Source organism: Cebus imitator, unplaced genomic scaffold (genome assembly GCF_001604975.1).
Source record: "Cebus imitator isolate Cc_AM_T3 unplaced genomic scaffold, Cebus_imitator-1.0 Scaffold48, whole genome shotgun sequence".
NCBI lineage: Eukaryota > Metazoa > Chordata > Mammalia > Primates > Cebidae > Cebus > Cebus imitator.
The window spans coordinates 5,829,549-5,901,637 of record NW_016107363.1 but is presented as its reverse complement, the minus strand read 5'-3'; the positions used below and the strand labels follow the sequence as shown (position 1 = coordinate 5,901,637).

Here is a 72,089-nt window from a genome sequence, read left to right as displayed (position 1 = left end):
TTATTTAAAAATATTTTATAACTCAGATCCCATGTGCAAGTGACTGATGCTGTGCTGCATTTGCTGGGGATGTGGTTGGAAATACGCAGGCACTGGTACTGTCCACCACAGCTGTCTTTGGTCTATACCTAGTCCTACTCTTTCTCTGCTGGCCTGACAATTTTAATAGTAAAGGCAGGAGACTACAGACAATCTTTCAAGTGGATAATTGTGTATAATACATTCAGCTAAATTGAAATTAGTTATAGCTACTTTTAGGAAATAAAATGGTTCTATTAAAAATAGGGCTTAGACTTGTGTAGAGCAAAAATTAATCTCTGTGTTGTATTGCTTAGGCAATCTGCCACTCTCCTGATATGGGATTAGAATTAAGTTACTTAAAACTTACTGAATTTTTTTAGCTTTTTAGTTTACCCTCCTCACTCCTCCCCCTCATTTGTTTATCTCTTTCATTGTCTTGTTTGGGCTTTTTTTAGTCCTTGTGTGTTTCAGAATATGTTCCTTCTACGTCCTTTAGGGTAAAACGTAAACACTAAACAGAAAAATGTAAATCTGCAAAAAGACTTTAGCAGCTTTGTTTTCTGTTTATTTACTTGTTTAGGAATTCATTCTTTAGTTTGCCAGAAAGCAATCCTTTTTATAAACAGGAGAACCAGTGCTAGAAATATGATTTTCTTTATAATATAATCTTAGGTAAACTTTTCAACATATAAGAACATCCAGAGAGTGTTATAAATAATGTTAATCCAATAAAATATGAAATTTTCACATACTGATTTCCATTTCAGGTTGGAATATACTGATAGATATGCCATTAGTGCTCTAACAACCACGTCCTTTTGTTGGCATATTCAACCAAAATGTAGATTGTTATGGGTAACCTGTCTCATTTTTTGCCTCAAATATTTGTATTTAGTTGCAACATGCTGTGAACAGAATGGATTTAATTTAGAAGCTTCTATGGTGTATAAAAAATATTCAATATATGATATTGAAAACCATTTGTGTAAAAGAAACTCAAAGGATGCATTTTAGCTTTTTAGTCTATAACAAATTATTTTAATTTGGGAATGCATGCAAATATGAATGTAGTATACAGGGCTTGTGTATTATAAGGTTAATTTAAACTGAGTATATTGGGAACTGCAAGTTTTCTCGCTGAATTTTGAGATAATAGCATCATTTATTCAGTGTATTGGGAACTGCAGGTTTTCTAGTTGATTTTTGAGATAAGAGTATTATTTAGTCAGATGTTATATATATTTAAAAGAAAGGATGATATTAATTTGTGTAGATTTGGGTGGGCAGATAAGTGTTGTGTCAGGTCCTGTCCTAAAAGATGACTTTTTTTTTTTTTAAACTTTTTAGTCTTTGAAATTCATTACAGAATCAAAGTATTCCTTTGTATATTATGACCTCCATAGATGTATTTAAAGAATCCAAAGGTCAGAAATTCAGTCTGGTGCTGCATAATGATATTCTGGTCAACAACTGATCATTATGACCATATATGACAGTGGTCCCATAGATTGCAATGGGACTGAAAAATTTCTACTGCAGAATCATTGTTGATTCTGACCCTATATAGGCTTAAGCTAATGTGTGCGTTTGTGTCTTAATTTTTAACAAAAAAGTTTAAAAAGTACACAAAGAAAAGTAGAAAAAAGCTTATAGCATGAGGATATAAAGAAAAATATTTTTGTACAGCTATACAACGTGTTTGTGGTTTTTTTTCTTTGTTTTTTTTAACTTAAATTTTTAAAAATTTCAATAGTTTGCAGGGTACAGGTGGGTTTTGGTTACATGAGTAAGTTTTTTAGTGGTGATTTCTGAGATTTTAGTGCACACATCATCAGAGCAGTGTATACGGTACCCAGCATGTAGTCTTTTATCTCCTACGCCTTGCTCAACCTTCCCAACAAGTCCCCAAAGCCCATTATATTGTTCTTATTCCTTTATGTCCTCATAGCTTAGCTCCTACTTATCAGAACATATGGTATTTGGTTTTTCATTGCATTTCTTCTACATGCAAAATTTACTCTTTCTCTACCTAAAGAAGACAACTCAATTGTCCCATCTAATCATAGTATCAGGCTCAAAGTTCATGATACTGTGACAGTCTCTCTATAAAGCATGGATGTGATTCTTCTGATCCAGAGACTTAAGAGCTAAAAAAGGTGAATAATCTATTTGCCGTAAGTTTAATATACAAAGGTAGAACAGGGATGGATAATTTCAACAAACTGGAATAAATTCTCCCTCCCAGGGGAAGAATGAGAGGCATAGCAGTCATTAGGCCGTATATATTCTAAAATCCTAGACTCCATAAGGGCCACTTAACCTGGGGGTGAGGAATATTTCTTTGATTAGTCACTGTTTATGCTCCCTAAGAGTTGCTTCTAAGGATATTTTTCTCCATGGCTTTTTGCTCACCTTCTTTTTCATGATCTTTCTTGGCCACATCTGAAAAGGAGACTGGAGAATATGCCTTCCTTGGGGGTTGTGTGGCTTTCTTAGACTGCCTCCTACTCATGAAAGTTGTAATGTAAGAGTTGATTTAAGTCTGAAACAGCATCTTTTTATGTAGCATATGACTCTCTTGTCAGTACAAATTTCTCATAAACAGCTTAGATTTAATATTTGATTCTTATCCATTTCATGTGCCAATAGTTATATCAAGTTTTTTTTCCTCTGTCTCTGTCTCTAGGCATGTCACTGTCTCTGTAGACATATAGCTGACACGTGGATAATTAATTGGTTTTGTGCATAATCACTTCTTTACCTCTTTCCAATGCTATCTTTTTCAACTAAAATGACTGACTGAATGTCACCTTAATTATTCAGATATTTGTTGAATGCAATGACCACATTAAGTATTGAGCTTAAAATTTCCTCAATTCTAGATTTATATTTAGAACTTAGTATTGAGATTTAAGAAATGATTTCATTTTCCAATCCTGAAACTCTCAGAAATTCTGATATTCTCTCTTTAATTTCTGCTTGCAAACTGGCCAATTCTTTTCTGAATTGTTTTGTTTGGCTTGATGAATGTAGGCAACAGCAAGAAAATGTGCCCATAACATTTGTTATTTCAACTTTTTCACCTATGGCCACATGCTTTTTGTTTCCATTTTTTAACTTTTAAATTGTGGGTATCAATTTTCCCTAAAGTTTTCCTACTGCAAAATATATCACCTTGTCTCTATCTGCTAGTAACCATTTCCTTTCTACCTGCTGCCTAACCCCAAAGCCAATGGCATGTGAAGTTCTATTCAGGCAGGACTCCACCCCACTCCTGGTACCAATTTCTATATCAGTCAACTTATACAAAGTTATATAGTGCTAACAAAATTTTCAAATTTCATAATGTCATAATTAACAAAGGTTTATTTCTTACTTTGCTTGTTTTTCAAGGGCTAGCTGTGGCTATTCCCATCACTTTCATTCCAAAACATGGATTAAAGAAACAGCTACTATTTGGGACTTTTTTTGTACTGTGGCAGAAGGAAAAGAACACAATAGAACCATTCAGTGAGTCTTATGGCTTCTGTTTTGAAGTGAAATACACACTTGGCCAAATTAAATCACATGACCAAATATGACATCAAGGATAAAGGACAGGAGAATCTGTAATCCTTCTGCAAGGAGCACTAAATATTTTAGTCAATAATACAATCTAACCCAGCCATCCTATTTTTTATGCAGAATAAAAATCAGTGAACATTTATTTATTTCTATCTTATGTTTTGTCTGCCTCTTCATCTGAATTTGTTCTAACTGGATACGCAAAGTTTTGGTATTCGGAGAGTTTATATTGGAAGTGATTCTCTGTCTTTTTTATTTTCTCTAGTTGTTGCATCTCAATGTGTTGCTAGAATCGTAAAAGAAATGTTTCTAACATTGTGATGATGAAACCAGAATTGCAGAGTGAAAAAGGAGAGGAAGAAGATAGTTGTTCCTTGAAGATAACATTAAGCCACTGAGTCAACTAACTCAGGATACTGCTCTATTACCTTTTATGTAGTTCCTCTTGTAAGAGATAATAGTTTTCATTTTAGTTTAAGCCAATGTGATTGAAATTTCTCTTACATGCCACAGAAAACGTTCTAATTTATAAAAGTTCGATATCAAATTCTTACATGGTATGAAAAGAACCTTGACAAGGAAGTTTATTCAGGATGGGCAATAACTGCATCAAACTGATGATTAAAATAGTCTAAAATGGAAACTGCTTCTGAAATTCTTTTAAAGTATTCTAAATATGAGAATATTGAAATCTTTGAATTATCAGGAATAAATGTATAGAATTACCATTATAACATTATAATGATATTTTATTAAGACACATGATATTGATTATGACGGTGCCAAGGACATCAAGAATAGTCTTTTGAAAAAATGGTGTTGGGACAACTGAATAGCCATTTGCAAAAGAATAAATTTGCACCCTACCTCACAACCATCATATGTTGAAAATATCTTAAGCCAAAAATGCATTTTTAATATACCTACTGAGCATCATAGCTATATTAGTCTGTTTTCACACTGCTGATAAAGACGTACCTGAGACTGGGAAGAAAAATAGGTTTAATTGGACTTACAGTTCCACATGACTGTGGAGGCCTCAGAATCATGGTGGGAGATGAAAGGCACTTCTTATGTGGTGGCAGCAAGATAAAATGAGGAAGAAGCAAAAGTGGAAACCTCTGATAAACCCATCAGATCTCCTGAGACTTATTCACTATCATGAAAATAGCACAGGAAATACTGAGCCCCATGATTCAATTACCCCCCACCCCAGGTCTCTCCTACAACACATGGGAATTCTGGAAGATATAATACAAGTTGAGATTTGGGTGGAGACATAGTCAAACCATATCAATAGCTTAACCTAGCCTGCCTTAAACATGTTCAGAATACTTAAAATAACCTACAGTTGGACAAAATAATCTAACACAAAGCCTATTTTATAATAAGGTGTTGAATATCTTACCTAATTTATTGAATACTCTATTGAAAGTGAAAAACAGAATGGTTGAATGGATGTACAGTTTCTACTGAAGGTTTATTGCTTCCAAATCATTGTACTGTTGAAAAATCATAAATTGAACTATCGTAAATTGGGGACTGTCTGTACAAAAATTAACTCAAAATTGATCAAAGAATTATCTGGGCATGGTGGCACACACCTGGAATTCCAGCTACTCAGGTAGCTGAGGCACAAGAATCACTTGAGCCTAGGAGGCAGAAGTGGCAGTGAGCTGAGCTCGTTCTACTGCACTCCAGCCTGGGTGATGGAGTGAGACTCTGTCTCTCAAATTAAAAAAAAAAAAGAAAAAAATTCTCACAAGAAATCATAGGCATAAACGATTATGCCTTGGATTAAACAATGGCTTTTTAGATGTGACACCAAAAACACAAACATCCAAAGAAAAAAAAGATGGCTGGGTGCCGTGGCTTATGCCTATAATCCCAGCTGAGGCAGGTGGATCACCTGTCAGGAGTTCGTGACCAGCCTGACCTGGGTGTGGTGATGCAACCCTGTAATCCCTGCTGCTTAGGAGGCTGAGGCAGGAGAATTGCTTGAACCTGGGAGGCAGAGTTGCAGTGAGCTGAGATCGTGCCATTGCACTCCAGCCTGGGCAACAAGAGTGAAACTCCATCTCAAAAAAATAATAACAATAAATTAGATCATCAAAACTAAAATTAATTAATTCATTACTTTTTAATTATACTTTTAAGTTCTGTGGTACAAATGCAGCTCATGCAGGATTGTTACGTAGGTATACATATGTCATGGTGGTTTGCTGCATCCATTCCACCATCATCTCTATTAGGTGTTTCTCCTAATGTTATCCCTCCCCAATTCCCCCACACCCTGCTATCCCTCCTCAACCCCCTGCCCCCAAACAGGCCCCAGTGTGTGAGGTTCCACTCCCTGTGTCCATGTGTTCTTGCTGTTCAACACCCACTTATGAGTGAGAACATGCAGTGTTTGGTTTTCTGTTCTAGTGTCAGTTTGCTGAGAATGATGGTTTCCAGCTTCATCCATGTCCCTGCAAAGGGAACTCATCCTTTTTTATGGCTGCGTAGCATTCCAAGGTTGTGTATGTGCCACATTTTTTTTTATCCAGTCTATCATTGATGGGTATTTGGGTTGGTTCCAGGTCTTTGTTATTGTAAACAGTGCTGCAGTGAACATACATGTACATGTGTCTTTATAATAGAACAATTTAAAATCTTTTGGGCATATACCCAGTAATGCGCTTGCTGGGTCAAATGGTAATTCTATTTCTAGATCCTTGAGGACTCATCCCACTGTCTTCCACGATGGTTGAACTAATTTACACTTCCACCAGTAATGTAAAAGCATTCCTATTTCTCCACACCCTCTGTTGTCTCCAGATTTTTTTAATGGTCACAATTCACTGTCTGGTGTGAGACAGTATCTCAGTGTGGTTTTTTTGATTTCCATTTCTCTAATGACCAGTGCTGATGAGCTCTTTTTCCTATGTTTGTTGGCTTCATAAATGTCTTCTTTTGAAAAGTGTCTGTTTATATCCTTTACCCACTTTTTGATGGGGTTATTTGTTTTTTTTTTTTTTTTGTAAATTTGTTGAAGTCCTCCATAGATTCTGGATATTAACCCTTTGTCACATGGGTAGATTGCAAAAATATTTTCCCATTCTATTGGTTGCCAGTTCACTCTATTGTTAGTTTCTTTTGCTGTGGAGAAGCTCCTAAGTTTATTTGGATCCCATTTGTCTATTTTGGCTTTTGTTGCCATTGCTTTCAGTGTTTTAGTCATGAAGTCCTTGCCTATACCTATGTTCTGAATGGTATTGCCTAGGTTTTCTTCTAGGGTTTTTTATGGTGTTAGGTCTTATGTTTAAATATTTAATCCATCTGGAGTTAATTTTTGTATAAGGTGTAAGGAAGGGGTCCATTTTCAACTTTCTGTATATGGCTAGCCAGTTTTCCCAACATCATGTATTAAATAGGGACTCCTTTCTCCATTGCTTGCTTTTTTCAGGTTTGCCAAAGATCAGATGGTTGTAGATGTGTGACGTTACTTCTGAGGACTCTGTTATGTTCCATTGGTCTACATCTCTATATTGGTACCAGTACCATGCTGTTTTGATTACTGTAGCCCTGTAGTATAGTTTGAAGTCAGGTAGCGTGATGTCTCCAGCTTTGTTCTTTTTGCTTAGAGTTGTCTTGGCTATGTGGGCTCTTTTTTGGTTACATATGAAGTTTAAGGTGTTTTTTTTCCAGTTCTGTGAAGAAGGTCTTTGGTAGCTTGATGGGAATAGCATTGAATCTATAAAGTACTTTGGGCAATATGGCCATTTTCACAATATCGATTCTTCCTAACCATGAACATGGAATGTTTTTCCATCTGTTTGTGTCCTCTCTTATTTCCTTGAGCAGTGGTTTGTAGTTCTCCTTGAAGAGGTCTTTCACATCCCTTGTTTGTTGTATTCCTAGGTATTTTATTCTCTTTGTAGCAATTGTGAATGGCAGTTCGTTCTTGATTTAGCTCTCTTTAAGTCTGTTATTGGTGTATAGGAATGCTTGTGATTTCTGCACATTGATTTTGTATCCTGAGACTTTGCTGAAGTTGCTTATCATTTTCAGGAGATTTTGGGCTGAGATGATGGGGCCTTCAAAATATACAATCATGTTATCTACAAATAGAGACAATTTGCCTTCCTCCTTTCCTAATTGAATACCCTTTATTTCTTTTTCTTGCCTGATTGCTTTGGCTAGAACTTCCAATACTAAGTTGAACAGGAGTGGTGAGAAAGGACACCCTTGTCTTGTGCCAGTTTTCAAAGGGAATGCTTCCAGTTTTTGCCCATTCATTATGATATTGGCTGTGGGTTTGCCATAAATAGCTTTTATTATTTTGAGATATGTTCCATTGATGCCTAGTTTATTGAGAGTTTTTAGTATAAAGGACGTTGAATTTTGTCAAAGGCCTTCTCTGCACCTATTGAGATAATCATGTGGTTTTTGTCTTTGGTTCTGTTTATGTGATGGATTGTGTTTATAGATTTGCATAGATTAAATCAGCCTTGCATCCCAGGGATGAAGCTGACTTGATCGTGATGGTTAATAAGCTTTTTGACGTGCTGTTGGATTTGGTTTGACAGTATTTTATTAAGGATTTTCACATCAATGTTCATCATGAATATTGGCCTGAAATTTTTTTGTTTTGTTGAGTCTCTGCCAGGTTTTGGTATCAGGATGATGTTGGTGTCGTAAAATGAGTTAGGGAGGATTCCCTCTTTTTGTATTGTTTGGAATAGTTTCAGAAGGAATAATACCCACTCCTCTTTGTACCTCTAGTAGAATTTGGCTGTGAACTGGTCTGGTCCTGGGCCTTTTCTGGTCGGTAGGCTATTAATTGCTGCCTCAACTTCAGCCCTTGTTATGGGTCTATTCAGGGATTCTACTTCCTCCTGGTTCAGTTTTGGGAGGGTTTAAGTGTCTAGGAATTTATCCATTTCTTCTAGATTTACTGGTTTATGTGCATAGAGGTGTTTGTAGTGATCTCTGATGGTAGTTTGTATTTCTGTGGAATTGGTGGTGATATCCCCTTTATCATTTTTTATTGCATCTATTTGATTCTTCTTTCTTTTCTTTTTTATTAGTCTGGCTAGCGGTCTATCTATTTTGTGATCATCACTTATCATATCCTTGAACTCCTCAGCTCAAGCATTCCTCCCACCTCAGCCTCCAGAGTAGCTAGGACTACAGGTGCATACAATTATGCTTGGCTAATTTTTTAGCGTAAAGTGTTATCTTGATTACTGAGTTATTTGACACCCCATGACAATTTGCACCCACCAAATATTTGATTTGCTTCATTGTAATCCTGATCCTGGACTCAGGGTAGAGTTTTCCCCATTTTTAAAGAGAAACTGACAATCCAGATTTTGGTGTAAAACCTCACATTTTAAATATGTTGGCTAGTTATTTTAAAAAGTTAAAAAATTCAATGTTGGCCAAAGCATTAGGAGTTCCATCATAAAGCATTCTAATATGAAAAGCCCACTGAACTGGCCATTTAATTGTAGTTTTAACCTAACCACATGGGACTTTAACTTCTCTGGGGCCTCATTTTTCACATTGTTAAAAGTAAATGTCTATGACCCCATGTAAGGCATGGTAATTACAATTTTACAGAAAACTAGAATTGATTAAATCCTGTGGATCTGAAGTATAAATACTAGATTTAACCATATTAAATTACTGATAATAAGCCTGTTTTTTACACAGGGTCTTGCTGTGTTGCCCAGGCTGGAGTTTAGTGGTACAATTATGGCTCACTGCAACCTCTGCTTCCTGGAGCCTCAAGAAATCTCACTCTCAACCTCCCAAGTAGCTGGGGACCAGAGGCACGTGCCAGCATAACTGACTAATTTTTGTACTTTTTTTTAGAGGTGTGGTTTTGCTATACTGCCCAGGCCGGTCTCAAACTCTGGGCTCAGGCAATCTGCCCTCCTAAGCCTCCCAAAGTGCTCAGCTCCCAAGAAGTACAGGCATGAGCCACGATGCCCAGCCTGATTAGCCATTTTTGATCTCCGAAAATATGAAATTCATTTGGTTCAAGTTAATAGTTTTGTTTCAGCCTATTGAGCCTAAGAGTGTGATAAAACAAGCAGTGCTCTGCTGAGCCTTGGATAAAGGAAAACTGTGTTCCCCTATGTTTTACAGCAAGGTCAGGAGATTGGCCAGAAATCTGTTGCCAGAAACCTCTAGCCACAGGACAAGAGCCAGTGATAGGAACAGGATCATGACTTGCCTTTTTATCTGCCTAGGCAGCAGCTAGTTTAATCTGAGGTCCTGTTCCCAGACGCTCTCACTTAGGTACTCCCTCTCAATATAGGCCTTCAGGTGGCCAATATCTGAGTCCATTTGGGTTTCTGACTTGGATATAAGTGATTTATATATATGAAGATCTTAAGCCTTTATTGTCTTTAAAACAACGCGTTTTTGAAATAAACAGCTGAAATAAAGTCTATCAAGGCTTTTTGATTCATTTTTATCCAGGAAAGGTAACTGAGTTTAGCATTAACCAAACATAAAATATAACTATTCACCAACTTCTTCCAATCTGAGTGCAACTGCTCATGCATACCACTTGTAGAGTTCTTAAAATGATTATCTTACTAGTTTAAGGTGGGCCTTATAGTAATACACATGGTAGTTTTTCCTACTCCCTTAGTTAATTGAAAGCTACAGCTAATGCTTGCAATTCAGATGTACATTGATTTCAGGCCATGTTACTTGTTGTCAAATTCAATTCAATTCTTTAGTTCACAAGGAACACAAACATCTTAAACTATTCATGTCAATCCAATATTTTATGCTTCAACATGTAATATAGATTAAAAAAATACATACAGCCTGGGTGCAGTGGCTCATGCCTGTAATCCGAGCACTTTGGAAGTCCAAGGTGGGTGGATCACTTGAGGCCAGGAGTTCTAGACCATCTCTACTAAAAATACATGGTGGTGCGCACCTGTAGTCCCAGCTACTAGGGAGGCTGAGACATGAAGATCAGTTGAACCTGGGAGGTGGAGGTTGCAGTGAGCCCAGATCCTGCCACTGCACTCCAGCCTGGGTGACAAAGTGAGACTCTGTCTCAAAAACACACACACACACACACACACACACACACACACACACACACCCCCATAGATCTCCTTATATAAATTAGGATACTAGAGAGTTTTTAATTCAATTCAAGAAACCTAATAGATGTTCAATACCTATATGTTGAATGAATAAGAATATTTTGGATATTTACTGGGGGCCTGATGTTGTAATAACAAAATGGAAAAAGACCTTGCTTTGCAGAGGAATGTTGGAATACTGAAGTTTGTATTCATTTCATTAAAAATAGGCTCAAGTTAAAAATGAGGGTATATAAAGCAGCCTTATTTTATACCATCTAAAGTTCAAGTTTTCTCTAGCTTATGGTCATTGTACACTCTAATTTTAAAAGTGATAGAGTGGTTTTAAGAGAGCATTTAAAAAGGATAGTATTAAGATTTTATAGTTTAGAGAATAAACTGTTTCTCAGAGTAAATAAATATTATGTAAAGCCTTAATTTGTGCTTAAAATTTTTTTCTTATATGAAGGAGTACAACAATAATATCTGGTAGAGAAAGGAGAAACAAAGCCCTTCCTCTTCCCTCTGAAGGATATTAGGTGGAAAGAAACATGGCTAGAGCTTAACAAAGAAAAAGCCTGTGTAGAACTGAGGGGATATAGTGGACAGAGTAGCTAGGCTTCAAGTTGTCTTTCAGCGGTCACCACCTCCAGTATTCATGTGCTCATGTAGTCTCTTCTCACATCAGACAAGGGACAGTCTGTGTGACCAATAGAATATGGGGGATGTAATTATATGTTACTTGTAAAATTGGTTTTAAGACTTGGCCCTCTTAGTTCGTTTTCTCTCTCTTTCTCTCTCTCTCTCTCTCTCTCTCTCTCTCTCTCTCTCTCTGTCCTTCCCTGGGATGGATTAATCTGGAAAATACCAGGTTTGTGTTATAGCGACTCTCAGGAAGCTCTATGGAGATGTCTACTTGGTGAGTAACTAAGGCTTTCAGTCAACAGCCAGCAAGGGACTGAGGACTCCAACCAATAGCCATGAACATGAGCTTGGAAGTAGTTCCTCTAGCTCTAGTCTTCCTACTCCTGGATTCCTAACCCTCCAACAATGAGATAATAAATGTTTGCTGTTTTAAGGCACAAAGTTTTCATCTAATTTGTTATGCAGTACTAGATAATTAATAGATGAGCCCTTCCTTCCCAAGGTAGACCCATAAAACTCAAATTCCAACATCCTGTGCATCTAGGACATAGGCATGCATTCTAAATTCCACCAAGTAGATTCTCCCATGCTAGATTTCAATTCAGAAATAGGCAATTTAAATACTGAGGTTCTCTATGGAATCCTTTTAGCTGATAATGTAGTGGCTAAGGATTTGGCTTTGAGGGATGCTGCTGGTTGCAATGTTCAGTTACTGGGACTGAGTGACATCAGTATTGCAGAAACAGTAATGGTAGTTTTTCATCCTGTCAGTTCTGCAGGATGGTTTTAGTCTCTTATCCTGGAATTTCAGTTTTAAATGGAGTCCTCCTAGTCCTAGTCACTACCACTCCTAGCAATTCTGCAAGCTTTCCAATATCCCTTTTATAAATTGCTGCTTCTAACTAATTGGCTACAGTCAGTTTCTGTTGCTTGCAACTAGAAGCCCTGACTGATAACAGAGGAGAACTGCCAGTGAAATGGAGTTGCCCTTTGTATAGATAGAATACAGGTACTTGTGCATGGAAGCTGAGGGGAGTATATCTAAGGAGTAAATCAGAATAAAGAGTTTTGAAATAATTGGGGCACAAAAGATTTTGCCATAGGGCTTTCTAAAAGGAAAAGAGATCACTTCTGTAGGGCACCTGATGTGGCAATAAAGTCCATCAACTCTGTTGCCTGTGGAAATATTTAGTGGATGAGAAAGCTAATTTTTATTCACTGCACTAGCATCATTACATGGAAGTATTTTATAATGATCCTGAGTCATCAGGATCTTTTAAATTATGTTCATTGATTTGCTGTGATAGTGAAGTTTTGCAATACCTTAGACAGATTTAGAGAGATTTCAGTGAGAAATGGTTTAAGATAAAAAGTCTCCATCAAGTGATTACAACAGAAAGTTATTTGTAAAACTCACTTGTATGGTATAACTCATTGCTCAACATTGCCAGATAAATCTGCTATTGCTGTAGGTGCCACATAACTGATTCATTTATTTCAGTTTAAAATTTTCAGTAGTAAATTCTTGCTAGTAGCTATATATAAACTTTCATGGATGATCAGTTTATTTAATAGAGAAGAAACTGATTCTTGACTTCATTTACTTCCTTTATATGTAAAGATAAAATCAATCAAGAAACACATTTGACAAAATGTTTGTAACAGCCACTATAATTGATTTAACTATTAGCTTCCACATTGTATTTTCCTAGTTTTTCTATAGGTATAGCTTCAAAATGTTTGTTTTGAAGCATCTACTACAAATGTTAATGTCCAAAGCAAGTCTTTAGAAATGTCAAAATTTCAGTGTCTCTTTCTTAATAAATATTCAGCATTGGCAGGATATCTAGATCTGGCTGACTGATTGTCAGGAATGTTGTACAAAAATTTAATCGTTGGTGGACTAAATAAGTGAATCTTAGGATCCCTTCCAATTTTGAAATTTTGTGACCATCTATGATGTGTACTGTTAGAGTTATCAAATTAGAACTCATGGTTTAACAAATACTTTTTATCTTGTGGTGAATTTAATTCCATCTCAAATTTTTAGAACTGGCTAAAATTTAAACACTATGCTTATTCCTTAGAGAAATTACCTTTAGTAAAAGAATAATGCTAAATGAATTGAGACTCCAGGAAAATTATTTAGTCCATTACAAATTTTTAAATGTCAAACACTGTATTTTTAAAACAAAAACAACTTTTTCAACAAATAGTTGCTTTAAATTTTTTGGCTCAATTTAAACGATTATGATACAGATGTCTGTGTGTGTATGTGTGTACACATATATGTGCACACACACACACACACACACACACACACAAAATATATAAATAAGTGTTTCATTTCCAAAACGCATCTCAAATCTATTCATTTTGCTCTATTTCTCTTGGAATATCTGCTAAATCAAATAACCTAGGCTACTGTTTTTGCCTTCTACCACTCTCCCTGCTTCCTTTTTTGCCTTCCTCCAAGCCTTCTCTACACAGCAGCCAAAATGAATATGTGTGAATCATATATGATTTTTTTTCCCTTAAAATCCTTCTGGGTCTTCTCTCTGCCCTTAGTATAAAAATCCTAGTTTCACAAATATGGCCATAAAGCCCTCTAGGTTCTCACAGGTACCTACATCTCCAACTTCATCTCTACCCATAGTCCCTTTTTCCTCTCTCTGCATTTTTGTTTGAAATAGCAATACAGACTTATTATAATGTTTTCTAGGTTTATCATCTTGTAGCATGTTTTAATACTTCATTCCTTTTTATTGCTGAATAATAGCTGATTGTGTAGATTTACTGCATTGTGTATCTTTTCCCCAGTTGATGGATATTTGAGGTTTTTTATCCCACTTTTTGGCTATTAAGAATAATGCTTCTCTAGGCATGTTTTTGTGTGAAGATATCTTTTCAGTTCTCTTGAGTGTACATCTAGGAGTAGAATTGCTAGGTCATTTGGTAACTCTACATTTAATCTTGACAGGAACTGCCAAACTATTTTCCAAAGCATCTGTACCATTTTTTATTCGCACCCAACCATTATAAAAGTTACAATTTCTCCATATCCTTGCCAGTACTTGTCACTTACCCATCTTTCTTATTATAGCCATCCTAGTGTATATAAAGCGTTCTCTCATTGTAGATTTGATTTGCATTTCTCTGGTGGCTAATGATGAATGTCTTTCCATGTGCTTATTGGTCATATATCTCCTTAGGAGAAATATTGATTCCAATCCTTTTGCAATTTTTAAAATTGGGTTATTTGTCTTTCTATTATTGAGTTTTAAGTTCTTTATGTATTCTTGGGTGGAAGCAGTAGACACTGGGGACTTTAAAGGAAGAGGAGTAGAGGGGTCAAAAGTTGGAAAAACTACATATTGGGTATTATGGTCACCATTTGGGTGATGGGTTCACTAGAAGCCCAAGCCCCAGCATTATATAATACACCCATGTAACACACCTGCATGTGTACCCCCTGAATTTATATATTTTTTAAAAAAAGCATTCTTGATGCAAGTCAAGAGTTGTTGATACAAATCCCTTGATGCAAATCCCCTATCCTTGATACAAGTCTCTATATTCTTGATAAAGTCCCTTATCAGATAAATTATTTTCAAAAATTTCCCCCATTCTGTGAATTGTCTTTTTCTTTTCTTGATAATATCTTTTGAGGAACAAAGGTTTATAACTTTGATGAAGGTAAATTTATCCATTTTTTTCTTTCTATGCTTCTGGTGTCATAGCCAAAAAAATCATGTCCTGACCCCAAATTATGAAAACTTAAACTTCTATTTTCTTCTGTGTTTTAGTTTTAGCTTTTATATTTAGGTCTTTAAGACATTTTTAATTAGTTCGTATAAATGGTATGAAGAAGAGGTAGAACCTCATTCTTTTGGATGTGGATTATCTCAGCACTATTTGTTGAAAAGACAAGTTATTCTTTCCTCATTCAGTAGTCTTGGCACCCTTGTGAAAAATCAATTGATTACCGACACATGGGTTTATTTTTGGACTCTCAAATCTATTCCAGTAACCTATAAATCCATACTTATGTCAGTCAGTACTGCACTATCTCGATTATTATGACTTTGTAGTAAGTTTTGAAATCAGGAAGTATGAGTCCTCCTACTTTGTTCTTCTTTTTCAAGATTGTTTTTTGCTATTCTGGTTTTCTTAAATTTTCTTGTGAATTGTAAGATCAGCTTCTCAATTTCTTTTTTTAAATGGCAACTGAGATTTTAATAACAACTGTATTGAATCTGGCAATCAATGTGGGGAGTATTGTCATCTTAATATTAAGTCTTCCAACATGGAATGTCTTCCATTTATTTAGACCTTCATTAATTTTAATGATGTTTTGTAGTTTTCAGTGTACCAGTTTTGCATTTCTTTGTTAAATTTACTCAATATTTTCTTTTCTTTTCTTTTTCTTTGAGACAGAGTCTTGTTCTGTCGCCCAGGCTGGAGTGTAGTGGCATGATTTCGGCTCATTGCAACCTCTGCCTCCTGAGTTCAAGCGATTTTCCTGCCTCAGCTTCTCGAGTAATTGGGATTACAGGCACAATGCCATGATGCCCAGCTATTTTTTGTATTCTTAGTAGAGCTGGAGTTTCACCATATTGGCCAGGCTGTTCTCAAACTCTGAACCTCAAGTGATCCACCCACCTTGGCCTTCCAAAGTGCTGGGGATTAGGGGCATGAGCCACTGTGCCCTGCCTAATTTTTTGATGCTATGATAAATTAATGTTTTCTTCATTTTCATATTTTTCACTGCAAGTGTATAGAATACAACTAATTTTTGTATATTGATCTTACATTTGGTAACTATCCTATACTCATTTATTACCTTGAATAGTTTTTTTGTGGTTCCTTAAGAGTATCTATGTATAAGATTATATCTTCTGCAAACAGAGATAGTTTTAAATTATCTTTTTGAATCTTGATGTCTTTTATCGTTTTCCTTGCCTACGAATGAAAGTGGTGAGAGTGGACATTCTTGTCTTGCTCCTGATCTTAGCTATGGGTTTTTACCCCTAGTTTCTTATACACAATTCACACAGTTTCCAGAACTTGTCACATTTTCTCACCTCAGGGCATTTGCAAATCAGGTTCTTCTCATATTTAATTTTTTCTCATCCTTTAAATTTCAGGAAAGTCTTTTCTGACTACCCCAACTAAAATGTATTGCCTTCTCCATTCATTATTCTCTGGAAGGGCATTCTAGATCCTTCAAATGATTTATCTCAATCTGGAATTATTTTCTGTATTTTTCTGCTTATTTTCTGTCTCTCCATGTATGTTCCATGAAGACAGGAACCATTTCCATCATGGTTGCTATTGTATCTCCAGTGCCCAGAACAATAAACACTCCATACATTCTGTTGAATGAATGAATGAATAAATAAGTACTCATCACATATCAATGTGTTTCTGAAGTCAGGTAACAGATATTTAAAAAACAAACCTACCTCAACCTACCTACCATCTCCCATTTAGAGCAACCACTTCAGAAACCATCCATTTGTTTCATTATGCTACAGTTTTCCGAAATGTCTCTAGAATTCTTCTTTTGGAATTGGCTTTACAGCCTGTGTCATTTTCTTCTTTGCATCCTATCAATTCTTAAGAAAAATACGAGTTGTGTAAAATGAAATCTGAATCTATACTATGATAAATATAAATATCTGGTATATGAACAGCAATGTATTTGTCAGTGATAATTTATATTCCCCAAGTGTACACGGCCATCATTAAAGTGTGCTTATTTAGAGAGAAATCGTCTTTCTTTCTAACTAACATGTTAGGAAAGTTCCATATATGCTTCTGGAATAAACACATTTGGGTATGTGAAAAAAAGAAAACCTGAATTTTTCCCAGCTCTAGTCTGAGATTCCTGTCAGATTGCTTTGTCAGTTAGCATGTAAATATGTAAGAAGCAATCCAAGACTGACTTTTGAAACCTCTGACCCTATCTTGGGCCCTGACAAGTTCTGGGACCCTAATAGGTCCAAGCTTTAGCTTCTCTCCTGTACAATCACCTACTTCACTGGATTTCTAAGAAACGGATAAGATAATTTCAAGTGTTCATTTAGCGCTAGGTGTGTGGCATAGTAGGCTGTCAAAAATGGTAGTTGCTGTTATTATTATAGTCACCTATTAGCCCAATCCCCACCCGTCTTACATCTAAGAAAACTGTGAGACAACTGTTAAAAAGCTGAAATTCAAAATCTCCTGGCTCATAGTTCACTTCTTTCCATTCCAATATGCAAAACAAGCCTCAGCTTGCAGAGTCTAACATCTGAGAGGGGCAAGCTCATTTCATAGCTATAAGCTAGCCAGAAAAGAATGTGGCATGTATACTTTCCTAATGAAAAGTAAACAGAAAGACCTTTTTAGTCCTTTAGCTGCAAATCAGAATCTTTTTGTGCAAATTGAATTAATTTTGTTATTGCTTCAGGATAAAATAGATTCCATTATCATTCTCCATCACTATTTCTCTATTATTTTTGCTCTCAGTGTACCCCATTTCTTAGAATTAGAATGGGGGACTTTGGATGATCACGGTAGCCATTGGGAAGTTATAGGGTAAACAAATAAAAAGAACCTTTATTGATATAAAAGAAGTAAAAAATAACCTTTGGGATACCAATAACACTTTTTTTTTTTTTCGAGTCAGAGTCTCCCCACTCTGTTGCCCAGGCTGGAGTGCAGTGGTGTGATCTTGGCTCACTGCAGCCTCCGAGGCAGGTGGATCACTTGAGGTCAGGAGTTCAAGACCAGCCTGACCATCATGGTGAAAAGGATTTCAACATGTTGTCTCTACTAAAAATACAAAAATTAGCCAGGCTTGGTGGCATGCTGTAATCCCAGCTATTCAGGAGGCTGAGGCAGGAGAATTGCTTGAACCCAATAACATTTTAATTTGAAAAATTTCTATAAGATTAGACTAGAGAGCCTTCGTGATCACATATAAATTGTATGTGTATTACCTTTTTCATAATTTGTATTTCACCTAGCATTCAGGAAAAATCAGGTTAATTTTTAAAAGTGGGTTGAAAAACAAAGGGAAACCAGAATTTTTAACATTTAAATATATTCTATTAGGTTTTTTTAAACAACTATTGACTATATCTTTTATTAATAAAATCTATCCTGAGGGAAATGACTCCACAATACAAAATAGCAAGAAATTCCTGATTTTGCTTTTTTCTTTATAATTCTTCTGTATTTTTATAGGATGACCAAAGCTGTACCACATAATGCTTTCAATACAGATGAAGTAGTGGGGGTGAAAATCAGCTGGGTCTCTCTCCATCTCCCCAAGTCTTCCAGAGAATGAACCACCTTTTATCTTTATACAAAGACGCCATATTTTCACCAAGTTACATACCCTGGGGGCTGCATCCATTCTTAAGGGACACCTTTCTAACTTGTCTAAACATTCTGTATAGGCTGGGATGGTATAGGTGTTATAGCCTGACTAAATAATAACATCATAACACAGCCTGAAATGAGCTTACAGAACAAATCTGTTTTCCAACAATGAGCAAACACTCCAACTTTTCACATAAAAGTTTGTAATAGAAAATTTATTCTGTGTGAAAACTTTCAAAGTTCCATTACTAGTTAATTCATTTCCTTTATTCATGGATGCATCTCTTCATTCAATACACATAATAAATAGTTCCACTACTGATGTAAGATACAAAGAATTTCAGAGGGAGTTCCATAAACCGTGAGGAAAAGTTAACCCATTGCTATTATATGCTACCACTGTGTGATTACATGCATATTATTGTGATTACCCGTTCATTTATAACACTGCACTTTTAGCGTGAACTGTTGAGAACTTGCTCAGTGTTTTCCGAATAGCTGCTAAGAAAAACTAGCCCTTGATAAGCACCTAGCTCCACTGTTTTCTATTTACCCTCTGAAGAAAACCTGTGCCTAATGTTTGTCTTTGCAGCAATTGCTAAACTGGAATGAGGTCCTTTTGAGTAGTTGCTCAAGCTCAATAGGTCCTTATACCCAGCTCAGGCAACAGCAGCAGGCGGATTCATTTTAATATAAATCACATTACTGAATGTCCTGTGTTGTAATATTATTCTTGAATCTTTACTTCTGTAGGGATTCTCTTTTTATTTTTCTTTATACCCACAACAAATGCATTTTAGAGCTTTTCAGTGAGCAATCAAATACCTTCCAGACCACAGTTCTGACTTCCATGGGTTCCCCTTTGGGAATCCGAGAGGTTAGTGTCTTATGTATTAATCATGTCAATTCATCTTTTGAATAACAGATTGATTAATCTCTCTGGTGAAAACATTCCAAACAAATCAAGCTTCCTTCTTTTACTTACAGATGCTTTTGGGGAGCAGTGCTAAGAAAGACTCCCTACTCTTAGTGAGAAGAGTGTAATACTGACATGGGCTTGTCATCTTGTGTGTAAGTCTTTATAAATTAACCAGGTTCACTAACTCACAGTGCCTAACAGGGTTACCAGTGGACATTGTCACAGTACCATTGAAGTAGTTTTCTTTCATTGCCTATTTTCCCTTCTCCTGATGATTATATACCCATTTCTCTTTTAGCCCATGAAGTAGTATTAGTTCAATGCTCCACTCAAGAGTTGAACATGTACTTAGGCTTGAGACAATTAGCATATCAAATTTCCTGAACAAATTACAATTGTTTGTTCAGAGAAAGCCTTGCCACCAGATTGGAGCCAATGAGACACAATGAACCTTTGGCTGGCTGGGAATGCTGGGGTAAGAGCTCCTAGTCTTTTCTACTGCATTGGAATGAGGAGGAGCCATCTTGGGAACACAGTGGGAGAGCCTGTCTGACAATGGTGTGTATGCAGAGATGGGAAGACAGAAGCTGGATTTGGATGGCTTTGTTTGAGTCCTTGGGTCCAGCTATACCTACAGTCAGATTTGCCCCCTCCCCTGGATTTTTAGCTAATAAGCAATTCTCATTTTGCTTCATCTAGTTAGGGTTGGAACAAATAACTGATACAGCATAGAGAGGGTGAAGAAGTATATGGGTAAGGGTTGAAGATACCTTTTATGAGACTGAGGCATCATTGACACAGTTTGTTCTCCTGGTTCTTCTGCAGCTCAGGATCCCAACTCTTTGAGAAGACTTTGAAAGCTTCAGAAGCTAATTTTCATTCTAGTTTAGTCCCAAGCTTGTCAACCCTGTCCCCCTTGTAGCTATAAGGAATGTTGGTATAGTTTTAGGATCAGATCACCATTTCTTCATAGTTCCTCCCTGTAAACAGAATTCAGTTTACATGGTTGGAATTATTGTTAGTGTCTGAAGTGACCTGTAGAAAGAATCTAGAATAAAGCTCTCTCAACTGGGTTGTAAATTAGCAAGTCTCAATCTGGTATTGGGTGAGGTACATAATGAACTAGGATGCGGAATATGCTCAGTGTAAAATTCATAGGTTACCAGATACTTTTATTTTCCTACAGTTGTGTCCATCTTCTCCAAATTGGTAGGTTAAAAAAAGAAATTCAGAAAAAATGAAAATGGTTACATATTTCTAAAGGATAAAAATACCAGCAAATGTTTTTGATACTATTTGGGCATGCATGTGACAGACCAAAGAGTTCCTCTTTAGCTGGATGTACACATATTATTCAAAACATGGTTATTTGGGTATATTCAATGTGTAAAAATTTGTTGCCCTTTATAATTAATATGCATGCACTTTTCAATATGTGTATTTCAATACAAAGTTTTTAAAAATCCCAGTTATTACAATGTCAAAACTGAGTAAAATTATCTGTACATATTTATTGATATAAATGAAATGATTTTAAAATGTAGATATTATGTGTCTCTTATCCCAATAAATTGTATGCCCAGTATATGTGTTAAATTTGGCTAAAATTTTAAGTTGTATGAGAATGTTGCACATATTTCATTTGGAGATAATTACTACAGAAATCTGAATGTGATAGTTATTAAAGTTCCGTTATTAGTCAGGGACCATCTAAAATAAAGCCTATAAGTCCCATCTGTTCAAATTCTTCATTTGCTTTTGTGTCTAGCTTGTAATTTTTTTGCCTCTTAAAAAATTAAAAAATATCTTTTAGGACAGTCTTAGCATGCTTGTCTACATTTTCACTGGATGTCTTCTATACTGCATACAATAATCTAATAGGTTTTGATTTGGCCCCGTCATTTTTGCTATGTACTTTTAAACAGATTAGTTCATCTATTCATGATGCTGACTCCAACTTAATTCTCTGGGAGCAGGACTGATATTACATATAAAGCACTTTACTCTGGAGTGAAGCACTGAAGAGTAGCTGTTTTTCATTGTAGCTGTTTTTCTACTGTTTAAGTATTCAAATTTGATCTTAAGGAAAGGTCTTTTCCTATAATACTAATAGGTATTATAAACTGAAATTTTACATTTGGTGCCTGCAACACATTTATTATTTTATCTGTCTATCTAATCATATCTATCTTTCATGTGTCTATCATCATTACATTCTAATTCCAGTTGCATTTGTCAGACTGATCTGTCAAGCAAGACCCTTCTGAAAAGTTGGAGTTTTTTTCTCTTTGGAACTTTGTGATGAATATTGGTGCAGAGTCGAGTTGCTCTGCTGGTTGTAGTGAGCAGTGTTTGCTCTGTGCTCCTTTGCCACGCTCCTTTGTTGCATGGCCGTCCCTTTGCAGTTATGACTCTGCTGGGGTGTGCACTGGCACTTCGCCACTATCAATAAACCATGGGTTGGATTTTTTAAGTATGTAGGCCTGGCACAGTGACCCACACCTGTCATCCCAGCACTATGGGAGGCCAAGACGGGTGGATCACTTGAGGTCAGGAATTCAAGACCAGCCTGGCCAACATGGTTAAACCACATCTCTACTAAAAATACAAAAAATTAGCTGGGCATGGTGACATGCACCTGTAATCCCAGCTACTTGGGAGGCTGAGGCAGGAGAATAGCTTGAACCCAGGAGGCTGATGTTGCAGTGAGCCAAAATCATGCCACTGCACTCCAGCCTGGGTGACAGATTAAGACTTTGTCTAAAAAAAAAAAGTGTCTAAAACTATTGTGTAAGAATCCATGTATCAGTCCCTTAAAACTTTTTTCTTTCTGTTATTTTTGACCCCTACTTTTCCCAAACCTTAAATTTAGTGTAGTGAACATTTTAAATTTTTTCGGTTAGTGCAGTGAGTAGTATTTACCAATGTCTCTAATTTTACGTGATTTCTTTTTCACACATTAAAAATTATCCTTGGCTGAGATAATTTATATATCATGATCTATTACTAGTTTGAACACTTATTAGGCACTCAATAAAGTTTAGTTTTTTATTTAAAAATTCTTTCCTTGTGAAAATTTTGGCTGTTTTGACCTAATGTTTATGATACTTTGTAGAAAAACATTCCCCTTGATAGGAGGCACTCAAAGATGAGAAAAGCTAGAAATATGAGCAGAGGACTTTACTAGGTTCTAAATATGTCAGTCATCCTTATTATGCAAAACTTAGGATTTGTGGGCTTCCTGAGATTACTTGTAAAACTTTGTCCACAGATGCTGCAAACTTTGAAGCAGGAAACAGCATAGATTTGCCACAGGTAATGGAAGGTAAGTGATTGATATTGACAGATTTCAAGGATGATGGCCCTTCCAGTCAGGACCAGTGGACCACGTAATACTTGGATCAGATAATTGCCAAATGCAGTGAACACTTATCAATTCTTATTTGATCTCCAGACACAGCAATAGCATCAAGTCAAATAAATGTTAGACTGGAAGGCTGAGTTGATAGTCTGGCCTTTTCTTCTTTCTCTGTAATGTTGTTCCAAACCATTCCTTTTTCACCTTCCTCTGAAACCTTCTACGTCATCAGTCTTCATGCCATCCAGCTTCAACATTCATTACACCCTCCATCTTTTATTAGTAATATGCTGTTTTCTTAGCAACTCATTCATATTCATTAAATCTTTACTCTTAAACTTTTTTTGGAAACAATTCATATTTATGACACAGTTGTAAAGATAGTGCATAGATTTCCACGTACCCGTCAGCCATCTTCCCCTGATGTTAACCTTTTATCTAACATGGCACATTTATCAAAACTAAGAAATCAACAATGGCACAACACTGTTAACTAAACAACAGACTTTATTTGAATTTCACTAGTTTCTTCACTACTGTTATTATTTTCCAAAATCCAATCCAGTACTACATTGCATTTAGCTGTCATCTTTCCTTAGTCTCCTCTAATCTGTCTTTCTTTGTTTCACAACCTTTCCTTGTTTCTCAGTCTTGATACTTTGGAAGATTACTAGCCAGGTGTTTTGTAGAATGTCCCTCAATTTGGGTTTTAGCTAACATTTTTTCATGATTATATTGGGGTTATAGAACACTGCCACAGAAGTGAGATGCCCTTCCCATCATACCATGTCATGGGGTATATGGTTTCCATCATCTCATAGTACTGGTGAGGTAAACTTTGACCACTTGATTAAGGTGATGTGTGCCAAGTTTTCCCACTATAAAGTTGCTACATTTCGTCTTTTAATACTTGTATGGTTAGAAGCGAATCACTAAGTGTAGCCTACGTTAAAAAGGAGGAGAATTAGAGGTAGAAATTCTACCTCTTAGAGGCAGTAATATAAAAAAACTTGGGTATATATGTTAAGACTACCACAGTAAATATATTGGGGAAAGACTGAGACTATATAAATACCCTGTTTCTCTTTGATATTTTGCTTACTACTTTTAGTATTCATCCATGAATCTTGCCAAAGCAAATATTACTGGGTAATTTTCTATTTGCCTTATTCCTCCCGCATTTATTATTTATAATTATTCTGTATGAAAGGTTTTTCACTTATTTATTTTTTTTTAGAGACAGGATCTTGCTCTGTCACCCAGGCTGGAGTGATGTGAGGCAATCATATTTCACTATAACCTCAAACTCCTGGGCTCAAGAGATCCTCCTATCTCACCCTTCCGAGTAGCTAGGACTACTGGCATGCATCACCATGCCTGGCTAAATTCTTTTTGTAGAAGAGGAGTGTCCCTATGCTGCCCAGGCTGGTCTTGAACTCCTGACATCAAGTGATCCTCCCACTTTGACCTCACAAAATGCTGGGATTACAGATATAAGACACCACACAGCCCAATTTCTTTATTTATTGAACCATTTATTTACATGTAGGTATGCATGAGCATGAAGTTATAGATATTTATTTTATTTTTTTGTGCTGTCATGCAACACTGTTGTTTCATTGCTCAAAAAGCCTTGCTCATTGGAGATATGTTAGGTTGGTTTTTTGTATTCTAAGACATCTCATTCCTTCGTCTTTTTTAAAGCACTTCCTCTTTAGTATTCATAAAAATTTATTAAATTAATTTTATTTATTAATTAAAACTATTCATTATTTTTTCCATTGTAATTTGTACCATTGTTCTGGTGTCTTCCATGCCTATGCAAACAATTCATCCAGTAGCAGTAATATCTCCATTCAGCAACCTCATCAACTCCCAGGATACGTATCTCCACTTGACTTTAGCCACCTACTGCAGTGGCCCAGAGCTGGATTTTATCATCACCTGGAATTGTACTATTTTTGTATTATCAGGTTTAAATATCCAATTCTTCCTTGTTTCTCAGTGTCTTCCCCCAACAATTATCCTTTGTCTCATAGGAGCCTTCACTCTCTTCACTTCTCTATTTTCTACCAGTCCATAAATCTCAGAGCTTAGAGCCCATGGGCCAGAACAAAGTGCTACCAGCCCAAAGCACACAGTCTTATTAGGCTCTTAGCAGCTGATGAGCTCATCTGTTCCTGCACAGAGACAATAGAAATCATCAGAAAATACACTCTCAACTTCAGCAACCAACTGATGCTCTTACCTATCCTTCTCTTGTATTTTCCTCCTTTACTCTTATACCTCCCATGAAGGATATATTTGGTCATATTCCTATGTAAGGCTAATCTTCACCTGGGTTCTGAATCTCATTCTCTGCCTCTTTTCTAACCACCCAGTCTCATGATTACCCTTCTGTCTACCATGTCTCAAATTCTTCCTTTCTCCTACTGCCTCCTTTACTTGACCATGGAAATAAAGAAAAATGAAACAGAGGCCCTCCCTGAAACCCATGTTAGCTTCTAAATATATCCATTACATTTATTTGCCACTTAACTGGCACACCTCTTGAGAACTGTCTACTCACCTGTCTTCTACTTCTTCATCCACTATGATTCAGCTTCCATCATCTTGCACTATTTCACTACATTGCTCTTACCAAAGTTGCCAGTGGCCTCCATATAACTAAATCCAGTGGGTACTTACCAGTCTTCACCTTACTTGATCATCCTTGTTGATCACCCTCCCCTTCTTGAAATCCTCATTTTATTTTGCTTCAGTGACATCTTTTATTTTTTCCTCCAATTATTATGGCTATTCCTCTTTACATATTCTTTGGGGTTCTGATCTAGTTCCCCATCTCATATCACATACATTTCTGGGGGAAATTTATCTTCAACTACTATTCATATGGCTTAAAAAATTGGGTTTCAAGCCTAGACATCTCTCATGGGCCTCAGCCACTGATATCTCTCTGTCCCCTGCATACCAACACTTGAATGTGCCTTAAGTAACCCAGATACAAAAATCCAAAACTAAACTCTGCATCTGCCTCCTCAAACAGGACCTCCTCTTTGATGCTTCTTTTGGCAAAAAGTACCATGATCTCCCTGTAGCTAAAATCAGAAACCCAGGAGTGGAGGGGAAGTCTTTCTTGACACTTTTATTTCTCAAATAAGAAGCCACATCAACAATTGCTGATTCTACTTCTTAATAGCGCTCAAGCCCTTCTATTTATGTTTATCCTCTCTGAAACCCTTTATTTCTCAGCAGGATTATGACAATAGCCTTCTAATTGTGTTCTCTGCCTCTAATCTTGTTCCCCACTAATCAGTTCTCCACATGCTGCCTGGATGACTTCCAAATGCAAATGGGAAGAAATCCCTTCCTTCAATTGCTCCAGCTGTCCTTAGTCTAAAACACAAAATTCTAATCTGGATTCACAAACCATGCCTGAGCCTGGATTATTTGTCAGGCCTCATCTGTTGTCAGCTTGTTCTTCTAAACTTATATTTTCTCTTGCTTCCAGAAATATTTTATTTTTTGCCTACAGTTCTCTTGTCTGCCCTTAACCTTCTTTCAGTTCTCTCAAGTCATTTCCCCATGTCTTCCTTGACCACTTTTCTACCCCCATCAAGATTGGTTAGATGCCCCTCCTTTGTGCTCCCATTGCACCCATATCCTGTTAAAGCACTTAGCAAACAAAATACATTGTTTACTTGACTATCTCCCCAATAAGCAGTTACTGAATACATGAATTCCTTGTTTTTTTGTTTTTTTTTAAATGAGCCTAACTACCCTCTCTGCTACGCTTCATTTTATTTTATTTTTTTTTCTAGGCAAAAAATGATTTAAAGCAGAGTTTATTTCAGAAAATCATTTCAGACACATTTCCCCATGGAAACATTATTACAAATAGTACTTATGTTCTCAGATAATTTAATATTGTTAATAACTCATATCTTAATAATTCCCCTTGGAATTTTCCTACATATTGTCATTGCTCTATAAAATCTCAATTTTCCTTTCTGCCCCTTCCCTATTTATCTCTCATTTTCTTCTTCTATAGCATCTCAGCCCCATCATAAGTTAAATAGGCTTTTGTTTGTCTGGGACCTCTTTGCACTATTGGTTATTTGGGAAATGGCGAATTGCAGTTCTTAGCAAGAAGAGAATGTGGTAGCACAGATAATGCTTATACCCTAGTTGAATCCACATCAGCTGGCCAATTGACTATTTCTTTGTTTATAGAAAACTGGAATGGCTAGAGGTTGTGATTGCTATAATGCCTATGACTCACTGACAATTACTGAAATGAGATTGCAATTTTTCCGTATATGTTTTCTCTAGACAATTGCTAAGGCACTTCATGGTCACTAAGGATAAAAGTAATAATGAACCAGGCACAGGCCAGGTCAGCCATTTATATATACAAATGTTGATTATTGAAGTTTATAAAACCCAGGGCGTACACATACACATGCACACATGCACACACACATGCACATGCCTGTTAACCTGTTATGATTGAAAGTCATCTTGCTGACATTATTTCCTGGGCTATCCATGTGAAAGAAAAATATTCTATGATGAAAAATCTCTTCTGCCTTGCGGTTGTGACTCCTTGATGAGAGTTGAAATCCCTAAAACTGAATTGGCAATTTACTAATATCTGAGCAGTTAATACTCAGATTCATGTTGATCCAGCTCAAGAGTGCATTTGGACTGCCCTCTGATTGGCAAAATTTCTAAAACTGTGGCTGTTTGCTTCACTGCCCTTCACCTATTGAGGCTGCCTGATGCTTTTGCTGAAACAAAGCGACTCTCTTGGGCTGCCAGGTACCAAGGTTATCTGTCTTCTCATGTTGATTTCTGGCAGTCAACAGGCATGCTGCTGTGTCTCTCGGTGTCCTTGTGCAGCAACAAGGGCTTGGTTGCTGCTGGTCAAACATGAAGGTTGTTTATATTAGTGCCTCAGGTACATGCAGCTACTTCGTTGCTCTGTTCACCTAGACCTAACTGGCTAAGTTTTTCAGTACACTCTTGATGTAGTTTTTCAGTCATCTTTATGTCTTACAGAGTTTGTGTGCAAAAGAAATCATTTTGCCTTCAGATTTTAGTGGTAGCAGCTTATACTAAATTACTGTAGCTTACATTTTGGAGGCATGCTCACCAAATTGTCTAAGTAATAGTTTTATACATAAGCTTAGCCTTTTGACCAGGTAGTTGGTATGCTAACAGCAATCCCTGGCCTAGTCTTTCACCTGTATGGGAGATAGTGTTTGGTTTTAGGATTATAATTTGTTAGTTGGTTATCATTTATTGAATCTCTAAAATGTTTAAATAATTGACATAGGCATTATAAGGAAGTTGAAGACTCTATCATTGTATTAGCCACTCAAAATACTTACTCATGAAATGGTCCTAAAACAATCCCATTAAGTACAAGCCTATAAGTTAAATTCTAGTAAGTGCTGAGCTTAGAGTCAAGGAATGATCAGAATGAGGAAAAGTTCCTTCATTCAACAAATTCGAAAAAATATTTTTTGAGTATCTACCTTGTGCAAAGTACTGTGCTCGGTTAGATGTTGGAGATAGCAAAATAAATCCATATGTTCACTAGCCTCAGGACCTTAAGAAGAAGACAGTGTATAAGAATGACATGAGTGGCTGCTCTATGGAGTAGCCATTCTTTTATTCCTTTACCTTTTTAATAATCTCGCTGTCACTTTGCACTACAGCCTTGCTCTGAATTCTTTCTTGTGTGAGATCCAAGAACCCTCTCTTGGGATCTGGATCAGGGCCCCTTTCCTGTGATGTATTTCTGGTGACCACAAAAGGGATAACAGTACAGATACCGTGACCCAACGGCTACCTTTGGGTAAGTGTTGGGGTCCTGTAACATATATCTGGCGAACCATTGAAGGTACAATGCTGCAGAGACCCCTGACTCAAAGGAATATTGTCTTCACACATCAGTGGGCTGACTTTGGGTAAGTGGGGTGCATATACAGTACCTGGGTAAAGAATGGGTTTAGGTTAGAGGCCCAACTTAGGGGAATGAAAGTCTCTGATAAGACAGAGTGGGTTAGAGGCCACTCTTTTTGTTTTTATTTTACTTTAAGTTCTGGGATACATGTGCAGAATGTGCCGGTTTGTTTTGTAGCTATACATGTCCCATGGTTGTTTGTTGCACCTATCAACCTCTCATCTAGGTTTTAAGCCACGCATGCATTAGGTATTTGTCCTAATGCTCTCCCTCCCCTTGTCCCTCAACAACCCGTGTGATGTTCCCCTCCCTGTGTTCATGTGCTCTCATTGTTCAGCCCCCACTTATTAGTGAGAACATGCAGTGTTTAGTTTTCTGTTCCTGTGTTAGTTTGCTGAGAATGATGGCTTTCAGCTTCATCCATGTTCCTGCAGAAGATATGAACTTATTCTTTTTTATGGCTGCATAGTATTTGGTGGTATATATGTGCCACATTTTCTTTATCAGTCTATCATTGATGGGCATTGGGTTGGTTCCAAGTCTTTGCTATTGTAAACAGTGCAGCAGTAAACATATGTGTGCATGTGTCTTTATAGTAGAATGATTTATAATTCTCTGGGTACATACCCAGTAATGAGATTGCTGGGTCAAATGATATTTCTGGTTCTAGATCCTTGAGGAATCATCATGCTGACTTCCACAATGGTTGAATTAATTTACACTTCCACCAACAGTGTCAAAGCATTCCTATTTTTCCATATCCTCTCCAGCATCTGTTATTTCCTGACCTATTAATCACCATTCTAACTGGTGTGAGATGGTATGTCATTGTGGTTTTGATTTGCATTTCTCTACTGACCAGTGATGATGAACTTTTTTTCATATGTTTGTTGGCCACATAAATGTCTTCTTTTGAGAAGTGTCTTCTTTTGATAAGTGTCTGTTCATAACCTTTGCCCACATTTTGATGTGGTTGTTTGGGTTGGTTTTTTTTTTTTTTTTTTTTTTTTTTTTTTTTTTTTTTTTTTTTTTTTTTTAATTTTGTTCAATTTCCTTGTGTATTCTGGTATTAGACCTTTGTCAGGTGGATAAATTGCAAAAATTTTATCTCATTTGGTAGGTTGTTGGTTTACTCCGATGCTAGTTTCTTTTGCTGTGCAGAAGCTCTTTATATTAATTAGATGCCTTTTGTCAATTTTGGCTTTTGTTGCAACTGCTTTTGGTGTTTTAGTTGTGAAGTCTTTGCCCATGCTTATGTCCTGAATGGTATTGCCTAGGTTTTCTTCTAGAGTGTTTATGGTTTTGGGTTTTACAGTTAAGTCTTTAATCCATCTTAATTTTTGTATAAGGTGTAAGGAAAGGGTCCAGTTTCAGTTTTCTGAATAGGGCTAGCCTGTTTTCCTGACACCATTTATTAAATAGGAATCCTTTCTCCATTGCTTGTCTTTGCCAGGTTTGTCAAAGATCAGATGGTTGTAGATGTGTGGTGTTATTTCTGAGGTCTCTGTTCTGTCCCTTTGATCTATACATCTGTTTTGGTACCAGTACCATGATGTTTTAATTACTGTAGCCTTGCAGTATAGTTTGAATTCAGGTATCGTGATGCCTCCAGCTTTGTTCTCTTTACTTAGCATTATGTTGGCTATATGGAGTCTTTTTTGGTTCCATATGAAATTTAAAGTAGTTTTTTTCTAATTCTGTGAAGAAGGCCAATGGCAGCTTGATGGGAATAGCATTGAATCTATAAATTACTTTGGGCAGTATGGCCATTTTCACAATATTGATTCTTCCTATCCATGAGTATGGAATGTTTTTGCATTTGTTTGTGTCCTCTCTTATTTTCTTGAGTGGCGGTTTGTAGTTCTCCTTGAACAGGCCCTTCACATCCCTTGTAAGTTGTATTCCTAGGTGTTTTATTTTCTTTGTAGCAATTGTGAATAGGAGTTCACTCATGACTTGGCTCTCTACTTGTCTGTTATTGGTGTATAGGAATGCCTGTTATTTTTGCACACTGATTTTGTATTCTGAGACTTTGCTGAAATTGCTTATCAGGTTAAGGAGTTTTTGATATGAAATGATGGAGTTTTCTAAATATGGAATCATGTCATCTGCACTCAGAGACAATTTGACTTCCTCTCTTCCCTTTCAGATGTGCTTTATTTCTTGCTCTTGCCTGATTGCCCTGGCCAGAAGTTCCAATACTATGTTGAATAGGAGTGGTGAGAGAGGACATCCTTGCCTCGTGCCAGTTTTCAAAGGGAATGCTTCCATCTTTTGCCCATCCAGTATGATATTGGCTGTAGGTTTGTCATAAATAGCTCTTATTATTTTGAGATATGTTCCATCAATAACTAGTTTATTGAGAGTTTTTTGCATGAAGCGATGTTGAATTTTATTGAAGGTCTTTTCTGCCTCTATTGAGATAATATGTGGTTTTTGTCATTGGTTCTGTTTATGTGATGGATGACGTTTATTGATTCGCATATGTTGAACCAGCCTTGCAACCCTGGGATGAAGCCAACTCAATTGTGGCGGATAATCTTTTTGATGTGCTGCTGGATTTAGTTTGCCAGTATTTTGTTGGGAAGTTTTGCATCGATGTTCATCAGGGATATTGGCTTGAAATTTTCTTTCTTTGTTGTGTCTCTGCCAGATTTTGATATCAGGATGATGCTGGCCTCATAACATGAATTAGGGAGATGTCCCTCTTTTCCTACTGTTTTGAACAGTTTCAGGAGTGGTATCACCTCCTCTGTATCTCTGGTGGAATTTGGCTGTAAATTTGTCTGGTCTTGGGAATTTTTTGGTTGGTAAGCTATTAATTACTATCTCAATTTCAGAACTTGTTATTGGTCTATTCAGGAATTTGACCTCTTCCTGGTTTAGTCTTGGGAGGGTGTATTTGTCCAGGAATTTATCCATTTCCACTAGATTTTCTAGTTTATTTGTAGAGGGGTGTTTGTAGTCTTCTCTGATGGTAGACTGTATTTCTTTCAGATCAGTGGTGATATCCTTTTTATCATTTTTTATACTGTCTACTTGATTCTTTTCTCTTTTCTTCTGTATTAGTCCAGCTAGCAGTCTATTTTGTTAATCTATTTGATCTATTTTGTTAATCTTTTTTTAAAACCAACTCCTGGATTTGTTGATTCTTTGAAGGGCTTTTCATGTCTCTATATCCTTTAGTTCTGCTCTGGTCTTAGTTATTTCTTGTCTTCTGCTGCCTTTTGAATTTGTTTGCTTTTACTTATATAATTCTTTTAATTGTGATGTTAGTGTGTCTATTTTAGACCTTTCCTGCTTTCTGATGTGGGCATTTAGTGCTATAAATTTCCCTCTAAACACTGCGTTAACTGTGTCCCAGAGTTTCTGGTACATTGTCTTTTTGTTCTTATTGGCTTCAAAGAGCTTCTTTATTTCCCATTCTTTCTTCTTTAATTTGGGTATTTACCCAGGAGTCATTCAGGAGCAGGTTGTTCAATTTCCTTGTAGTTGTGTGGTTTTAAGTGAGTTTTTAAATCCTGAGTTCTTATTTAATTGCACTATGGTCTGAGTGACTGTTTGTTATGATTTCCATCTTTTACATTTGCTGAGGAGAGTTTTACTTCCAATTATGTGGTTGATTTTAGAATAGCTGTGATGTGATGCTGAGAAGAATATATATTCTGTTGATTTGGGGTGGAGAGTTCTGTAGATATCTATTAGGTCTGCTTGGTCCAGAGCTGAGTTGAAGTCCTGAATATCCTTATTAATTTTCTGTCTTGTTGATCTGTCCAATGTTGACAATGGAGGTTAAAATCTCCCGCTAGTATTGTGTGGGAGTGTAAGTCTCTTTGTTGGTGTCTAAAAACTTGTTTTATGAATTTCAGTGCCCCTGTATTAGGCGCATGTTATTTAGTATAGTTAGCTTTTCTTGTTGCATTGAACCCTTTACCATTTTACTATTTTGTAACGCTCTTCTTTGTCTTTTTGATTTTTGTTGGTTTAAAGTCTGCTTATCAGAGACCTTTTTTTAAATTAATTTTTTATTTTTATTTTTATTTTTTTTTTTTTGCTTTACATTAGCTTGGTAAATATTTCTCCATCTTTTTATTTTGAGCATATGTATGTCTTTCCATGTGAGATGTGTCTCCTGAATACAGCACACCAATGGGTCTTGACTCTTTTTTTTTTAAATATATAATTGCACTTTAGGTTCTGGGGTACATGAGCAGAACATGGAGGATCATTGCATAGGTACATACATGCCAATGTGGTTTGCTGCCTCCATCCTCATCACCTATATTTGGCATTTCTTCCTATGTTACCCCTCCCCAGCTGCCTACCCCCAGCAGTCCCTCCCCTAATCACCTCAACAGACCCCATTGTGTGATGCTCCCCTCCTTGTGTCCATGTGCTCTCATTGTTCAACACCTTCTTATGTGTGAGAACATGCGATGTTTGGTTTTCTGTTCTTGTGTCAGTTTGCTGAGAGTGATGGTTTCCAGATTCATCCATGTCCCTACAAAGGACACGAACTCATTTTTTCTTATGGCTGCATAGTATTCCATGGTATATATGTGCCACATTTTCTTTGTCCAGTGGTGGTATTTGGGTTGGTATACCATCCATCATGGGTGGTATATCATCCATGGGTATTTGGGTTGGTTCCAGGTCTTTGCTATTGTAAACAGTGCCACAATGAACATACATGTGTATGTGTCTTTATAATAGAATGGTTTATAATCCTTTGGATATATACCCAGTAATGGGATTGCTGGGTCAAATGGAATTTCTATTTCTAGGTCCTTGAGGAATCACCACACTGTCTTCCACAATGGTTGAACTAATTTACACTCCCACCAACAGTGTAAAAGTGTTCCTATTTCTCCACATCCTCTCCAGCATCTGTTGTCTCCAGATTTTTTAATAATCACCATTGTAACTGGTGTGAGATGCTATCTCAATGTGGTTTTGATTTTCATTTCTCTAATGACCAGTGATAATGAGCATTTTTTCATATGTTTGTTGGCCTCATAAATGTCTTCTTTTGAAAAGTGTCTATTCATGTCCTTTGCCCACTTTTGAATGGGCTTGTTTAGTTTTTTTCTTGTAAATCTGTTTTAGTTCTTTGTAGATTCTGGATATTAGTCCTTTGTCAGATGGGTAGATTGCAAAAATTTTTCCCATTCTGTTGGTAGCAGCTTCAATCTAATGATTGTTTCTTTTGCTGTACACAAGCTCTTGAGTTTAATTAGATCCCATTTGTCTATTTTGGCTTTTGTTGTCAATGCTTTTGGTGTTTTGGTCATGAAGTCCTTGCCTATGCCTATGTCCTGAATGGTTTTGCCTAGGTTTTCTTCTAGGGTTTTTGTGGTGTTAGGTCTTATGTTTAATTCTTTAATCCATCTGGAGTTAATTTTAGTGTAAGGTGTCAGGAAGGGGTCCAGTTTCTGCTTTCTGCACATGGCTAGCCAGTTTTCCCAACACCATTTATTAAACAGGTAATCCTTTCCCCATTGCTTGTTTTTGTGAGGTTTGTCAAAGATCAGCTGATTGTAGATATGGTATTGCCTTTGAGGCCTCTGTTTTGTTCCATTGGTCTATATCTCTGTTTTGGTACCAGTTCCATGCTGTTTTGATTACTGTAGCCTTGTAGTATAGTTTGAAGTCATGTAGCGTGATGCCTCCAGCTTTGTTCTTTTTGCTTAGAGTTGACTTGGCTATGCGGGCTCTCATTTGGTTCCATATGAAGTTTAAGGTATTTTTTCCAGTTCTGTGAAGAGGATCATTGGTAGCTTGATGGGGATAGCATTGAATTTATAAATTACTTCGGGTAGTATGGCCATTTTCATGATATTGATTCTTCCTAACCATGAGCATGGAATATTTTTCCATCTGTTTGTGTCCTCTCTTATTTCCTCGAGCAGTGGCTTGTAGTTCTCCTTGAAGAGGTCCTTTACATCCTTTGTTAGTTGTATTCCTAGATATTTTATTCCCTTTTTTAGCAATTGTGAATGGCAGTTCATTCTTGATTTATCTCTCTTTAAGTCTGTTATTGATGTATAGGAATGCTTGTGGTTTCTGCACATTGATTTTGTATACTGAGACTTTGCTGAAGTTGCTTATCGTTTTCAGGAGATTTTGGGCTGAAACGATGGGGCCTTCTAAATATACAATCATGTCATCTGCAAATAGAAACAATTTGACTTCCTCCTTTCCTTCCTGGAATCTTCATGAATATCAACTAGAACAGGAGTTAACTGAATTAACTGAAGCAATAGAAAACTGAAGTAATATTTTAAACTTTGCTTAAAATGTTGCTGATCGTTTGTTTTATTTTTCAGAGTCAAGGAAACTTTTGAGCTATTTGCAGCTTGTAGGAATTGAGTAAAGTATACTGCTATGAACAAAATTTGGAACATATTTGTTTCTCTCTACCTGATTTCTCCAGGATTTGGAAACTAGTTGTGGGATTCTTAACTTACGGCAATATAGTTATTTGCGTAGATGCAGTAAAATCTGTTTTCTTTCGTAACAGGACACAATTAGAGAAATTGGTTATTTTACCAAGGCTTTAACTGGAATGGTGTGCTTTCCTTTAAGAAATCAAACTTGATTTGTAGAGCCAATAAAAGCCCTTTGTTGGGAACTGGCCTCATACCTTGCTTACACAGTCCCTGTACAGGGTTTTTAACCTGTGGTAAATAAAGAATGCCACTTTCTCACAGATCCAGGAGCCCCAAGTTATCTTGGAGCCTCAAAAAGAGAGGAATTTACCCAATTCATAGACATTTGAGGGTACAAACCAATGGCAGGGCTCAGCTTTAAAAAAATCTTATCTAAGATTCCTTCTATGGAACAGTTCCATCAAAGCCAATTTAAAAAGAGCCCATGTAAAAAATAAGTATACTTGCTGACTGTTGTGTGAATAATCAGGCCAAGTATAATGAAGCAAATTAATCTTACCATGATTTGTCTTTAAAGTGGGAAACAGGAGAGAGAAATGTTATGTTTCAAGAACTAAGGTACACCTGTTATTAGATTCTAGTCTCAGCTGTTTTTAAGTTTGTTTCTGCAATTTAGGCTAACCCTCCTTATTCCTGTAAACCAGCCAGTGATTTCTGACTGTTGCTCAGAAGAAACAAGAGAGATGGGTAATGTAAAAATCTGGATCAGTATTCTAATTCTGGGCACATTACAATCAGCTAACGACCCCATATCAGCTTAGTTCCAACCATTGCCCAGTTCATGAAAAGCCTTCTAATTTAGTTTACTTGGGATTACTTCACTTATTTTGCTTTACTCTTCTGGAATATATTGCTATTATACTCTTTGTAGGAATACAGGACAAGCTTACTAAACGTTTTCTTAAATTATACACTTATTAAACTTCCACATATCACCTTTTGTCGAAACTCAAGAGTTATAAATGGACCTTACCATACTGATGTTTTCTGACTAAGCTCCTCTCTACCCTGAATGCAAGAGACCCTCATGGTTAGCCAAGAATATTGTCACCCCTATTCAGCCTGAAGAAATTATAAAAGACAGATCTTTGTTCCCCTGTAATCCTTATGATTAACGTTTCTCGTATAAAAGGGGGGAGGGGATATGTCAGAGGCCTGTGAACCAGAGCAACTTTTTCTTAAGCAGGAGCTGGGTAAAATGAGGATGAAACCTATTGGGCTGCATTCCCAGATGGTTAAGGTATTCTAAGTCACAGGAGGACAGCACAAAATACGAGTCATAAAGACCTTGCTAATAAAACAGGATGCAGCAAAGAAGCCCACTAAAACCCACCAAAACCAAAATGGCCACGAGAGTGACCTCTGGTTGTCCTCACTGCTACACCCCCACCAGCGCCATGACAGTTTACAAATGCCAGGGCAACATCAGGAAGTTACCCTACGTGGTCTAAAAAGGGGAGGCATGAATAATCCACCCCATTGTTTAGCATATTATCAGGAAAAACCACAAAAATGGGCAACCAGCAGCCCTTAGGGCTTCTCTGTCTATGGAGTAGCCATTCTTTTATTCCTTTACTTTCTTAATAAACTTGCTTTCATTAAAAAAAAATGACATGCACAAACTGCTGTAAGAATAGAAAGAAAGCTCCAAAAGGGAAGAAACTTTCAGAAATATGAAGAGAATCCATAAAATCCTGTATTGACAGTTCTAGACACAACTGCTACTTTCAATGTCTGGTTTCCAATTTCTTCGAGTAAAAATGATTCATCATGCCAAACTTTATGCCAAGCCTTCTATCAACAAACTGACCCTTTAGCATTCAGTAAAGTAAGAAGGCTAAACTTTGCAAACTTTATGCAACCTTTTAGGACACTGATTAAATAAAATCATGAAGAAGGGCTTTGAAATTCAGTTTGAAAAGCCTATTTGACCAAGGAGGGCAATATATTGAGCAAATATTTGAATATGTGGTAAAGTAGCACAGACACAGTCAAGTGAGGCTGGTGGTAAAACAGAAACACATTACTAACACAAGAAGATTTTTTACAACTTTTTGCAGTATCAAAACTCAGGTTAATGGTGTGTTTCACTGTCATGCCCAGCTTCAGGCAATATTGTCCTTGTCTTAGTCCATTCCTGTTGCTATGGAATGGACTAAGACTATTGCTATGCTAAAATACCTTAGACTGGGTAACATAAATAACAGAAATTTATTTCTCATAGTTGTGGTGGTTGGGAAGCCCAAGATCAAGGTGCCAGCAGATTCAGTGTCTGTAAAGACTCACTCTTTGATTCCAAGATGGCAGCTTGTAGCTGTGTCCTCCCAAGGGAACAAACACAATGTCCTTACATGGCTGAAAGGATGGAAGGGCAAAAAAGGGCCTAGCTCATTTTCTCCAGCCCTTTTATACAGCACTAAGCCCGTCCATTAAAATGGAGCCCACATGGCCTAATCACCTCCTAAAGGGCCCACTTTTTAACACAGTTGCATTGGGGATTTAGTTCCAGCATGAATTTTGGAGGGAACACAAATATTCAAACCATAGAAGTCCTAAAATATCATAGACCATTAAGATCTAGTAGAAATGTAGCATGAGCCACATCAAAATTTTTAGTAGTCACATTAAAAATAGTAGAAAGAGATAAAATTAATTTTGTCAATATATTTTGTTTACCCCAGTATATCTAGAACATTATTTCAACATATAATCTTGTAAAAAATTGTTAATGAGAAATTTTACTTTTTTTTCACCAAGTCTGTGATACACTGTGCCTTTCATACTTATAGCACACCTCAGGGCTAGCTACATTGTAAGAGCTCAATAGCCACATGCAGCTAATGGCTACCATATTGGATAGTGAAGTTCTAGTCATATATAAAATATCCTATTTTTAAGATTCTCCATGGTTATAATTCTTTAACGTTTTTCTGGGACCCCATTCCAGTTTTCAGTGATGCCCTAAAAATGCTCTCAAATTTACCCCAATGATTCATTATCATACAATAAATATTTATTGAATCTCTACTCTATACTAGATTTTATATTAGGTGTTGGGATATAATGGTGAGCATCAAGACTATGAGGGTTTGTAACAGGAGGACCTCTCTTACTCTGGAGGGACTGAGACAGCTTCCCCGGCGAAGTGGTCTTTGACTTGAAATCAGAGCCTCTTATGGCAGGGCTCTGAGGCACAAAATAGTTTGCCATTTTCAAGGAACTAACAGGAGAATGGTGTGGCTCCAGTGGAAAAATCTAAGGCAAGAATGATTCAAAATGAAGTAGGGGAGTTAGGCAGAGACCAAATACATGTGGCCTTTAGATCATATTAAGAAACAGGATCTTCCTCCAAAGAGTAACAGAAACCACTGTATTACTGGATTTACATATTAGAATATCACTCTGTTGTAAACTGGAGAATAGATCTGAAGGAAAAAGGGTGAATGTGAGAAGACCTTTCAGGGAGCTGTTTTCTAATCCAAATAAGAGGGTTGGGGCAGTGGCTGTCCAACACCACAAACTGATGACCTTGAGACATATTTAGTAAATTAAACAGCCAGGATTCTGTGACTGATTGGGTGGAGGAGAATGCAGGAAATGGGGATGAGGCATTTCCTAGCTGACTCCTGGCTTTCTGACTCGTTCAAATAAGTGGATGTGCATGTGTTATTTCTTAAAGATAGTTCTCTTAGCTTTCTGGATAGAAATTTTACAGTAAGATATCCCTCATCTAAAATAAAAACAAATACAATGTACCTGTCATTTCTTTCTTGTATCAGAATGTTGTAATTCTTTGGTGTTAAGGGTAGGATGATACAAAGAAAAAAAACTAACAATCAGCTTCTGTTCATCTGTTAAGCTTTACTGACTGAATAGTCACTCAGTAAGTAAATTGGATGAGTCACTTAATGATTTTACTGTTTTGAAAGCCAGTGTCTGTTTTCTTATAAACTAGATGATTTTTTCTTGACATACAGTATTATTGCCATCGTACTGTCATGAGTATTGTGACAGATATTTCAGGGGAAGGCTAAAGGAAAACAATCAGAGAAACAATTTGTCTGACCCTGAAGTTTTGTAAACCAATTAAGAAACCGCAACAATAAAGATTTTATTGTTTTTTAAAATTGGTTTGCACAGATTTGTAATTATTCTTAACTAATCATTAAAAATTATATCCCTTTTAAAATTAGTTATTAAATACCTAATTTACTTCCTATTTAAAGTCAAATCACATGAAAATTCCAAATTGCCAGATAATTCAAAATAGTTGGACACTGACAATCATGTTCATTCATTTATTCATTCATTCATGGGATAATAATTAAGTGGCTAGATTCTTAATGGAATAAACAACCCTTGAGAAGTTTATAATATAGTGGTGAAGGCATAAATGAATAAAAACATAAATAAATATAAAATGCATTGTCAGTAGTGATAAGTATTATTATAAAAACAGACAGGGATAAAAAGCCATAGAGCCGTGCATGGTGGCTCATGCGTGTAATCCCAGCACTTTGGGAGGCCGAGGTCGGCGGATCACAGGATCAGGAAATAGATACCATCCTGGCTAACATTGTGAAACCCTGTATGTACTAAAAATACAAAAATTAGCTGGATGTGGTGGTGCATGCCTGTAATCTCAGCTGCTCGGGAGGCTGAGGCACGAGAATCACTTTAACCCAGGAGGCTGAGGTTGCAGTGAGTTGAGATCATACCACTGCACTCCAGCCTGGTGATAGAGTGAGACTTTGTCTCAAAAAAAAAAAAAATCAAAAAAGCCATAGAGCAACAAGATCTGTCTCAGCTCTATGATGAAGGAATATCTCTCAATATGGAAATATTTGAGCAGTGCCCCAAGGAAGTGAGGGAGTGATCTGGGAAAATATCTGGCGTAAAGAGCCTTTTAGGCACAGGGAAGCAAGTGCAAAGATTCTGTGGTGGGCATGATGCATCTTCCAGGAACAGCAAGGAAGCCAGTGCTGCTAAGCTACAGTGAGGAAGGTGCTATAGTTTGGATATGGATTGTCTCTGACAAAACTGATGTTGAAATTTGTTTCCCAATGTGGTGGGGTTGGGAGGTGGGGCCTAGTGAGAGGTGTTTGGATCATAGGGGTAGATCCCTATGGTATTGGGATGGCTCCATGGTATTTTTACAGTAGTTAGTTCTTACTCTGGCAAGACTAGATTAGTTCTTATGAAAATGGATTAATTGCTGCAAGAGTGGGTTGTTATAAAGTCATAGTATCCCTTTTGTTTTCTCTCTTCACGTATCTGCCTTCCTTTTGAGCTTTTCCAGCCAGAAGCCAGAACTTGCTCCTTAAACTTCCCAGCCTGCAGAACCGTGAGCTAAATAAACCACTTTTCTTTAAAAATTTACCGGTCTTAGGTATTCTGTTATAGCCACACGAAACAGATTAAGACAGAGGGAACAATGGAGGAAATGAAATCAAAGAGGTGATGAAAATCTACATTATGATAACACTTAAGGTCATATAAAGATTTTGGTTTTTATTCTAACCAAATAGAATGATGGGAGCCATTTGGAAGTTTTTGAGCAGGAGAAAGATTTCAGTTTACATGCAGGGTATATGAGAAAGAAGAGTATCAGTCATGATCCCTAGGTTTTTGGCCTGACCAATTGGATTCATGGTGACACCATTTATTGAGGTGGTGAAAACAAATGAGGAATGAATTTAGAGGAGAAATTGAAATAGTTCAATTTGGAGCATGTAAAATTGGAAACTGGACATTCAAGTAGAGGGGATAACTGAAAACTCTTTATTCTAGCATTATGTGTGATAGCAAAACATTGGACTTTCCAAATGTTCATCAGTAGGTCAGGCACTTGCTATAACAAATAACCTTTGTTATAGCAGCACAGTAAATAACTATGAGTCTGTAAAGAGAATGAGGCATACCTTCTATAGAGGACCTCTGGGATATGTATTATATGTTTAAAAAAAGACAGAGTAAAATAGTATGTATTTTATGTTACCACTTTTAAAGGGTGGATGGTATGGTTTTAATATGTCTCCCAAAGTCTATGTATTGAAAAGTTAGTTCACAATGCAACAGCGTGGAAAGCTGGGACCATTAAGTGGTGATTAGAATAAAGAGTTTTCTAATAACAAAATGGAAAAAAGTGAAAGAAAAACAAAAAGATCACTTAGCTTAAAAATTTTGTGTTTGCTTACAGCTTATTAATATGCATTAATATTCAATCTTTTAATGTAAAACCAAGTGCTTCTCTTTGAGTAAAGGATTGTATCTATCTTGCGTAAATCACATTATAATTATAAAGATGTCCATTTTCAGTAATTGTAAAATGAAGTAAAGTCACCTGCAAAGCAATGAATACAGAATTCTTCTAAATTTATTTTATTTTATTTTATTTCTCCCTTTAATCTTTTACCTTTATCTCTCCTACGATCCCCTTTTACTTAATCTTTCCAAGGCATTCAGGCTTGTTTTTAGAAAACAAGCAACTCTTTCTTCTCATATTACATTGCATCAGTTTACATATGTAATTAAATGTTACAATTAAAACAAGTACCACTGATAATAGTAAGTCTGGGGACAAATACAGCTCACTCTTTGTAAGTGTACAGCTCAACTGGTGGGAAATGAAAAAGTTCATGGAGGCTAATAAGAGATTAGCCTACCAGTTACCAGTTTTTAGTGGCTATAGTATCCAGTTGGGATATTTTACAGTAAAACTGTAGACAGTTGCGTAACCTAGTAGATTACTTGAGTAGAAATTAGTTAGAAAGGTTCTACTATAGTGAAATACTCACTCGACCTATGTTGCAACACGATTCCAAATTGCTCATATATAGTGAAATTCTGCCCATAGCTCTCTGCCCTGGTCAAATTAGTTTATGAATATTCTCTTCTGTTTAGATTAGAACCAAGGTCCTTCCCCCAGTCAAGGTAAATAAAGTGGTTTCAGACCTCATAACAATTACAAATGGGCAGATTTAGGTCATTTTTCTTTCCTTTTATTCTATTACTCACTCCCATTCCCACTAATATGAAGCTGTTCATTCTGATGTTATGTTATTTGGGTATTGTTTCAGTATCTGCTGGGAGTGTGACACAGAATCATGAATTTCATTCTTGTTAGTTAGTAGTACTTGTGGATCATTTATGAGACAATTACAATGAAGTTCTGACTTTGTCGAAGCAGTATAGAAAGTAGGTTTAGCTTTCACTTTCAAAAAAAGAAAGGTTGTCTGCTTGCTTTGTGAGCCCTGAGATTGCTGTCTCTGTTCTTTGCACCCTTTGCTCAGCTCTCCAAGTAGGGGAGGATAAGAAAACTGTTGAGAGGGGCATTCAGCAGATTTGTAGATGCCAGCATCTTTCTTCTCTAGGGCCTGTTGCATTTAAATGCTACTCTTCCCTTTGGGGCACCTTTCAGGTTCTGGCTTTTTCAGACAAAGCAAGAGACCCTAATTATTTCACTTTCAATCAGTTCTGAAACCTCAAAGACCAAAATTGTCTCTTCAGATTCACTCAGATGCCAAAAAGAGGTGTGCAAGAGAAATTGCTGCACATCTACCAGTGGCTGTAGAACTCTAAGCCATCTTTTGCTTTTATTTTCTATGCAGTGGTCAAGCATTGTTGCTAACACTCAAATAAGTAAAAATAAAATGTTACAATAAATACCTTGGAGAATAGGGTCGATTTTTCATTGAAAAGTCACAATGACAGGCTTTACTACAATTTTTCATCGTAGTAAAAAAGTCATTGTGACAGGCTTTACTACAATTCATTGACCAGTCCACTTCTTATACAAGGGAGAATTGTTCTCACTCTACCCTGAAAGTCAGATGTGATCATAGGACTTGACTTTGGCCAGTGAACTGTAGTGGATGTGTTTAATTTCCAGTGCTCAAATTTCCACCTCTCTCTTCTCCAGCCTGTTGAATATCTCACTTCATAAAACCTTTGAGGATAAAGCACTTCAGATTGTCAGTCTGATTGTTTCTTTTACTAACTTTATCTGAATTATTGCCTATTTATATACACATCTCAATTTACTTAATAGAGGTTTTCAGAAAGAAAACACATATAAATGGAATTTTAAAATGTTTCATATGCCCAAAGGAAGTCTTAGTATGCATATTTCCTCCTTTTCATACATTGACTTTTTCTAAAGCAGAGCATGCTGGATATTCTTTCAGCAGATATTCTTTTTCCATTAGCTGTTGCATCGTTTTCTAGAAGATGGCTATTTCACTTATCAAACAAATGTTTACTGAGCACTTGCTACATGGAAGCCCTGGGTGCCCATATTTATGTGAGGCTGTAACCGTACCTAAATATTATGGGTAGTTTGCTGCTATAGAGTGAACCGTGACCCTCCAAAATTCATATGTTGAAGCCCTAACCCCCAATGTGACCATATTTGGAGATGGAACATGTAGGCAGTAATTAAAGTTAAATGAGATCATAAGGGTGGGGCCATAATTCAATAGCTGGCCTTCTAAGAAGAGGAAGAGTGAGAGAGCCCTTACTCTCTCCTTTCTACATGCATATAGCTAGGAAAGAACATGCAGGCATACCCAGGAAAACAGCCCTCACCAGCATTTGATTATGCTGATGTCTTATTCTTAGATTTCCCAGCCCCCACTGGACAAAATAAATCTCTGTTATTTAAACAACCCAGTCTATGGTATTAATGGCAGCTCAAGCTGACTAATACATTTGCCAAATCAAAAAATTTTACAAATAGAATCCTTGTGAATCCTGTAAGAAATAAATCAAGAGCAACAAAATAAAAGAACTATATATAGCTGATTGTAAACTTCTTAAATTTGAAATCCTAAATTCTCATTAAATTTCAAAAAAATATATAAGAAGTCTAATAAAAGACTGAGATAAATGCATGGATGTCGGATTCATGATGGCATATTAAAGGAGACCAGATTTCTAATCCTGTAAGATCAAATGGGGGAGAACAACAAATGATCCAATGCAATCAACTCATTTATTAAACAAGTGCTCAGGATTGCCCATAGACAATATATCTCAAGGTATAGACCAAGGCTATCTATGTCAGAATTATATGGATGTGCCTGTTAGATACCCAATCTCTGGCACCTTGCCACAGTCATTCTCAATTTCTTAGAGGTGAAGTCTGGGAATCTTCATTTTAAACAAGTTCTCTATGTGATCTGTAAGCACACTAATATCAGAGATAGCCTACTTTAGGCATTGTAGGCCTATATAAGAAATATTAGTCTTCGTCTTTGCAGTGAGAGGCTTACAGTTAACATGCATGAAATAGAAGGTGAATCAACATGGGATGTGATCAAGTGCTCAAATGTGTGATACAGAGTGTAATGTAGTATTTTTAGAAGAAGACATCAGCAAAGAACAGAAAATAGCTACTAGAGATCTGTTCACAGCACTCCAAGAGCTTAGAGGGAGGACTACAACAGTGCACCAGAGGAGCCTGGAGTCAAGGATGCTCTGAGAGGCTATCATTTGTAGAATAAAGAGGCTCTTTCTCTTCAGCACTTTTAAGAAAAACAGATTGTCTTTGTGATTGTTAAAGTTATTACTTCACAAAGACATAGAGCACAGATAAGAGACAGGGGTGAATGAAAAATTTTAAAAGAAGACAGATGAGAACATGGTTCTGATGAGACTGGAAATATGCTGATTTGCCCTGGGCATCCTCTGAAGGTTCAGCTCTTGGAAGAACCATGTATTGCAGAAGTTTGGGGAGAAGTACATGTAGGGATAAAAAGAGAAGGAACGTAAGTGGGTGAACCTCCCAAATCCCCTCATCTCCACAAGGCAACTATTCTAGCCTCTTGTCTTTCAGGAACAACTGATTTATTCTCCAGAGGATTTGAACTGAAGGAGGCTTGAACTTGAACAATCAGTACCAACTTCCCTTTACACTCTGATCTCAGAAATCTGACAGTCAACTGTGTTCCCCCAGGCCCTCTACCTTCACCTGTAAGTGTATTTTAATTGGCAGGAATTTAGCAAAAAGTGATGCTAAAAATTATTGGAGCAATGTCTTCAAAATCATAAGATTATACACCCAACCCAACTGTTAATCAAGTAGCATAACGGGTAGAATAAAGATTTTTCCCTGGCTGGGCTTGGTGGCTCACACTTATGATCCCAGAACTTTAGGACACCAAGGCTGGAGAATTGCTTGGACCCAGGAACATAGGAAGATTCTGGGCAACATAGGAAGATTCTGTCTCCACAAAAAAATTTTAAAAAATTAGCTGAGCATGGTGGTACATGCCTGCGGTCCCAGCTACTCATGAGGCTGAGGCAGGAGAATCGCTTTAACCCGAAAAGTCAAAGTTGCAGTGAGCCATGATGGCACCACTGCATTCTAGCCTGGGTGACAGAGCAAGACCTTGTCTAAAAAAAACGCATTTATCAGATATGCAAGTACTCAAAACATTTGCCTTCTTAGGAAGCAAGTAGAGGATGTACTTTAACCAAAATAAGGGGATAAACACTAGAATAAGAAGACACTGAATCCAGAAAACAGGGATTGGAACGCAGAAGACCTGCAATTATACCATCAGGCCTGGAACGAAGCTGACAGAGATTGTTTGGGATACAGGAGCTCAGAGCTGGAGAACTGAAGGTAAAAAAAAATGGAACTAATGTATCTTCCGTTTTTGAATCTTATGTGCATTCAGTAACCTACAAAGAGTCTGTGAGTAGTCCTCCAACCTTCCATTTCTTTTTACTTTCATTGGTTCTGTATAAAACAGATGTCATTATACTTATCTTTTTTCTCTGTTTATGTTTTCATTTTTCATATAAGAAAGATACTTTTCTTTTAGGAATTACATAATTAAAAAATTATCGGTGATTGAAGTAACTAGCACATAATTTTCATATTACTATTTGAGTTATTTTCCATGTGACCTAATTAAAAAAATAAAAAGCCAAAAAAGCCCCTACTAACATTAATATACAAAAACGTAGGTAATTTTGTTACATTTTATTTATAGATATTTTTGAAATTTACTACATTATTCTTTAGGTTGTTCACTAACTTAGCAAATTAGAAAAACTGATTTTCCATTTTTGTGGGGAAAAAAACTCAATAACCACCATTTATAGGGAAGAATTTTAGCTAGGCAATGTCTTAAAATAATTTTGAAATGTATTTATTTACATCTCTAACATGACTTCTTTCTAAAATGTTCAAAGTCTCATTTCCACAGCTGCAATTAAGTGACTTTTTAGGATAATGTTTCATTTGGCTGTATTATGTTAATAATCAGCTAGATGATGTATGTCTTTTCCATCTTTATGTACTCATGAATTATTCAGAAGTATTCTCTTGCAAATGAAGAGTAGAGGAATTCAGTTTCTCTTCCCAAAAGGTTCAGACATGCTGTAGTTTAGAAGCAGGGGATGAGGGGATGGGTAGTTCTTTCCTCTGTCTCTCTTTTTAAAAATCATTTAAAATATATTAAAGTGAACAGTTGTAAATTACTTAAATATCCAATAATGAGAAAATGATCAAGTAAACTATGATACATCTACTTAAAAAATGATGCAACTATCAGAAACTAATGCTTGGAAGATAACATAGCTACATAGAAAAATGTTTATGTCAAAAAAGTAAGTGAAGAAAAGCAAGATATAAAAATATATGTACACTATAATTACTATTTAAAAATAGCAATAGGAAAAATTTCAGAAGAAAATACAGTAAAATAATAATCATGATCATATTACTATAGTAGGACTATAGGTGACTTGATTTTTCTGTGTATTTTTCAATTTTCTTTAACATGTTATTCTTTTTAGGCTGAGAAGAGACAAAACAAACCAACACACCCTTACTGAGTGACTCATATTTGCTAGAAGCTGAGCTGTGTACTGAGGATATAAAGATGAAAAGATATGCTTAGTATTATATAATACATCAAGCTTTCCCTGGTAATACCAAAATCACTGGGATATAATTAATGCAAATTAATTACCAGTATATAATTAACGTAAATTTCATTTGGATTTTATTAAGATGAAATATAATTAATTTTATTAAATACCCAGTAGGTGCTTTTCATATGTCCATCTAATCCACTCAAAAATCATATGAGGAAGATAATTCTCTTCTTACCATCAGGAAACTAGGTCTCAGAAAGGCTATGCAACTTGTCCAAAGTGACATAATTAATAAGATACTGAGCCTGGCTTGATTTAGAAGTCCATATTCAATCATTTAACAACAATTTATTAAGCACTGACTTAAGTTGTTCTATATTAGGAAATTGTTCTAGGTAAGAGATAGTGAAATGGACAAAGCAAAGTCTTTGCCTTCATGGAGCTTACATTCCAGTGCAAGGGGACATAAACAAAAAGAAATGTCAAATGGTGTATTAGAAGCTAAAAAGTGCTACATAGACAAATAAAGCAGAGAAAGGGGACAAACATGCTGGGTAGGAAGCGGGGGGTTACAATTCTACATAGAGTGATCAGGGAAAGCCTTGCTAAGAAAGCAGTGTTTCAGTAGAGGCCTGTTAGAGGTGAGGAAATGATCTAACTCTGCTTTTTAATGTCTCTTGATGTCTATATTTTTACATTCATTTATTTATGTTCCACATGGTAGTTTCCGGTGAAATTCTTCTGGAGATGACAAGAGGCAGGAAGGTGCCTCAGGTAAGGGGGTGCTATTTGGAGTTCACACCCAGGCACTGAGGATTTCTTTGCCTGATACAGAGAGCTTCATGGAGCCACCAGTGATAACAATCCCTCTTTCAACTACCGGCCACATGCCAGGCTGTTGCATTTGCTGCTATGTACATGGAAAAATAAAATTCTGATTATAATATGTTATAAGTATGATTAAAATAGGATGCAGTGAGAGACGATAATGAAGAAGAGATGTGCATTTGGAAGCCCTACTTAGATCAGGGAGCCTCTCTGAGGAAGTGACCTTTTACTCAAATCCTGGAGGGAAAGATATCCATAAGATAGTGACAATATCTTATTTCCAATAGAGGCAGAGTGTAAAATGCCATTATTATAACCTGTTGGAGCAGCCCGTTCAACTGAACTGTAACAGCCTCTAGGTCCAGAAGTTGCTTTCATTGTGGTTTCACTCACCAAGATTGTGCTAAAGTCAGAGGGATGAAGGAATAATGTTCCTCCTTAAGTTCCTAACATGCTTGGCCACTTAGTGATGTAAAGGAAATACCTATGCTTGTTTGAGGATCAAATAATAAGATAATCACTATGTGTCATTTCCTCCATTCTTTGCATCTGATTGCAATAGTTACAATAATTAGAGTTCAGGGAGACCCACTCCCTCCTGATTTTACAGATCATGCTGTAGGAGCTGCTAACACAGCATAATACAAAATGCAGTCATGTGCAGTCTGCATAAAGGCAATCACAAGTCACATAAATGCCAGATAAAGAGCTCTTATCTATACACAGTATCTCCTACTGTACACAGTAAACATGAAAATCAGTATCTTACAGCTGACGTTGTTTGGCTTTCTAACTTTGACCACTACTTCCATCATACTGGCTTATCCATTTAAGTTTATTCTTAATAAATGGACACTTGGGGTCCCAGTCTTCTCTAGAGGCAAGAAGAATTTAAAGCCATCTTGCTGTTACTGCTCTTTTGAATAATTCTCAAAAGTCCAAATTGCAATGAAACAAGAATACAGCCATGTGTACAACAGGAGCGCTTATTTTCTGAAGAGTTAGGAGTTTATTTTACCTCCTACATGTAATCCTCTAAAATGCCCTGTAATGTCTGAGGAGGCATGCACTTACAGTCAGAAAAAAAAAATTGTCTTACTAGTCATTCACCACAGACATTCTTAGAGTCCAGAATATGATGCTCAATTTTTTGTTTTGTTTTTACTATTCTCACTGGGCTCTTTTAACCTGAGTCAGCCTTAGGCCCTTTCTCCCTTGGTCTTCCTCCTTCTTTTCTACCCTTCCAACTTCCCAGGTGGTTAAAACTCAGGAAACCACTGCTCCTGGGTCCATCCCGGGGGGAAAATGAGGAATCAGAGGTAGTGGCACCTCGCAGCCCTCAATGGGATTTGGCTTACATTTTTCAGATTCTTTGGAGTGAAATGTTTGTTATATAAAACCAGCCTCTGTGGTGCTAAGAAAGATTACCCTCATAGCACAACTTTGATGTAATTATGCCCCAAAGGGCCCCCTCCACAAAGGAGAAGGCTGAGAAGGAAAGAAAGAGTACAGATGATAGAGAACCTGGATCTGTCTCAGATGATCTGTCAGGGTTCTTGCAATCAGCTTATTCCAGGGTAAACCTCACATAGCCGCTTTACCAGAAATGCGTCATTACTAGAAAATGCTTTCTATACAAATAAAAGATAAAGTTCCAACCTAGCAAAAAAATTTAGTGAGGCAAGGACTACCAAGTTATCTGAATAATTAATAAAAATATCCTGGGCTCTTTTCTTTGCCCATGTTCTCTGTAATATGTATAAAAGAAATTATTAATCCAGTGATGACAGACACATAGTTTTACTCACTAGATGGGAAGAAAGGACCACCAAGTTATTGGAACAACTAATAAAAATGGTCTGGGCTCTTCTTTTCCCAGGTTCTCTGTAATATGTATAAAAAAATTATTAATCCAATGATGACACATAGTTTTACTCACTAGATGGGAAGAAAGCTTATTCATTGTTAGAGGCTGCTATTTGTTAGTGTGAAAGGCTAGTTCACCATTTTAGTTGCACTGATACAGCATTGTTAACTTGACAGAAGAAGTAACTATAAAAGCTTTCTCACACTCTGGCCAGCTCTCCAGGAGCCCTCTCACTGCAGACATTTAGCCGATTTCTGAATGACTCATTCTCATTAAAAGAAAAAAAAAATAGGCCAGCCACTGAGCTGGATTTGAGTTTTAATTCTTCCAAGTTTGATCAGTCGTGAGGAAATAAATGTATGGGTGGCACTGTTCAAACCATAACATCTTGCTGCATGAAAACTAACTCTTGCAAAATAAAAGTTGTTTGTCTAAATGGTCTAAATATGTGTACATGAATGCCCAGTTTCTTCAATTTTTCCTGAAAATGGCATTTTAAAGTTGCATCATGACTAAGAATTTGTACCCATTTCTTTTATAATTATTTTAATTACACTAGCTATAATCGTTGCTTTTCAAAGAGACAGCCAATGAGGCTTTATATCAAGCATTTACTCTGGGAGATGAAGAGCTTTTTCCTTTGTAAACTATATAAAAAGATGCTGCATATTATGTAGCAAGAAAAAGAGTTGATTTTTTTTCTCCCCAAAGTGCCAAAGAACCTGTTTTATCTCCTGGCATCTTCTCAAGCTCATTACCGCTTCAACATTTGAACTTGTCACCTCTCCAAACTCATCTAGTTGCATTTCATCATCCTTAGACAAATCTTAAGGCTTTCTAAAGCTCCTTTGGATTTTGTATAAAATATCGTTCTTTGAAATTCAGAAAACTTCTTTAAATCTACTTTTTAGCATTTTTATAAAACCAATAAATGGCCAAGTTTAAACAATATCAGTTCATATTTCAATTTTTGTGAAAATTTTATTTGCTTCCAACTTTGTCTCTGTTATAGCTTCTTTTTTCTCCCTTGACCCCAAGCCTGTGATGGGGTGTTAATCTTCCTTAATACCTCATTGGGAACAAAGTGCAGACGTTTCTGGGGTGGCAGCATTTTCAACATTGGATGCTACTGAGAACTATGGTTAGATTTGGAACAGCTCAACTTACTGAATTGGCAGCTCTTCTGCCATCTGAATGTATTTTTCTTCTTTGCTCACCTTTGGAGAACTTCTCCCCTTCAAACTCTTCCTTTTATGTAACTTTTAGGTGTTTTTTTTTGAGATGGAGTTTTGCTCTTGTTACCTAGACTGGAGTGCAATGGCGCGATCTTGGTTCACGGCAACTTCTGCCTCCTGAGTTCAGGCAATTCTCCTGCCTCAGCCTCCTAAGTAGCTGGGATTACAGGCACGCGCCACCATGCCCGGCTGATTTTTTGTATTTTTAGTAGAGACGGAGTTTCACCATGTTGAGCAGGATGGTCTCGATCTCTTGACCTCGTGATCCACCCGCCTCAGCCTCCCAAAGTGCTGGGATTACAGGCTTGAGCCACCATGCCTGGCAAATTTTAGGTTTTTTAAGAACAATTCTTTGAATTACTGGAGCTGTTCTTATCCCTTGAAGGTAAAGGAGAGACTGACTTTAATGTGTTTGTTCAAGTGACCCCCCAGTTAGGCCTTCCCCTAGCAGGGTCCCAGTCCTGCTAGGCCCAGTATTCGCTGAAGCAGAGTCCAGTGTATCTATCCTATGTGGTCTGCAGAGGACATTTCATTTTCAAAGGACCATTGCTGGGTCCAGAGCCTTTCACATGGAGGCAGTTCTGTTGCACAGCTGGAACAATCTGCCTCAGAAAGAGCAGCCCTCATTTGATTAACACTTGCTCCCTTCTGTATCTTTTGTTTAAACAGATTAGAAGAGCATTCCTCTCTGTACCAGGTCATCTCTCAATTTAGCTAGGAGAAGGCATCTTTCAAAGCTGCTCTGAAAATGAGACAGTATCAACTAGAAAATTAAAGGCCTAGCTAGGTTTCTTCCTCAAATTGCCACTAAAGTAAAGCACCTTAGTGTTCTTTGGTGAGAATAAAGAGGTGTCTAAGATCAAAGAACTGTTTCTGGAGGGAATGGAAACACATCTAATGAGTGACAACATTCCACTATTACCTGAGAAATTGAGAGAACATTCCATCTGTGGGCAGAGATCTCTTCCTGAGCAGAGTCAAGGCCTGGTAGACCACTCCAAACACCTGTGGAAGCCTTGTGACTAGTTTCAAGAAGTCACCAATGTTCAATAAATGCTGCCTTGTTTAAAAGGAGGACTTTCACTTCCTTTCCCAAGTATCCCCAACTCCTTCTTTGATTTGTCATATAAACATCTGCTCTGGAAACACTGTAATTTCTCTTCATAGAACTAGATTGAAGATGAAAAACAAAGGATTACAGAAGAGAAGCAAAGTGTAACACATTTCTTTAAAGTTCATTTCTTGATTCTTACTAGGATTTCTTTCAGTTGGAGCCCTTAGGATATGTTTATTTTATATACCCAGTCAACATTCCATTACAGCATTTCTACACTTTGCAGAAATGGAGATTATAAAGGAGATATAAAGAGGAGATTATAAAAAAAACAGAGAACATGTTCACTAATTTCCCCCTACTAATTGTAAGTGGAAAGTACATCTGAAATGGTTTGAACTAAGCATATCACCACAGTACAAGGGCTTCCTTGTGCCATTCAAGTAGATCAAACTCCTCAGTGGCTTAGATACTCCCAAATTTAAGGAATCATAAGTTTTCTGTTATGTATTGAGGTCTTTAACAACCTCTCTCTCCCCTAGCTCCTTTGAATTACCCTGTCAGAGTTCAGATGCCCTAGAGGTCTCTAGTCCCTAGGCTAGATTTAGATCCCAGGGTGGACCCCTTAATTTGATAATGTGGGGGTGGTTTCAGTAGACAGTTGGCTTGGGTTGGATTGGCAGTACAATGCAAATTAAAGTATGTTGAATACTGTGCTAGAACATTGCTAATAAGGTATGTGATTCTGTAGGTTTGGGTGCTGGTACACACCTTGGTGACATTTTTTTGGTAACATTAATACTATTTCCAAGGGTTTATATTACTCATATTATTTTTAACAATTTCCTTTGTTTCTCAAATTACAAATATAATATGGGTTTGTGGTTTAAAAAGCAAAGGATATCCATTTAGTGGTGTGTGTATGGCGGGGGTGTGTGTGTGATCATGTGCGTGTGCGTACCCATGGATACATATGAAGGATATCAAAATTCAACATCTTCCCATCTCAGTCCCTCAAGTCTGAAATGATCAATTCCACAACCTGCTGTATCTTTATACAAATATATTCAAGCATATAAGCATGAATACATTTTGTTCTTTAAATTAGAATTATGTTGTATACAATTTGCTTTTTTCACTTAATATCAGGGATATCCCTGCAAGTCAGTAAAGTGACTAACATCTTTCTTTCTAATGTTTTAATTCATTCATGAACACAGGTATTTTAATTTTACAGAAGTGGGACCACAACACTTCTTGTAGGGAATTAGCTCTTCATTTTATTATAACTTCCATTATTATTATTAACGTTACATTGATTTTCATTTGCATAATGCTTTATAGGTGACAAATTCCTTTTACATACACCATCTTATTTATGCTTAGACATTCTATCAGGCAGTTATTATTAACTCTATTGTGGTTGACCAGGAAGTGTAAAGAGGTTGAAATCTTTCCCTTCACCACAAAGGTGATAAAGATAGAGTGTTAGAAGTTGGCTTGTCTTACTCACCCATGCCTATAGTGAGCATTTAACCTTCTACTGATGTTTGAAAATGTTTGTGGTGGGAAGGTAGGTGAGCCCCCACTGAATACCGTTCACCATACCAAACAATTGTCAATAGCAACATAGCCATCACCTTATCTACCAGAACTGTTTCTTCTGCCATGCCTATTGTATAGAAAAGTAAATTCTATGATAATTTTTCACCTTATTTCTTAAAACAGATTCTTATTTACTAAACAGAAGCATTATTCCATTTAAATGTATTTCAACCTTCTATTACCTTATCCTAAACACATTTTATCTATATTTTCTTGGACTGGGCTCAATTTGCTGTATATTAGTCCCATAGCCCTAATGATTCATCTGATGCCAAGTGCATTATTTCTCATTATATCTTGCTTTTCACAATTTAACTTAGCCTGCAAACTTGCTTTCCACGCAGTCTTCAAATTAATAGCAGAAAAATAAACTTCTAAAGATGAAAACAAAGCTTGCCCTTGACCTCATGGGAAAATAAATATTGGTCTGAGAAATGGCTTGGCGACTGTCCTGATAGGTCACCAGAGGCACCTTCCTTTTCCTATTTTGTCATTGCTAATACACAAAAGATTAATTAGAATGATGAGTTTTATATGTCCAACCACAGATATCCAGCCAGCAGTAGAAACAGAAACTTTTAGGCAAACATGTTGGTAATTAATGAAAAGCCACATGCTTCCAGAGTGTAGGGTTGCATAGTGGAATCAGAATGGATTGTGGAGATTGAGAGATTAAGTCTTTGACCTTGCAGAAGTTGATTTATTTCCATAAGCCTACTATTTATTTGTAAAATAGGGATAATGCTCATAGATTTGTTGGTAAAATTAAATGATATAATGTGCAGATGTCATTACAGTGTTTAGCACTTAGGAAGTCTTCAGTACATGATAGGAGCTGATTTTCAGCTGCCTTTTACCTATAAAACAGCTGTTTCTTACCTAATATAACACCTGATATATCCATACACCTAACAAAAGTGTATAACTAAAATTAAATTTAACCATTTTAGCCAGGTTCTTCTATAAGTACCTTTATTATTTTCTTTTTTGTCACTTGTCCTAACTATACAATGAACCCACTTCTTCCTGTTTTGAAGATACATTTTGATACCAAAGTTCTTTGAAAGATAATTAATTCTTTCTGCTAAATTAGTAATAAGTTAGTAGTTGTGTTATTAAAGTTTATCATCATAGTATACTGAACAAGTTAAAATATCTTCCTTCTAACAAACTATTCAAGTATGAATTTAATTTTGATAACATGACATATGGTTCAACTGCTCAGTTTATTATGTATTTATGTTCAGATTTTATGGCATTCAATTAGCAAATTAAGGTGATTTAGTTTCCAAATGTGTTTCTTTCACTTTCTTAAACACTTTGAAACTGGACCTCAGAACCTAATGCTTTCTAAGTATTTCTTTTGTTTTAAACTGGATTTGAGTGCTTAGCTTTGTTTGTTCACATTTAGAGTGATTGTTGAATCCTTTGAGAATGATAACTTTTGGCTGTCTACTATGTGCATAGCATTTCAGAGAACAGAAGACTATATTCCTGTTGTCAAAGAGTTTACGATCACTTATTTGTTTATAATGGGCCAGGTGCTATTTTAAGCACCAGCAACAGTGGTACACAAGACAGATGTCCTGGCCCTGATGAGCAAAGATTCTAGTTAGAGTGAAACAGAAATCAACATGTAAATAACCATGTAGGAAGGGCAATTTCAGACACTAGATGTATCATATGAAGATTATAGTGTAAAGTGGCATGAAGTGAAGGCCTTTCTTTGAATTAAAGCCTGAATTATACAGAAGGTGGCATGTGCCCATCCAGGAAACAGTGTTTCAAGCAGAGAAATAAAACTGTGCCATACTTTGAAGTGGGAGCAAGAGAGTGGGCATAGGAATGAGTATATAAATGACTCTCACCAAAGAGCAAAAACTGCATGAGCACTGTACATTTGAAAGTTGTTTTCAGACAGGTGAAGAGTGAGAAACTGAGAAAATATATTTGGATACCGTCTTCTTCAAGGCACCGTGTACTCAAGGTTAATGAATTACTGTTCAACATTGCAACAGAAACATAAGTAGGGCTATTTTCTATCCTAAGGGATATAAGGGCAATGGAAGAAAAAGCAGTAACTTAGATGTGAAAGCAGTTCCTGTGTCATACATATCTTTCATTTTAATTAACTTCAACTGGAAATAAAAGACTTGAATTTAAAGATTATCTCTTTAGAGCTTAGGCCTGTCACTTTAGCCAAGCTGCATTTTTGGAAACTGTATTCTTGGAATTAAAAGTCCACTAGAAAAATTCCCAAGATTGTTGAACTTCTCCTTGTTTTCTTCTCTAAATTGGCATTTTCTTCTGTAAATTATAAGATCATCACATTTTGGTGCTGTGAAATGTGAAAATGAAGTCAGAAATATTGAAAACATAACTTTAAACTTTTTTTTTTTTCATTTCTGCTCCTCCCCTAATAAAAGACATGTTTTAACTAGGTTAATGCTTTTCCTGGATTTCCAATTATAGTATGTCTTCACTTTAGGTATGAACAGCTTACATTTTTATTCCTTGAATTATATGAGTTAAAAAAAAATAAGCAGAGTTGTGCAATTCACCCGGATTCTCAAATCTTTTTAAAGAAATGATGCCTCCGAGACAGAACAGAAAGCAGAAGGGCTTTGGATCTGCATGGATGTTGTCATTAGCAGACCTTGTAATGTGTCAAATTTTGAATATAGAGAACTTATTACAAGTAGTAATTATTTCTCTAGATTCATTGATCAGAGAGAAAGCTTTCACATCAAGACTGAATACAAACTGAAAGTACTTTCACCTATATTTCTTCTACCTACCTACCTACCTACCTACTTACTTACCTAAAAGAAACAAATTATCTGTGAAAAAAAATTAATACCTCTCCTACTGTAATGCATCAAAGCATTATTATCTCATTTTCTTGCCTGAATTTTAAAATTCTTAACATTAGAATTTCTCATCAAGGTAGTAGAATAATTGGCATTAGTAGAAATTGAAATTAATGTTAGATGCTATATTCAAAGATTGTTTTAGTTGAATATTTCTAGGCTAGGTAATTAGGTATTCCTAAAGAAATTCAGTGTCCTAAGTATTTTTTTTTTAAATTAATTCATAAGAAAACAAAGGAGGGATCTGAAATAGTAACAAACATATGGATACCTAAAATCAATATATCTATGATTTACCTTTGGCTGTGGATGTAGCACAAGAACACAGAGAAGGCTTTTACTAGGAAGTTGGAAGTCTGATACAGACAGGAAGAACTATGTTTCATTTTGTGGTGCTAGCTGGCAATTATAGAAGGTCACAGAAAATGAAGGGCATGGATATGGAACTGAATTTGTAAGTGCTTTATTATCAGAAATATGAGAAATAACCGAATGTCATAAAAATATCTGGCTCTGGTGCATAGAGTTTGGAGGATAAATTTTTGAATTTATTATGAAACTTATTTTAAAATCAATCAAAACAATATAAGAAGGTATAATAGAAAGCCTCACTTCTACCTTCTCCAATCCATCCTATTTTTTTCTCCTCAGGCCAAGAAATTATATTTGCTATATATTTATCCCTCCATAGTTTCTTTATTCAAATTTAAGCAAATACAACTATATATTTATTTATATTCCCCCTTTCTTACTATTGTGAAGTATTTTATGAATGGGATATTATGTTTTGTATGTATGAGACATATACACATGGTATATCATTAATGTATCTTCACTGGTAACAATCACCATAAAGTAAGTGGTATTTTCAGCATTTTACATATGAAGAAACTGAGGCTCACGGGAACTTAAACATGCCCCAAGTTCATACATGGTTGGAGGTAGGATTCAAAGTCTCCTTTTTTGCACTAATAATATTTTTTGGTATAACCTTAGCAATTACTTTTAATGGCAAAAACCACAATTACTTTTGCACTTCTGTATTGAACAGTCTGGACAGAATTCTGTAGCACTTAAATAACTAATGCTATTTTCATTGTATTCAAAGAACTTCATGAAATGGTTAATCTTTTAATTTTCAAAATAAAAATGACTTTTTCTTGGCTGATATTATTTTATAAATAATACAGTAAAACACATGTTAAACCCAACTGTCCAGATAAAATCACTGTTTACATCTTGGTATGTACCCTCCTAAACTGTTTTGTGTGTAAAGTGGTGTCACATCATGCAGTGTTTAAGAGGAGTTATGACTGACAGGCAGGGGTCTCTCTCTCACACACATGCACACTGCAGTTCCCCATTTTGTTACCCAGGAATCCAGAAATTTATTGGCAGTTGGGTGTTCACAATGGGCAGGGCCAACACAGCATTTCTTGACCAGAAACAGAATCCTGACCCCAAGTTCCTTAGTGGGATGCACAGCCACCTGTGATAATGTCCATACATGGTAGAATCCTTCATCATCTTAGGAAACCACAGAATTTTGCTCTGTTCTAATTGTTTTTATAGAGCCTACAACACCATTCCAGAACAGCTTCTACTAACAATCTACACACTACCACTTAAGCAAAAGTCTAGAGATAAATAGTTCATGATGTATGGTTATACATAGCTGCTGTGAGTTTGCAAGTTTATAAGGGCTCATCTGTAAATTTATCTAGCATAGTTTCCGTTATTTATCCCTTTTGAACATTATCATATACTTATGGCCTTTCATAGACTCAAATAATTCCCATCTACAGCTATGAACAATTTATTTTTGATCTGCATTCATCGTCATCACATTTGGCCAAAGAAAGAAATTTTGAAAGTATTCTTGCTGTCTTTTCACTAGATTTGCCAGCCCCAGCTTGAGCTGTTCCACCCCACAAACAGATTCCATTTCTAGAAATTAAATGTATTAGGATTGCATATTATACTGTGTTATATGAGCAGGGAATAGAGCCTGATGACAAAGGCCTCCAGGCCTTTAGTGATAGAACAGACATTTATGTTTCTTTGAATATGAATGGATTAACATTGCTATGTCATATTTATCACTTTAACATGTTATTAAGATGATTGTTCATTAATGCAATTTTATATGGTTTTGAGCTACATTTTAACTTTTGATCACTAGCTTTGATATTTCATTACACATATTATCTTACCAAACTGTGTCTTTAAATTTCTATGCTACCCCCAAGTTTACTTTCTTTAGAATTTTTGGCTGAAGCGTCCTGAGAATTTAGCGTGCAGATCTCATTTTTCCCCTGTGTCAAGCATCACTGGAACAACAACTGCCTAAAGAGGAAAATCAGGCCAACTTATTTCCGAGGGGAATACTGAAGAAAAAGTTCTGGGCAAAACTCTCAAGACAGTAGTAAGATTCATGGATGAGAATAGCTTGGGAAGAGCGAGGAAGGGAGGGATGACTAGTTGGAGCACAGAGGACTTTTAGAGCAGTGAAACTGATCTGTATAATACTGCAACAGTATGATACACAAAGACACAAGTCATTATGCACTTGCCAAAACCCATGGAATGTGCATCAAGAGTGAATCTTAATGTAAACTATGGACTTTAGGTAGTAATAATGTATCAATATTGGCTTATCAATCGTTAACAAGGCACTACACTAATATATTAACAATAGAGGAAACTGGGTGGGGAGAAGTGGAGAGGAAGAATATATATGGGAATTTTCGGTACTTTTTGCTCAATTTAAAAATTAACCTAAAATTACAAAATGATGTCTATTAATTTAGAAAAACAGTTATGGGACCTCAATGTTTCAAAGGTAGTAGACACTTAGATTCTTAGACACTTAGATAAAATTCCAAACAATTGACAGACTACAACAGGAAAATGGGATTAAAAATAAATATCTCTTTCAGAAAGAAATCGGAGTTTTACAATGATCCAGAGAGAAATAGTAATGACACTAGGGTTCAGAGAATTAATAGAGTTAGAGATAAATATTTCCTAGTGTCATTATCTTTTCTCTCTCGATCAACATAAAACTCTGATTTCTTTATGACCTTTAATGACCACTACTCTTTTTTATCTTGGGAATATACTAGTTTAACTTTCTACAACCTAAGTAAGAATGCCATAGAACATAGTCAAATTATGGCCAAGAAACACGAGACTTTTAATATTTATCTTAAACATTCAATTATATAATTTTAAACATATTAACTAGGTTTATATAATTTTTTGTAACAGGCTTCATAAGAAGAAACTAACATAAAAGTATATATAGTCTATAACGTATTTTGGTTCTAATTTTATATTTACATCGTATTTATATATCTCCAGTCTTACTCTGGGTAACAAAATCCTTCAGAGTAATAAGAAAGAAGAATATGGCTATTTTAGGTCTTGGTGTAAAGATCCAAGTTCTGATATAAATTGAAAGCACCATATCGCTTTTACCTTTTGTGGTGGTAATTGTATGGTCATCAGTGAAAAGAAACTTGGTCATTTTTTAAACTACTTGTTCTGGGTAATAAAACCTTGTTTGTTATTTAGTTAAAAGCCAAACAGGCTGACCAGGCATTGGACTTTCAGTTTGAACCTGGGTGAGATCACAGAAAATAATTTATTCTTAATTGCCTTTAGAATGTCAGGGTGGCCCCTACCCATATGTTCCCCAGACCTTACCTGATATAGATGAACTGTCTGCCAGTAACACTGGTTTCTACTTTGCATGGCCACTTAGCATGTACATTAAGGCAGAAGGAAGACAGCATTTCCTTAACCTTCTATGCAGTCCTACTCCAGACCAATTTACTGTTACTTTCGGAAGGGTCATTGGTCTCTTGAGAGTGAGAATGCAAAGAGAGCTTGGCCTCACTCTAAGTCCATCTTAGTGCAAGGATGGACAGCTTTCCTTTGAGAGAGTATGAACATGCTGGGCTTTTCTTAGCTAAGCCTGCATCCTGCCCTTCTCAGCTGTATGCATGGCCTATACTTGCCATTGTCTCAGCTGGCTCAAGTCATCAATCTGAAAATTAAATGAAATAAAAACCACAGAGGTTAGTCATTTAACACTCTAGTTGAATTTTCCTACAATCATTTCAATTAGGAAGAAAAATCATACTGGACATAACGCAACTTAGAATGTTTAAAAAATTGCAAGCATCCATGTGGATTTCATATGTATATCTATTTAAAGTATCCTTACCCTTTAGTGAGGTCAAATGTTAATTTACATTTAAGGATATTTTCAAAGACCTTTGTATAAGTCACAGTGTCTCAAAGCCAGCATTGCTTGCCAAGGGGAAGATTTAGCTCACACCATGTACTTACTGTCAAAAACTTCAACTTGAAATTCATCTTTTTCTTGGGCCTTTTAGCATAGAAGGTATGTGAAGGCAGATTTTATTTTATTGTTACTAGTTTCTTTAAGTATGCACCAGGCTGGGAGTGTAGACTGGTGCAGCCATTATAAAAAACTCTTTGGCAGGACCTAGTCCAATTCAGTATATGCATGTCATATGACCCAGCAAGTTCACATCAAAGGACATGGGTGCTGATGCTTCTCCCAACATTATTTGTGGGGGCATCTGTTAGAGGCAATCTGAGTGTTCAATGCTGGTGAAATAGGTAAAATAGAGTAAACACTCATTATCTGCAATTCTGGCACAGTCATACCCATAACCACATAGATTGATCTTAAAAACATGGTACTGACTAAAAATATTAGAATTATATATATATATATATATGTATGTATGTATATGTATAAATTTAATATATATATTCACAAAGTAATAACATATATCTTTATAGGAATACATGTTTATATTAAACATGTCAGAAGTGGTTGCCTATGAAGATGGGAAATGGGTATGAAAGGAAATAAATAAATTACACAAACAAAAGAGAGGCCTTGTTTGAACCAGTAAAAAATTCATTAACTAACAACCTCTACTAGCTGTTGATAGAAATCATAGTACACATTTCCACTGATATGACACACATAAATAGTACCTTCTTCAGTTTGACACAATGGTCTCATACCTTGGACTAGTTAGTTTCTACCCATGGCATACTCAGCTTATATACTCTCCTTCAGATCCGTGGTACCCCTCGGAAAATCACTGAGGTTGTATGGATTTTATTTCTATTTCTAGTCCACTCTTGGCCCAATTGACAACACTCCAATTATGGATTGACAACAAGACGCACATACACACACACACACACACACACACACACACACACACACACGCAGCCAGTGCCCAATTTAAATAGAGAAGGATATAGAAACTAATTGGAAGTAGGATGGCCACAGATATCATGGCAAGGTTTATTCATGGCCCCTAGTTTCCTGCTGAAGCACAGTCAGGTCCCACAGACTAGGGCACTTTTGTTATACCATGTATTTTTCATGATCAGAGCTTACATCACTTTTCCAGAAGAACTTTTATTTCTGTTTAAGGGAAGGTTGATAAGCATTATGCTCCTTATTGTGAATCATATAGCATCAGTAGGCTACATTCTCATCTGGGGCAAGGTCATAGTCACAGAACAGATGCTTCTAAAGAAGATCTTTGCCTCCAGTTGCCAGTATTCTGGAAAGCCAATTTCCATGCACATTGTTACATGAATTTGCATTTTCCTTACTAGCAGTGATTTTCGTTAGCAGCACTGTGGGAAGATCAAGTTGGACTGTTTAGTTGTGGAAAATGATAATGGTTTTAGGTCTTTTGGCCTGCCAAAATTCTTCAGAGAAAGTAAAGGCTTTGTTGCCAACTCTCTGGTAACTGCATGGGGGAAATGTCTGGAAGTCTTAATGTGTAATATGGATGTTTTCAATGAATTGTTCTCCTTTCAGTATAATGCTCCATCCTGTTCTCAACTATGCTTGGTGTTGTCTTATTTTACCATCTCCAAAGCTCTTGTGCCAGGTTAGGAGGGGGTAATTAGGGAAGTTTACAGCTCATTTATTTCTTTTGTTCGTTTTTCTATTTTTTTGTTATTCTCTTGTGAATTTATGAGACCATTTGTCTATTTACTTTAAAATATCTTTTGTCTATTTACATCTATAATTTGTGTTTTTGCTTTATAATATCTTTTTTCATCCAAATAATTTTAAATTTTTATATGGTTAGATATGCTCAGATTTCCTTCTGACAAATGTCAGACTTCCTCTCTTGGTTAAGAACGTCTCTACTACTTCTGTATTTTACGTGTAGTCTCTTGAATTTTTTTCCAAGATTAAAAAAATTCTTGGAAAACCAAGTACCACTTTCTCACTTTTAAGGGAAAGCTAAGTTATGGGTATGCAAAGGCATGCAGAGTGGTATAATGGACATTGGAGACTCAGGAGCGGGAAGGTAGCAGGGAGAGAGACAAAAATCTACCTAATGGGCACAAAGGTACACTACTCAGGTGATGGGTACACTAAAATCTCAGACTTCACCACCATACAATTCATCCATGTAACCAAAACCCATAAAGCTGTTGAAATGAAGAATACAAAAAAATTTATATTTTACACTTGAATCTCTATGCATCTGTAATTTTTTAAAGTAATGTGATAGAGGGGCAGTATTTTCTTCCATATGAATAGCTAGTACTTTGCTTTAAATTTTATTCTCATTTATAATAGTATGCTGTTTCTTGATTGTCAGTTCTCTTCTACTGATCTATTTGTTCCTGTGCAAATATCACATTGATTTGCCCCCTGTGCAAAGGAAAGAGACTGTGGTATCCAGGCCAAATATGTCAAATACAAAGGATCCCAAATCAGAATAATTTCAGAATAACTAACCCAGGAAGCTAGCAGGCACTAAAGGCAACATCTTTAAAAAGATGAAGAAAAATGTTTCTAATCTAGAAATTCTATAGCAGAGGAATGATCAGTCAAATGTGGTGGTAGAATATAGGCAGTTTAAGGCATGCAAGATTCCAAAATATTTACCTCATGCACCCTTTCTTGGAAAGCTACTATCCTCCAAAACATCAGGGAAAAGACCAATATAGAGGAAAACAAGGGATATAGGAAACAAAAGATACACTAGGGGAGAGAGGCAAAGGAAGCCCCCAGGATGATGTGAAGGGAGAGCCCAGGAGAGGTGTGGTGCATCAGGCAGAGACGAAAACCACTGTAGATTGGAGCAGGTCAGAAATACCCAAGACAAGACAGGCTTCTTTAGGAGGATGAAATTGTTAGAAATCAGATGTGTCTGATTGTTTCAGGGGAAGATTGAGAAAACTGACAGAGTTAGGGCTTGAATTAGTGGTAAATATATAGAACACAAAGCAAATGATTAAACAGTAACAAAATTATTTCACCTTCCAGAGAAAATAAAAAATTGCATGAAAGGAAAAATGAATATAGTTCATTTCATAGCTCATCTATGGATATTTATATAACCATACTATCAAACTCTATGATTACTGATCTTCCTTGTATTATTAGTGGTGAGGAAGTGGACAGGGCCCAGTGTGTGGCAGGAGCAGGAGGATGCAGATCCTCGTCTTCCATAATGGGACAAAAAACATGGAAAAATCAAAATAATATAAACATTGTTTAGAGCTAGAGATAGATAGTCCAAAATAATTACTCAAAAGAGATGCAAATGATTGCCTTAAGGAGGGGAAAAGTTAGAGGAGGGAGCCAAGAAACTGCTATTTTTCATCATCATCATCAACAACAACAACAAAAACCCAGAAAAGTAAGCAAAGTAATTTTCAAATCAAAACTTCCCAGGTGTATTTTATTCTGTTTTAAGTTATCATGTGTGTGATTATTTTGACATCACTTTAGAAAATGTTTTAAAAACTAGCATGAAATTTAACTATTCCAACTGTCCACAATAACAATATCATTCCAAAATTCAGCTTCCTCTTGGATGGAGTGTTCATTTCTTCCCTGGACTGTAGAGGTGGGCAAGTAAATGCCTTGAGAAACAGAGCCCCAACATGGGAGGCAATGCGGGGTTCAGATAAGTAGTTCTTCACTTTGGTTCAGTTTAAAATGGTGAAGATATATATATATCTATTTCATGCCTGCTATATTTTTGTCCTTGCTCCATTTCTGGCCTCAAGCAAAAGTACTAAAAATCGGTGAGCTTCTCTGAAATTTTCAGTCCCAGTGTTCAGATTCAAGACTTTAATAAGTTCAAGTCAGTTTGGGAAAAAGCAGCTCAACTCTGATTCAGACTTCTGTCTTAGGAAGTTTGACTTCCTGCTTTTTATCTTCTCACATCTTTTCTAAAGGTATATATTTTCTTTCTCTCATTCACATGCCTGCCAATTAGTTTATATCAAAGCCTGTTCTTCTTTCAACATGGATCTGTTCGGTGAAGCATTTCAGGGGCAAGTGACCACCTACTCTTTTACAGTGTTCCATTAAATGTACCTCTGTGTCATCTTTATCTATCTCTGTGGGCTTTTAAATCTAGAGTCCTTCAACAATGGCATCTTTGTTCTCTATTCACTGGATGACTCTTACCATTGGAAAGCAGTGCTACAGATGCGAAGGGATGGTGTTAATGTATGTGATTCAGAGTTGAGAGGTATAATCTTAACATAGAAGGGAATAAAACGTGACTTAGGGAAATGTGTATGTATTTTAACATCTAGGGAATTATGCTGTAATTTTGTTTCACATTTTATTCACTTTCTATGTATGCTTATTTTCCTACCAGTGATCAGTTATGTCAGAAGGCTTTAGACATTTTTGGACATGGTTCTTAATGCCCTTATGGTTTGATTCCTTTTCTCCCATGAGTTTGGACAAGTATGTGTAACATGTATATGTCACCCAGAAAGAAAGACTCAGGGTCCATGCAATTCATACTCTGTTCAACAATAACTCCCTAGTTGAGCATATTTGAATCCACATTCTGATGGATACATTTATACAATTGAGTATACAGGTGGTTCTGATATTGTTGAACTACTTCCTTAGTAACGTAACTGGTGATAACCCTAACAAGTATGGCTAAATGTTGCAATGTGTATACTCTTTTATTTTTCTAAATTGTCTGGTATGAATTGTGATGCCCATTTCTTGCCTCCAGGCCTTTATTACTGAATACTGCTGTCTGTTCATACACTTATTCAAAGCATGGTCTTTAAGTCCTGAGGTTTTATCAGTTAAGGTCTGTGTAAAGCTTGGCTCCCCTAGGTATGCTCTGCTGATTGTTCTGTGGAGCACTACAGTTCTATGTCCTCCCCTGAGCACCCAAGTTTATATTGGTATTTCTTTTGTTGTTGTTGAGTTAGGAGTTTTGTATATATTCTGTATTTTAATTGCTTGCCAGACATATGATTTACAAGGACTTCTGTCATTCTCTAGGTTGCATTTTCACTCTGTTGATAGTGTTCTTTGATGTACAAAAGCTTTTAATTTCATGCAGTCTGATTTGTCTGTATTTTGTTGTTGTTGCCTGTGCCTTTGGTGTCATATTCAAGAAATCATTGTGAAATCCAGTGTTGTGAAGCTTTTGCCCTGTTTTCTACTTAAGAGTTCTATAGTTTTAGGTCTTACATTTAAATATTTAATTCATTTTGAGTTAATTTTTGTATACAGTGTTAGTAAGGGTTACGTTGTTTTGATTACTGGAGCTTTGTAATAACTTTTGAAATAAAGATGTATGAGTCCTCCAGCTTTGTTCTTCTTTTTCAAGATTTTTTTTTTTTGTCTATTTGTGGTTTCTTGGGATTTCATATGAATATTATGAGACACTTTTTGATTTCTACAAAAATATCATTGGGATTTTCATAGGGATTGCATTGAATCTGTAGATAACATGGGGTGATATTGACATTTTAACAGTATTGCATTTCAATACATAAGCAGGGATGCCTTTTCATTTATTTATGTTTTTTAAAATTTCATCAGTGTTTTGGAGTTTTCATTGCACAAATCTTTACCTCCTTAGTTAAGTCCTAAGTATTTTATTTTTTTTCTGATAGTACTGGTAATGGAATTATTTTCTTAATTTCTTTTCAGATTATTCATTATTAGTGTATATAAATACAACTGATTTTTGTGTGTTCATCCTTCTGTGGTCAGGGAAGATACTTAGTATGGTAGTGATCTCTTTCAAATCTATCGAGATGTAATTTGTTGCCTATTATAAAATAAGGTCTATCTTGGAAAATGTCCCATGTGAACTTGAGAAGAATGTGTATTCTATTGTTGTTGGGTATAGTGAGTTCTGCATTAGTTGTATTGTATTGATTTAGTTGTATTGTGTTTTTCAAGTTCTCTGTTTTCTTACGTAGCCTCTGTCTGGTTGATCTATCCATTATCTAGAGTGGGGTATTGAAGGCTTCAACTATTACCATATTTATTGTATCTTCTTTCTTTATGGAATCTTTTATTAATACACAATGTCCTTCTTTGTGTTTTGCAAACTTTTTTAAATTTAAACTCTGTTTTGTCTGATATTAGTATAGCCATTCCTGTTCTCTTTTGAGAATTATTTGCACAGAATATCTCTTTCTATTCTTCCACTTTCAGGCTATTTATATCTTTGAAACTAAAGTGAGTCACTTGTAAATTGCATGTAGTTGGATCATTTCAAAATTTATTATTCCAATCTCTGTCTCTTAAATGGAGAGTTTAATGCATTTACATTTAAAGTAATTACTGATAAAGATGAATTTCTGTCACTTTGCTTATTTTCTATAATGCTTTACAACGATTTTATTCTTCATTTCCTGCATTATTGTCACCTTTTGTGTTTAGCTGAGTTTTTCTGTAGTGAAATATTTTAATTCTTTTCTCATTCCATTTTGTCTAAACTCCATAATGACTTTCTTTGTGGTTACTATGGAAATTACATTTAATAACCTAAAGTTATAATTCTCAAATTTGAATTTAGACCAGCTTAATTTCAATAACAAACACTCTGCTTCTTTACAGCCTTGTCCTTATCCCTTTAGTTATTGATGTCACCAAATTACATCTTTAATACATTGAGTGTCCATAAACATAAACTAATATTTGGTTTTTAAAATATGTTACTCTTATGTAGAAAACAGAAAATGAAGTTATAGAAAAACATAATAAAACACTAGCTTTTAGACTAATACTTGTTTTTAAAATATATATTAGTCCTTTAAATCACATAGAAAACAAAAAGTGGAGTTACAAACTGTTATTACAATAATATCAGTTCTCGTAATTGCCCATGTATTTACCTTTACTGAGAACTTTATTTCTTCATGTAGTTTTTATTTACTCTCTAGTAAATAAAAACTTTCATCCTTTAGGATCCTATTCAACATTTCTTTTTTTTTTTTGGGACGGAGTTTCGCTCTTGTTACCCAGGCTGGAGTGCAATGGCGCGATCTCGGCTCACTGCAACCTCCACCTCCCGGGTTCAAGCAATTCTCCTGCCTCAGCCTCCTGAGTAGCTGGGACTACAGGCACGCGCCACCATGCCCAGCTAATTTTTTGTAGTTTCAGTAGAGACGGGGTTTCACCATGTTGACCAGGATGGTCTCGATCTCTTGACCTCATGACCCACCCGCCTCAACATTTCTTACAGAGCAGTCTAGTGATAATGAACTTCCTCACCTTTTATTTTTCTGGAAATGCTAATTTCTCCCTTACTTTTAATGGACAGTTTTGCTGTCCGTCAGCAAATTGAGAATAAAATTATTGATTTACAGGGTTTTTTTTTCTTTTAGCACATTGAGTATTTCAGCCCACTGATTTCTGCCCTTTAAAGTTTTTTTTATAAGGCATCTGCCACTAATTGTACTTTCATGTGGTGAGTGGCTTCTCTGTTGTTGCTTCCAAGAGTTTCTCTTTGTCTTTGTCTTTTGACAGTTTGATTATGTCTCAGTGTAGATCTCTTTGAGTTCATCCTACTTTGAATTTATTGAGTGTCTTGAACCTTTATGTCTTTTGTCATACTTGGAAATTTGTGGGATTTTTAAAATTTGCTTTATTTTGTTTTAAATAGAGACAGGGTCTTGTTCTGCTGCCCAAGCTGAAGTGCAGTGGCACAATCACAGCTTACCACAATCTTGAACTCCTGGGCTCAGGTAATCCCCCCACCTTAGCCCTCCAAGTAGCTGGGACCACAGGCATATGTCTTCACACCTGGCTAATTTTTAAAAAATTATATTTGCAGAGACAGGACCTCAGGTCTTGTTAGGTTGCCTAAGACTGTCTTCAACTCCTAGCCTCAAGTGACCCTGCCACTTTGGCTTCCCAAAGTGCTGTCATTACAGGTGTAAGCCAGTGTACCTAGCCAAACCTGGGAATTTTTTAGCCATTATTTCTTCAAGCAACCTCTGCCTCTTTCACTCTCCATCCTCCTTCTGGGTGTCCTGCAATGTGTATGTTGGTTTGATTCATGGTATTACATAGGTCTCTTGGGTCTCTTAACTTTTCTTCAATCTTTTTTTTTCTTTCTCAGACTCAATAATTTCAGTTTTCCTATTTTCAAGTTTACTGATTCTTTCTTCTGCCTGCTCAAACCTGCCTTTGAATCCCTCTAGTGAATTTTTCATTTCAGTTTTATACTTTACAGCTTTAGAATTTTCTTTTTGATTTCTTCTTTTCTGTTTATTGATATTTCCATTTTTTAATACATTGTTTTCTTGACTTCCTCCATACATTCCTTTAGTTCTTTGAGCATCTTAAGATAGTTGTTTTAAAACCTTTGTTTAGTAGTTTTGCCACCTGGTCTTTCTCAGAGTTGATTTCTGTTGTCTTATTTTTTTGAATGGGCCACACTTTTCTGTTATTTTTTTTTTAATTCCCTGTACTTTTTTCTTTTTTGTTGTTGAAAACTGGACATTTGGATCTAATAATGTGATAATTCTGGTAATCAGATTTTCCTCTTTCCCCGGGGTTTGCCATTTTTTGCTTTTGTTTTGCTTTGATTATTGTAGGTTGTCTCCATGCCCAGGATCAACCTGAGGTGTAATGTATTTGCTCATCTTTTCTGAGCCTACTCCTTTCCTCAGTCATAAGCAGTGACTTGAAAATTCCCTCATATATGTAATTATTTTTGAATGTCCTAGTCTTTAACACCTGGCTCTCAAAAGGGAAAGAACAGAATGAAGTGACAAAAGTTTACTGGCCCTTTAAATATCCTGGAAGTTGTTTCAGCCTGAGTGGATGGGGCTTACAACTATGAGAAAGATAAACTTGGTCCAGATCATCTGCTTCTATTGCCTGGTCTACTGCAACAAAGGCTACCTGCTACTGTGTCTGCAAGTCCGTGATCAGAGGCAGCAATTAGCTACCAAAACACATATCCCTGATATTAGAGAACAGCGTCCTCCTTAAGGCCCACCTTGCTCCTGCAAGCTGTGTGTGCGCTGCTTCAGGAACATGGGCATGACTGCTTGCTAGGAGGCTGGGGTGAGGAATGGGTAGCTGCTGCGATAAGAGTGAAAATTGATGAAGATTAACTGGAATTTACTCTTCAGTGCTTCCTCTGGTCCTTGCAAGCCTTCAATAGACTCCAGGGTTCCGAAACAGTTACATTAGACAGATTCTGCCAGTACAATTGTTGTATAGGTGGGGAGAGAGAGTCCTGGTGCTTCCCACTCTGTCAACTTCCCAGAATCCTCTGCCTATATTATATATTACATATAAAATACATGACTGTAATGTAAATTATGAAATAAACTCTTATGAAGCTACTGACAACTTAATGACAAGAACATCATGCTGCGGCCGGGCGCAGTGGCTCACATCTGTAACCCCAGCACTTTGGGAGGCTGAGGCAGGTGGTTTACCTGAGGTCAGGAGTTTGAGACCAGCCTGGCCAACATGGTGAAACCCTGTCTCTACCAAAAACACAAAAATTAACCAGGAGTGGTGGCACATGCCTGTAACCCCAGCTACTCAGGAAGCTGAGACAGGAGAATTGCTTGAGCCCTGGAGACGGAGGTTGCAGTGAGCCGAGATGGTGCCACTGCACTCTAGCCTTTTTTGAGACTCTGTCTCCAAAAAAAAAAAGAACACTGTGCTACTCCTCAATCCCATCCCTTTGATTCTTCCTTAAGAGTTTACTACCAGCCCACATTTCTCATTTATGACTTTCTTACATTGAAAACCATTTTTCCACGTAAGTATGCACCCCCACGAAGTATATTCCTTATTTTCACCTGTTTTCAAGCTCATTTGATTGTTCACATTGAAAACAAATAAAATTGGAATCCTTACTTTAGACCATACACCCAAATCAATTTCCTTACTCTTCATCCTATGACAATTGGACTTCAGCTTTGACCATTTTATGAAAATCAATCTTGACAAAATTTCCACTGACCTCTACTGTGTCAGATCCAATGTCCACTCTCCTTTCATTTTCCTTCTTGGCCTTTAGGACTACTCATCATAGCAAATGTTTTTTTTCTCAAAGTAGTCTTCCTTTTGGCATCTGTGATATTGCACTGTTCTTATCTATCATCTTTCTCCATGGCCTTTCCTGCTCAGCCGTTTACCTTCGCGTTTACTTTTCTATCCAGTCTCTGCATTCTGTAGTTTCTCAGTGCTCAGTCCTAGGTTCCCCTCCTTTATCCTTTTATAACTTCTCTTCAGTTGATCTCATTCATGCCCATGGATTTATATGCCATTACCTGCTGATGACTCCTGAATTTACACCTTGCATCTAGCATTTTCCTTGGACCTCAAAACTCATATATAAATCAACATATATCTCTGGTTTCTATGCACTTGAGTGTACACCAAACACTTCAAAAATTAATATTATTGCAACTGAATTCATAATTTTTTGTGAAACCACTCCTCTCTCAGTCTTCATCTCAACAATCTATTTAGCTGCCCAAGTCAGAAACCTGAGAATTTTATTTTGTGTACTCTTGCTCACTGCACTCAATTCATGGAATTTCTCATATTTAGTCCTCAAAATATATCTCAAGCTCCGCTTTTCACCATCTCTACTGCCACCACCTTGGGCCAGATTATCTACTTCTATTGTCTGGTCTACTACGACAGCTTCCTAATTGATTTTTCCTCTTCTCAACTTGCTCTTTTTCAACATAGCCTCTACCAATCAGCTACAGAAGTCTGTCAACGTAGATCCAACAATGATACTTCCCTGCTTAATACAGTTTAGTATAATTAAAACAGAACCCGTACTCCTCTTCACAACAAACGTGGTCCTGCGTAGCACCTCCTGCTCACCTATTTTCCACTTGAGCCACACTCCCCTTTGCTCACCATGTTTCGGACACTCTGGTCGTCTTTCTATTCCTAGAAGAGTGGAAGATTTTCCCCATCTCAGAGCCTGCCCATATCTTCGTTCTGATGATTAGAATATTCTCGAGGCTCTTTAAA

The 72,089-nt window shown here is 36.4% G+C and overlaps 1 long non-coding RNA gene across 1 annotated transcript; it reads left to right on the top strand.

Annotated features, from left to right (window-relative positions):
* Positions 1 to 28,707: 28,707 nt before the first annotated feature.
* Positions 28,708 to 48,486, top strand: LOC108303531. Its single transcript, XR_001824889.2, has 4 exons — positions 28,708 to 28,953; positions 45,234 to 45,370; positions 45,849 to 46,025; positions 48,475 to 48,486. It is a non-coding gene; the product is annotated as an uncharacterized LOC108303531 (long non-coding RNA).
* The last annotated feature ends 23,603 nt before the right edge of the window (positions 48,487 to 72,089 follow it).